Source organism: Marmota flaviventris, chromosome 3 (assembly GCF_047511675.1).
Source record: "Marmota flaviventris isolate mMarFla1 chromosome 3, mMarFla1.hap1, whole genome shotgun sequence".
Lineage (NCBI taxonomy): Eukaryota > Metazoa > Chordata > Mammalia > Rodentia > Sciuridae > Marmota > Marmota flaviventris.
In genome coordinates this window covers 33,590,866-33,662,954 of record NC_092500.1, presented here as the reverse complement: position 1 = coordinate 33,662,954, position 72,089 = coordinate 33,590,866, and the positions used below count along the sequence as shown (strand labels likewise).

Here is a 72,089-nt window from a genome sequence, read left to right as displayed (position 1 = left end):
CCTTTAACACATGGGCCTTTGGGAGAAAAGATCTAAATTAGAGTAGTGTTCTTACATGAGATATTCTTAAATCTTTTAATATGTTAATATTAATGTGCATTGTCAATATCTAATGTTAGAGAAAAGAATGACATTTTGGAAATTTTTGGCCATGAAAGACATGTCTAGTGTTTAAATGAGAAATTCCTGGCACATGCTTGTATAAAAATATCAAAAAAATATTTTTCTTGAATGCTTAGCCAGCTGTTTCTTGCAGTAGATTCTATGTAGATCACATTAAGTCTTCTGTAGATTTTCTAACATCATAGTCACATATGCCTTTAAACTTTTAAGCCCCATGGCCTTTCCTCCCCTAATCATTAGTCCCTAACCTATTTTGGCATGGATTTCTTAATAATAAACTTGGAATTTTTCTCTTTTATCATTTATTCTATCCTATGTCTTTCCCTTCTTTACTTAAATTAACAATTCCCAATTATTTCACATCTCAGTATTTCCGTGCACTTTCTTCTTTTTCCCTACTTTGGATTTCTTTAATCACTATAACTGATTGAATCTCCATTAAGCATTTTTATAATATGCTTAATACTCCTATAGAATACTTCAGAATCTATAGAATTTTATGGTCTGTAGATTTTCCTCTATTTTCTATTTTCCTTGTCAGTTTCTAAACACTTGTTATTCAAACAGAAATCTTATTTCACAGTTATCCTATGCCCACCTTCACTATGCACAGAGCCTTATTGAAAGGTACGTCAAAACTATGCTAATGAGTTTATAATAAATTCTTCTCATGAGTGTTCACCAAGGCCCCCTGCTACTATGAAATCTCTGTGTGTGCTGTTGGTAACATTACCAAACTTTGCACATAAACTTATATCTTCTTGAGTTTCCTGAAAGTGCTTATCCCACTTTGAAACAATAATAATCTTGTCTTCTAAATTTCAGAGAATCCTAATTTTCCAAGAACAAATCTTCTCTATTGTCAGGGCTAATCATTTGCCTGCATTTTGCATCTCATTGTTTCTTACATTCCCCAGGGGTTTTTTTCATCAACCTTTCCTTTTATATACATCTCCAACCTTTCTGAACATCTGATCTTTTTTTTTTTCCTTCATCTTAAACTGTGCACAGGTTTATCATAACGTAAAATACCTAACCCCTTGGTTTTCTTTCTTCCGCACTCCCAGACCACTTCTTTTCCAAAGACTAGTTCACATGAACTAATTCTCCTTTTCCAACATCGGTTCTCTCAATCCATGGCAATATGATCTTTGCCACATTCCTGAAAGTGATTCTTTCCTCAACAGTTAATTTACTTATCAGCACACCTGAGACCTTCTTTCAGTCCTCATACAAATTGTGTGTGAACAGTAGGCCCATTGAGTATCCTTTCCTGCGTGACTTCTTATTTTATTGTTCTTGTTTGGCCTTTAAGATCTTGCAGTATCCAGTTTTTCCTACCTATCTGGGGCCTCATCTCTGTCTGCTTTGCTAACTCAGCATTTGCTATGTCTATTTATTGACCCCACAAGTGGTGATCTCACCCATCTGTATCCATGACTTCAAATCACATCCTCCATGGCAGTGCTTCCTCTCCTTGGCTGTGAGCTGGGAAGAATTATAAACTATTGATGACTAGATCTACTTCCAATGATTCAAACTTAATTGGTCTGAGTGTAGCCTAGATACTGGGATTCTAACCATCTTTGAAAAGTCTTATTGAACAGACAAGGCACAAGGCTGCTGCTGGTGGATTTTCTCTTAATTAACAACTGCTTTATCCATTTTAACAAGGCCCCCACATTGGCAAAATATAGTTTTTAATGTCTTATCTGTTCTTAATTATATAAAATCTAAATCAATTTACAATTTTATATTTTTGGTCAATTTTTTTTTTTTTTTTTTTTTTTGGTGGGGAGGGTTGTATTGGGGATTGAACTCAGGGACACACAACCACTGAGTTATAACCTAAGTCCTATTTTATATGTATATTTTTTAATTTCAAGACAGGGTCTCAATCTGAAAAACAGAAAAAAAAATAAACTTTAAAAAAGAACAAAATCGCAGGAAACGAAATTTGTGTCATTGAAGTACCAGGACAAAAGAAAGAGAATGGGCCTAAAGAATACAGTTTTTTGTTGTTGTTGTTGTGTTTTGTTTTATTTTTTTAAGGCAGAAAACTTCCCAAATTTGGCAAGCAATGTAAACCTACAGATTCAGGAATCTGAGAAAATCCGAAAGAGGATAAAAATAAAAAATTCCACCCCCATAAACATAATAATTTAATATCAGAAAACTAAGACAAAGAAAAAATCTTGAAAGCAGCCACTTTACTTGTGGAAAAACAATTAAAATGACAGCAGATTTCTCATAAGAAACCACAGAAGTCAGAAGGAAGTAGGATAATATTTTTCAAGTGCTGAAACAAAAGAATTGTCAACCCAGAATTTGATATCCAGGAAAAAAAATTTAAAAAATAAAGACAGTGTCTCACTGAGTTGCTTAGCACCCTGCTTTTGCTAAGGCTGGCTTTGAACTCATGATCCTCCTGCCTCAGCCTCCCAAGCCACTGGGATTACAGGCATGTTCCACCATGCACAGCTATTTTTGGTCTTTTTTTTATTGTTCTACTATCATGCGAATTTTCAAATAATTTTCTACACATAATTGTGCAGAAAGTCTCTCACATCTCTCTCTAATTCCAACTGTCACCACTTTTTAAAAATCCTCATTGAGTCCCAGTTAGACTTTGGCAATATCATCCACTCAGTATATTCTTCAGAATAACATTCTCAGAAAACAATTTGGTCATTTTACTGCCTAATCAAATTAAATTCAAGTTCACGGACCTTTTCTTTTTCACCTTTCCCAAATCTGTTTACCCAAACTAGGGTTCTCAATTTTTTGCTCCTTCATTCATCTTTGTATTCCTTTATGGTGATTTTTTTTCTCTAAATCTAACTCCCCAAGACACTCAAAGTCCAAAATAAGCTCTTTAACATTATGAATTAAGTTTAAAATGTAGTTGTATTGTCATGGAACATTTGATGATTCTCTTTTGGCCTGAATTTTTTGTTTGTTTTAATCTAAAAAGTTGAGATGGTAATCTCTCATAGTTGTGAAATTGAAATGAGATAATGATTGCAACATCTTTAGCTAAATAATATTAGATTCCTTTCCTAATTGATTCTTGCTTTCATGAAGGCTTCTTTAAATTTCTATCACGTTACATTTTATTATCATCACTCAGCTCTTTTATGGTTGTTTGTCTTGCCCCTTCAATAAGCTCTTAGAGAATGCATTCCTGTCTTGAATCATACTTCTTTTGTGTCCACCAGAGTACTTAATACATATTGTATTCATTGCAGGCTTATCAAATATTTGTTGAATTCATGTTACTAAGTAAATTATGAAATCTCTACTAAAATAAAAACCAAAATCTTGCAAGTCTAAATTGTGAAGGATTTCATGGGTGCTTCTAATTTGTGGCAGAAATTGGAAGTAAAACAAAGACATGTAACTCTTAGTATTTGAAAAGAGAATGCAAAACAAAGAAAGGAAAAATAAATCAATAAATAATGGAAAATTAAATGATTTTTGAAAATTAAAATGCAAACATAGCATAGGAAAGCAGAGAATTTGTTTTTTTTCATGCCTATAATGTTAAACATATGGAAGTTCTTGGGGGGGGGGTGTAAAAAAAAGAATTCTGTTGTGCCTGTAAAATGTAAGAAAATTGTCTTTAACTGCATTTCATATGAGTTATTGTTATGCTATCATGTATGGTGGAAGCTTTTTGAAAGTTTGGAAAGCTTCCAAGCAGTACTATATTTAAAGTGAGATCATAGGAATGTAGACAGTGATAGATCACTTGCCTAGCATATATGCAATTTTATGTTTTATCTCCAGCAATTGCAAAAATATTAATTAATGGCAATAATAATAATAAAGTCAGATCATCATTATATGTACATATTGTGCCAATGTGTTTTTCTCAGATTTAGAATGTTCAATTTACTGTTGAAATTTCCTTTTATTTTTCCAGTGTTTTGTTTTATTTTGCTTTCCAAAAAAAATCAACAATAAAATCTCTTGTATAGCTCTGAAAATAGCCAACGAGATAAGGTAAGATTGTCCCATGTCAACCTAGGCCCGCAGCTTATGTTTAAACATCAAAATGAAAAATACCGTGTGATTCTACCTTTCATGATGGTGCATGCTAATGATGCTCAGTTAACTTGAAATTGAAATATCTTTGCTTTCATTTTTTTATTTGTTTTTGGTTGTGATTTAAAATTTAGCCTTTTGGAAGATAAGTGTTATCAAAATAAACTCTTGTTTTAAGCTTTTGGGGGTAAAGAAAAGCATGCAAAGGTCAGGTGTTGTTTATTAGAAACATACAAATATGTCTCTCATACTATATCTATTTTACTGCACAAAGGACTTTGTCTAATTGTTGTTTCTCTTTGAAGCACACCATCTCCTCTAAATGTACAAAAATCCATCTTCTGGTCCAAGGTAACGGATTCCATTTTTTATAAGAGTCTATTAGTGTGCGTATTCCTAGGGTACCAAAGCTGAAAGTCTCGCAGAAATTTACCACAGTCTCAGGTAAAATAGTCTTTTTGAAACCCACCAAAGAGTATGGCTAAATCCAGGGAAGTAGAGCATTTTTTAGTCTCCAGTTTGGAAAAATATGGATTGTTCCTGTGTCATGCAGTTGGCAGGGTAATGCAGCAGGGGACAGGATGCCTCTTGTAGCTGTTGAAATCAGAATTTTCATAATCCTTTTATAGAAGCTACTAGTAAAATCTGCAAATCATGTTGATTTTGAAGTTTTTTTTTTTTTTGGGGGGGGGGTGGACTCTTGATCAACACAGGTAATGGAAGTTTCCTTTGTACAAAGTGATTGGCTTCCCATTGAAACAGGAGAAATTTGTCTTGTAGTCTACACTCTCTGCTGGAAGTTTGCTACCAAACCAGTGTTTGAACACCTCAACTTGTTAAAGAGATTTTGCTATTTTCACATCCAATAGGATATAATAATGTGAAAAGAAAAGCAGCAAGTGATAGGGGCAGTGGAGGCCCCATAGCCAACATCTACTGCCACTAATAATCTCTTGTTAGTTATGACTTTTTTGTTCTCCTATCATTTAGTTTACATGCTATTATCTATTCTCCTCCCTTCCCTTTCTCTGCTGAATGAACTACCTGAAGTTCAGGCTTATTCAAGTTTTCTTCACCCATCCCTAGAGTTGTATGCTTTAACTTTCAGACTAAATCCCAAGATGTCTCTATCATAATTAGAGTACAGTCAACTTTTAATTATCTACTATAATGAGTTCTAATGGGACAACCTGAATAAACAAATAGGTTTGGAGATTTAACCCTGCGTGAATGCTCCCATGGTGTCCCTTGGGAGTGGCAGAAAGGACAGGATGAGGGAAACAGGCAGGCTGACTCCACAGTGTGACTCATGCTGCATAGGGAGGCTTCACAGAGGACCTCTGGAACATGGCTGTATCACTCCCTTCTCAAAGATTTAATAACCGACAACCTAAAAGCCTCTAGCAACAAACATTTATTGATCAAATGAATGAATGAGATAATTTTCTTGATATGGTTCCAGAAGAGAGGGTTCTTCTATCATTGCCATCATTAAGCTTGGAGTGAATAATGTAATCACTGAGGAAACACTATGATAATAAAAACTCTTAACTAAGGAACCTACTTATTTAAATGTGATACATTCATGTTAGGAGCTTATAAATCATGGGTGACCCATACTGAGATATATTATCTGTGATACAAGAACAGACAACAATGAAACATCTAAAAATTAAAGTTAAATGAAATTACATTTATATAAACGAAACCCAATACATAAAACATTCAAAAACTATTCCTCTTCTGCTCTTTTAAAAACAGCTGCTGATTTTCTTGTAGTAAATACACAGAAAAATGTGAACTGTTCAGGAAGGTGGAAGGTACATATTTCCTAATTGTGCTACTGGTTACAAAATGACTGATATAATGTAAACTCAGTCAACATTTATTAAATACTTGTCAATTATTGCCATATTTCTAGTGAAGGTGACAGGAAACACAGATAAACAAAGATAAACATGACACCCCACATTTTCATTAGTAAATTCTCTGGATAGTGTATGAATTATGGAAGGACTCAGTTCCTGGTTTAGGTGCTTCTGAAGTTACAAGATACTTTTCTATCATTTCTGTTTGCTTGTCTTCCCCCTGACCCCAAAGAAGAAAACAACACTAAGAAAAATATTATAATTAAAGCTGCATCTGAGTAGGATTTTTATTTATTTATTTATTTATTTATTTATTTATTTATTTATTTATTTATTTATTTATTTCAGAATTGGGCCAGCAAGGGATCCAGTAGTACCAACACTGTGAGAATCTAATTTTCTAGAAATTACATGTGGAAAGAGAGATAAAAACACTCTATTGGGAGTTCAGGGATTGAAATCTTAATAACAATTCTACTATTATCTACCTATAAAACTTAAGCTGTGTGCAATTCTTTCTACTCTTGTAATTTGAGAGGTTTGAACTGCATGAATTCTTAAATTTCTCCCAGACTCAAGTGGAAAAGGTTACAATTTAAAAAAAAAAAAAGACAAGATTTTTGGGAGCAAATACCCAGATGTCAAAGTTTAAGGGGCCCTATGACACGGAATGAGAGAATACCATAGAGTGAGGAGTCTAAGAAAGATTCTGGGGGCCTCCAATTTGGATAACTAATACCTGGTTAACAATTCTAGAGAAGTTAACTATTAATTCTCCCAAAATACAGGCAAAAGGAGGAGAAAGCAGCAGAGCCTGGGTGATTTACATATGTAACATCTGAGCCTGATTGCCTGGGAAAGCTATAACTAATCTTTTTTTTTTTTTTCTTTTTTCCCCTGACTTGTATATTCTTGTTCAAGCCATCTACAGAAATTCCCCTGGCATTATGCATAAAAACTCATTACTCAGCATGGAGAAAACATACACTCTTCAAGCCTCATTTAATTTGTATCTACAAGGAATGATGAATACTCTAAGCATGGCCTCTAATTATGAATGTAAGATAGTAGGGTAAAGCTTAATGCAGTGACCACCCGTGAGCATAGCTGATGGCTGTATTTAGTGCAATGACATGGAGACAGAAACTGATAGGGCAGGTTTTCACTGTTCTTCCAGGGTGATGGAGGCCTTCACAAAACACAAAGACTATTTGGAATGACACATCATTGCATCAAGGCTTTGAGTATTCAACTCCTAAATCACACTCTAATTTTATTATCATATATGGGAAGTTTCTTATTTATCTGTTTGTGTTGTATGAAAATTTGGAAATATTTTAAGTTCAAGATGAGCAGAGAGTTTTATCTTTTAATTTAGAAACTCTTCATTTTTCAATCGTTGCATTCATATTTAATGTGGGACATAATAGCCATGTAATAATATTCCTACTGTTATATTAAATTAAATTTGGCCTAAATCTGTCTCTATGTAGCAGACTGTAACCTAATATTATTTGTAAATAAACTGAAATCTATTTCGAGAGTATAATCTTGTAACCAGTAACTACGATTTAGCCAATTACGGTAGCCGGCTTTCAACCAATCACAGACAGGGAACTGCTGACTGTCTAAATAAGGCAAATCTTGAACTGTAAGGAATCAGGATGTTTCTGTGTGTCAACTCTTTTACTGTATAAACACTGCTTGTCTCTACAGAGCTAGGAGGTGCTTTCTTCGCCTGTGTATGGTGTCCTTTAATTCATGAATCCTTTCTTTGTTTAAATAAACACTGCTAAACCTAATTTGCCAAAAATGATCAATTAACAATATGAATGGGATTTTTATCATCGGAATCGCCAGCATGTTGATTGCTAAAATAATCTTTTCAAAACTGAAATATGATAAAAGTCACATCTGTTTTATTTTTTTCCAACTATACTTTATCCAAAATGTAACTCCTTCCATGTCAAAACTTAATCACAAATTATCTCCAATCCAGCTCAATAGAATTGAAGTAATATCAGAGGAAGATGAACAAATGTCCATGATAATTATGTATATATAATTTGAAAATTTTCAATAAATATTCTTAAATATTGTAGGTAACCTAATTAATATGTCAGAATTCGTTTCTAAAGTGCATCTTGATTTAAATGTCACATGTGTCTTTCTAAAATTGTTTTGCCTTACTTTGAATAACCTGACTATCCCCATCATCTCTGGCCTTCTGGAATTATCTTTCATTCTGATAGTCAAATAAAAACATTTGAAGTCCTACTCTTATGTACTTTAGGGAATAAATGTATCTCCCCAATATTTCCTAGGATTATTAAATGTCAGGGAAATTCAATGCTTCTGTCCTTTTTGTTCCATGTTTATTTTCCTCTATTAGGTTTCTTTTAGAAGGTTTTCATTTGTCCTGTTTGAAATCACATTGGGAGAGTTTTGTTACCTTAAGTTTACATCCTCACTTTGTTTGCCAAGGCTTTAACAAATATGCCTCTATGTGATACCAACCTACAGGTGTTGCTTCATAGTATCCAGAATCACAAAGACTTGGAAAATATTAGTGTTTTGTAGTCTTCCAAACCATGTTCAAACAAATAACAACTTCACTGAGATAAGACAAATGTTCTTTGAGAAAAAAATATTCTGGGGTGTGTTTGAAAGCTCTGTTTACAAACAGTAGCAAGTATATTTTGTTTGTATTTGGTGTTGAAGACAAACATCTTTTTAAAAACATTGGTTTAATACTTTTTCGGAGTCTAATTTTTATATATTTATTTAAGACTAAAGTTTGTATTCATTTTAACTTTTTCATAAGATTCTTATGATTTAGTGAGTACCTAAACTAACCATCATAAAGCATTTGGATAAATTTTTACCTTTGCCTTTATAAAGTATTCCTTTGCATAGCAATTAATTTTTTCCTAGCTACATTTATATACTAAAAAAACCTTTTGAAACATTTTGTATGCCTCTGTTAGTAACTGGGGTCTTGATTCTGTCACTTGAAGTTATCTGTTATTGCAATAGTAAAATGTACAGTACTATGCTTATAATAATGCAGACTTGCTCAAAGCAGTTTTTAAGGAATAAAAAGAAATGATACATGCTATGGTATTTTTAACCAATAATTACATAACTTTATTTTTCTATGTTACATTAGAAGTTAAGGTCTAACTCTTTTAGTTAAGAATCATTATGTTGCTCTCATTCACTGTTGAACATTTTTTTATGACTACTTCATATGAACATAAAATACTGACTTTCCTAATATATATTTATAAACTTGAATTCTTTATTTTGAGAAAAACATTGAATATAAAAAACCTGTACTTTTTTTGCTCTAACTTCATTTCTTAACAGAATTAAGTTAAATATTATAAGAAATTAATTTTTCCTGAAAATTTCAGATTTTTCTTGGGGGGGGGGGACTAGGGATTGAACTCAGGAACACTCAACCACTGAGCCACATCCCCAGTCCTATCATGTATTTTATTTAGAGACAGGGTCTCTAAATGAGGCTTAGTGCCTCATTTTTTTGTTGAGGCTGGCTTTGAGCTTGCAATCCTCCGGTCTTAGCCCCCCAAGCAGCTGGGATTACAAGCATGTGACACTGCATTCGGCACAAATATCAGATATTTTTGACAAATTGTCATTTGGTACCTGAGAGAGAGAGTTTTTAGGACACATAAATAATTCATACCAACCTCTCTTGATTTTGAAAATTCTCTCTCATCTATATTTCTACTGACTTTAGTTACATTGTCTGTTCTTTGCATAGTAAATCCTTAATGATCAAATATAGTGCACATTTATGGTAGCTTTTTTGGTCTTACAAAACTTTCAGTTGTTGATCCACATCAAATAGAAGCATGCTATTATCCTTTAAGAAAGTGTGCATGCATTGCTTATAAGACATGTACTATATTTCATCTCATAGCTCTATTTCTGTTGATTTTTCAACTCACAACCTTTTTCCTTCAATAATGAAACCCCACTGTATACCAAGTGAGATGGTAGCTATTTTTCATGGTACATATCTTTTCTTTAGGCATTTCAAAAAGTCAGATTTTATTATCAGTTCAATTTTCCCATTGAGAAAATTCAAGCACAAAGTAGTTGAACAATTTAACTAAATCACGCAGATAACAATGACTGAAACCATGTTTGAACTGAGGTTTGTGAAGGGATCTGTCTTAGCTCTTTTGCAGAATAGGTCACATATAATTTGAGCCAACAAAAACAACACTTTCGTACAGTTTATTTTCATTTTAATGGTGTACTTGAGGAAAAGAGCACAAGGCACACAAAAATATTTGTAGTACTCACATGATAGCAGGTGTTCCCACAATGTCCTAATTTCATCTAAAAATTTCACCTTAGATTAAGCAGCATTTAATAAAAAGGCAACAAGTTTTCTATCCTTGACCATCCATAGACTCTGGAGAAATTTTGAATAGGTTTTTGTTCGTAGGTCACCTTTGACTTAGGACCCTAAAATTTTCTGTCCCCTCCACCCAAGCCAATGAACTCTCTCATTCTCCTTGGGAATACTTGTCACATCACTCATTTCAGTGTGGCAAATTCTTCAGTCACCAGCTCTGCTAGAATTAATAAGCCATACTCTTTAGTCTTTGCTTTAGAATCAATTGTGTGGCTATTTAAAAACAGAAGCCAGGGCTGCAATCCAGATGTCCTGAATCATATTCTCCAGGGTGAAGTTCAGGAATCTTTATTTTTAACAGGGACCCTTTGTGGTTTGTTGTGGAGACGAGTTTAGAAATTCCCTCAGAAAGACTATGACTCAGGTTGACCTAAAATTTAAATCTCTAACTCAGGACAGAGCTCTTCTTAATCTGTCCTACTTCTGAATGATAAATCCCAGTGAACATTATTAACTGCATCCCAAATAAAAGTGCTATTCCTCAAAAGTATTTGACATTTATGTATTTTATAATCATTTGTAAGATGATCTTAGGGTTGGTATATGGCAGTATGAACAAGAGATATATAGCTCTGTCATCCACCTTGGATTCTTTCTCCTAAAGATAATTTAGATTTTTGGTCAAAGAGCTAAACTTGAAAAACAGAAAAGTAACAACCACAATGTTTCTCACCTGTACTTACTAAAGTAGAAATGACTTCACATATGAAAAGTTGATGCTAATGAACAATTTAAAATCTGTTTTAATTTTGAAAAGCTACCAAATTTTCCTCATCTCTTTCCTGAGGTTTGGCAAATACTACTTAGAATAGAAAAAAATGAAAAGCTTTAAAATCGCAATGTGGAATAGAAAAATCTTAATTTCAAAGTGAACACCTAAGAGTGCCTGTATATGTGTGCTATGTTATAAAAAAAAAAATAGGAAGGGAAAGAGGTTGTGTTCATTCTGAATTCAATATGTGAGCAATACTTTACACATGGGTAGAAGTTTAACTTTTATTATTTACAATAACAATAGTCAATATTTAGAGAACAACTTTTGTGTTCTAGAAACTGTTCTAGTGCCCTGGTTACATGTCTCATTTTATTAACATTAATTGGCAAATATGAGGTATTTGTTAGACACTGGAAAGATAAAATAAATAATGGGTTAATATCCTCCCATCTCCCTTTGTAGGATAGCTTTTCTGTCCTGGAAATACAAATGATGTTCTTTTTTCCAGACCACCTTTGGCTTAGTACTCTAGAGCCTTTTAATTTTTTTCACAAGCCAATGGGCTCTCTCAGTCACCTTGGAAACACTTACTAACACATCCACAACTCTTGTCTGTGAAGGGTAATGGCAACACCCATAAAGCCTACCCTAACTAATTTGGAAATGAATGAGATATAAAATGTTGGGAGAAGCAGAATTGTATTAACTTCCTCCTTTATCACTTGTAGGGTATTCCACATAAGGATAAAATATCCTACACAAGGTTAAAATAAAAAGAACAGAGATGTGAACAATAAGAAAATACCTAATATTTGTTGTGAGCATATCAAATCCACACAAAGTATTATCTTGGATAATTTAACTTATTCAACTTTTTCTTTCCTTCATTAAAATTATTTTATGGGTAAGAACCTGACTTCTAGATTCAAATGGCTTGTTTACAGCATTCAGGTTTGCAGATCCCTAGTCATTATTTGTTACTCTCTAGCTGTTTTATACCTGTGAAAATCTTAAAAGAGTCTCAGCAAAGAAACAAGAAAGGCAGAAGAAATTGTATGCAGGAAACATTCTTTTGTGTGTGTGTGTGTGTGTGTGTGTGTGTGTGTGTGTGGTACCAGGGATTGAACTCTGGAGCACTTGACCAATGAGCCACATCCCCAGCCCTTTTTTGTATTTTATTTAGAGACAGGGTCTCACTGAGTCGCTTACCACCTTGCTTTTGCTGAGTCTGGCTTTGAACTTGCTATCCTCCTATTTCAGCCTCCTGAGCTCCTGGGATCATAGGTGTGCACCACCACAACTAGAACACATTGTTTTTAAATGATAAAGATTCCCTATTTTGAAGTATATATGGTGGAAAATGAATATATTGTGTCCTAAATCATCACTTTAATATAAAATCTCTGAGCAAGCAATTATGCATTTCCAATTCCATATAGATTTATTTCTTGCCATGGTGGTTTTTATTTTCTGTAACTTATTTAATCTTCTAAAACTCATTTATTTTAAAATACTTTTCTTTGTTGTATGGTCCAGTAACCATCAGTAACATTTTAGTACTGGGCTTGTAACTTGCTAGCATCTTTAAAAGTAAGATAAGTACTTTCATGTATATGTGTTTTTACAAATGTTGTGATATTTTCTTGCTATTTACTACCAACTATAGGAGTACTTATGGAAAGCTGTGAATCTGAAGGTCAGTGAGCTGTAACAGTATTCTCAAATTGCTTTCCATTGTGTTGTACTCGAAATTGGTATAATTGTTTCATTATTTAGTAAGTATATTCAGCAGAGTTGATCAAGTCAATGGATAATTAGACTGCCTGAATTCCTCACAAATAGAGATAGTAAAAATTATTCTGTTAAAAACCCTAACTTATTCTTAATCCCCATATTTATGTCCCATACCCTTAAATTATTATTAGATTTGACCTACCATGATATAAATTACTTTGTTTTATGTGGAATGTTCTGTACTTCTGTACTCAATGTAACAGCCTATGCTTTTGATTCTTTAATTAATTTTATTATTTAAATATACGTGATATTTTCTTTTAGCAATAATTGAACATCTGTTCGATTTCATCATTGCAAATGTACGCTATTGGCTAGTAATGGATGTTTGGGAAGTGACTGAAAAAAGGCATTTTTGTTTGTCCCAGATCATGAGGGGTACTAGATGTTACTGACATATGGTATAAGGGGTCTAAGGGTGCTAAAAATTCTACAACTAATGAGAAAAGTTGGCATTCCAAAAAATTTCCTACTAAATTTTTTTTCTTATTAAACATTCTTTTTGTAGCCATTTAATGTTATAGCTTGACCGATGATGTAATATTAACAGCTATTCTATTTGCATCTATCTTGTGGCCATTACAACATTACTAGTTATGCTTCACAGATTCTATCCTACACAGAGGACTTCTTTACATGCAGAATTTCTTTGATCTTATTTTTTTTTTGTCAGGAAAAGGTGTGTTTTTCAGAGGTAAACAAACATAGTTTGTTCAAAATTTCATAAAATTTTCTATTTTTTCCAGTTTATTTCTCTGGTGTGCATTAAATATCATAAAGGAAAAAGTCTGTATGTATGAGAGTAAAAGAGAGTAGTCCAAATTCCTTACATTCAGTGTAGTTGATCAATTCAATGGATCAAATAAATAAATAAATAAATACACATACATATATATTTTACTGAAAATAACTTTGTCATATATATGTATATATACAGAGAGAGAGAGAGAGATGATCCCATTTTTCCCATTTGCTGATATTTTCCCCAGGGCAGTACATTTTAGCATGGTGCCAAACTTCCAGAACTTCTTGCTTTTGGGGGACACTTTATATCTAAACCATAACAGACATGAACCTACCAATTACAAACTTAAAAATTATGATTCTCTATCCCAACCATTTTGAATACAAAAATTAAATTTACATTAAGAAAATGAGTTGCTCATTTTGTTTTCACTATTGAGACTATATTGGCCTAAAAATAGTGTTAACTTATTCCTATTTGTTTTGCTGGACATTATGTATAATTTTAATAATTTCATGGTCATTCATAGAATGAGGCAGTAAATTTCTTTATGGCTTAAGTGAATTAGTTATTTAAACCAGTCAAAATTGGAGGCTTATTTTGAGAAGTAAGAAAGAGGACAAAATAAATTCTAGCAGATTTGCCCTTTATTTATTATATATTTTCACATTAAAGTGATTTTAGTCTAGAAAGCAAAAAATAAAATAAAATAAAATAAAAAAGGATGATTAAAATCAACATAAAAGCTACTACAGACAGCTGGGCTCAGTGGTGCACACCTGTAATCCCTGTGGCTCCAGAGACTGAAACAGGAGGATCATGAGTTCAAAGTCCAGCCTCAGCAAAAGCAAAGTGCAACTCAGTGAGAGCCTATTTCTGAATAAAATACAAAATAGGGCTGAGGAGTGGCCCAGTGGTTGAGTGTCCCTGAGTTTAATCCCTAGTACTATGACATTCTTTCATGACAGATGGGGACAATCATGTATGAAACCTATTAAGTTTTGTTATTTCTCGTTTGCTATATATTTATACCATCATGAAATAATAATTGATCTTAAAATAAATTGTATGAGAGAGCTTAGCAATTATATAGTTAAAACTTTGCATCAAATTTATTTTTTATGTAGCAAATTAACACACCTCCAAAGAAATATCATGTGACAAAGTACAATTATTTCTTTTATTATTCTGGATCAGTAACAACTTGAAGAAATGATATATATATTTTTATTTGTCCTATAATGTTTATTAATCAAGTCAGGCAATATGAAAAGAAATAACCTAATATTTTTTTAAAAAATTACATCAAAATTATAAGGTATTATTTTGTCACTAGAAAAACATATTTTAAATAGATAGCAGTAAATCTATTTTGAAAAATTATAAAATGTAGCCTCAGAAATATATTTTGTTATATACAGAAGATGTTTAAATAAATATAAAAATAAAAATTTATCAGATTAGCTTGTACACACTAATGAGGGGTGATTTATAAGAGAAATAAAATAGATATCCATATATATTTTATTTAGGATACTTCAAAGTTTTTTTTTGTGTTTCTATCACTTCAAGCCCAACTCTACATATTTTTCTTAAAAGTACAAAATGTTGAGAAAAATTCTATAACCTTGCAATTAAATTTATTTAAAAAGATAATATTTCAGTTGTTTTAAATCAATAGTTCTGTGAATTAAAATAAATTAAAATTGAATGCTTACTTTGTTTTGAACATTGCACAGTCTATACATGTATTAAAACCTCACATTATAGTACAATGTAAAATTTTTATTGTCATATAAACATTACGCCACATTGAAAAAAGACATAACCAAAAGATTTTGGGCCTTTTAAAAATTTATAGGTAGAATTCCTGTTGATATTTTATGGTTGTAGAAATGCATATTTATGTAAAAAATACACAAGTCATTTACCATGTAAAAAAATACAGATATGAAATGTCACATCTCTCAAAAATTTAGCAATTCAATTATAAATTTGAGTAAGGGGTTGGTGGGAGAGAGCAAAGTTAGCAAGACAAATGATAAGGTAGCATGATAAGAATTCTGTTGGGAAGGAGAAATTAGATATAAGCACATAAATAAGTATAACCTAGGGTAGAATATAAATGCTGAACTAAATGAGAAGTTCATCTAAAATATTCATGGGTTCAGAGATACGAGACTATAACTGGTGGAATGCAAAAAAAAATGTTTTAGAGAAAAGAGCATATTTAAGCACTGAGAAAATGGGAACATTTAAATAGATGTTTAATGAAGAAAAAAAGTAAGTAAAAACAGTTATCCCTAATGGAAGGATAAGCAAGGTACCATCTGTGAAAATCCAGGCCTAGTTATAAAAATGTATAGTAAGAAGTTGGGTTTGGTTTGCTTCTTCTAGCTGTATATAGCCATTTCATAGTTAACCTGTCATGTTACTGAGGGATTTATAAATATTTTTAAGACTCTATTGATAATAAAAGCCTTAAAATTTTATCAAATCCTGTATTCGTAACTCTAATTCTTATTTGATTCAATAATGAATACCTCAATAGAAACACGAGGGCATTGTATTTTAACATTTCTTTTTGTATTATATGTGAGTATATAACTCTGAATTAGAAATTCACCATGGTAACTAATGAATGCTTTAACATTATAGTGATCAAAAGCACTAACGTATTTACATAACTAAAGATCAGATCAAAATTCTAAAGTGAATTGAAAAATCAATGATTCTGCCTTTAACCAAGAGTTTTAAACATTGTTTACTGTAAAATATAGAACAATTGACTTTTAGAATGCATTATTGTACTTAGCAATATAAAAGCAGAAGTTAATTCTGTTTTTGAAACGAAATTATTTTTCCTGTTTTATTTCTTTTCAGAACCTCTTCTGAATTCAACTAGTGAGATTACATAAGGAGATAGGCAGTGTTCCTCTATTTTCTCACTAAACACAAGAGTAATCCAAAGGGATTACTTTCACTGTAAGAAAACAACTTTACAATGGGGTTATCACTTATAGTGATCTGAATTTAATCCCTAGCAGTGAACAATGAATATGTCAATAGCTTAACATTTTGTTTAATGATTTAATAGCTACTAGACAGGTAAAGTTTCCTTTCACAGGTGATTTATTTGATTATTTCTTTTTTTAAAAAAAGCTCATGTTAGCATTATTAGTTAGTGTTTATCATTATTTCCATAGAATCTAAATTCCTATCTTGTCAGCCAACTTCAAATACGGCTGACCTTGGTACAAGAAATGATAACAGATGTTCCTGAAAATTGTAACACTATGGAAATTCTACATAATTTCTCAAAAGTTGGGTGGAAAACTGAGGGAGGAAGGAATGAAAGAACAAGATAAGAAAATTTCAGCGATAGAATTGTTAAAAATCAAATTCTTTCAAATTTAAAAGTGGGAACAAAAGGAAAGAATACTGAGTTAAAACCTGCAGCACTATCATATGAATAAAAGGGAAGAAATGGGAATCTTAACCAATATCCACAAATTAGAATAACATTTCTACTTATATACCCTGACATGTAGGGCAAATGTCAGCTAAAAATAAAATAAAATAAAATAAACTGCAGAAGGACTCAGTTAATAGTACAAAAAATGATAAAACTGTTTTGCATATGATTACCTCCCATGTTCACTGTCAGGGAGGAAGGGAGCAATCGAATCAGGAAAGGAGGAAAGAAAGGCAGGCAGCAGGCAGAGGAGAAGTGAGGAAGGAAAGAAGGACAGGAGGGAGAAAATATATCTCTAATTAAAATCAGGCAACCAAATGTAGCCTGGCACTATAATGACTGTCGGTCAAGATAGAACCTAAAAAATCCATTCAATTCACAGATTTTTACTAGAATGCTTGGGATGGTGCTAGTGCTTTTTTAAATACCTAGCTTCTTTTAAGCACCTTAGATAAAGTACTACAAAGACAATTTTGTTGATAGTATACCAGAATAAGTCTTTTTATCACGTGAGTTTCCCTCTTTATGTTCAGAGACAAATGCTAATAATTTTGGTATACAGAACACTATTTTATCCATTTGAGGAACACTAAATTTTATCATTTTAACTTTATTGCTTCAACTTAGGTAAATAGAGAATAAAGAAATAATACTATGACTCTTTGATTTCTTCTCTGACACATACATCACTCAAAGAATGAACACGTACAAAACATTGGTTTTATTATTTATAAGACCTAGATTACCAGACAGCAAAAGCCAATGTATAACTCTTAATATAAGTTTCTTTAGAAAAGTCGCTGTTTGTATGCAGTGCTTGGCCTGGCCTCATCTAGACCCACTCTGATCCTCTGCCATGACTTACACATGTCCCAAGAGCCACCTGTTTCATAGGGTTAAATAGATAGAAGGATAGAGGAAATGGCAGACATGATATGTTGTAAAATCTAAATATTAAAAGAACTAAAATTTGAATGAATGCAGTTACAACATAATAGCTATTATATAATTCACAGATTTAAACATTCTAACTATAAAATGTTGAAAAAGATATTACAACACATTTTAATTTTACTTCTTCATGCGTACAGTTTCAATATTTTGTGTGATTTGAGAATTGTTTTAACATTTATATAATTCACTTTCTATAGAAGCTATAGGAGGTTATCAATTAATTCCCATTAAATAAGCTAGATCTGCTGCATTCCTAATAAATAGTTCACTGCTTGAACCTATGATAATTAAAGGTACATTGGAATCTTATACCAAAAACAAAAAAAACAATCTCACTAGTTTGTATTAATGACTGAATACCTTAACATGATTTATTCATTTTTAGTAGTTATATTTAAAATAGTTTCCACAAACATGAGCAGTATTAAAGCAAGTCAGAAAGAACCATTTGAATTATGTAGACAGCAATAACACATCTCCTACAGTTGTTTCTGAGTCCTGACTGTGGTTGGAGCTGATGCCAGTGTCCGAGTCTGTGTCATTTGTATACGTGTTAAATGCCCCTTGAGTAAAGGGAGGAGCCTCCCCACTGCTGCTGGCAACCTCCGATTCCTTCCCTCTGTTTTCCTTTAACTGGCAGCCATCTTTGTTGCTAATGTGAAGCAAATTGAGTTCCTTGGCTAGGAGTTCATATTCTTTTGCTTTCATCTGAAGCAGTGAGTCACTGTATTTAATCTCTTTCTGGATGCCACTCAAATGAGAGTGGATTTTCAAACCCGCTTTCATGCTTTTCTCCAAATCACCCTTGACACTTTCTAAATTAGGGCTTTCCAGTTCACTAGCAGCTGCCCCTTCTGCATCTTCACCTATTTCGATGCAAACATTTTTTACCTCCTTTTCTATTTCAGCAGAGAGCTTATCAATGAGCACTCTGTAATATTTCAGTCGTTCTTCGAGCTGTACAATTCCATCCCTTTCACTCAGGTCTTCCAGAATCTGGTTTTCCTCATATGGCGAGTCTAGCTTTTGCTCAGCTTCATTGAAACTGGGCATGAGATACGCATCCTGGACATAATTTTCCCCATCATTTTCTACCCGATGGAGGTGGAACTTAGCTTCACACTTTTCAATTTCCAGATCCAGCTCTTTCATTCTCTGGACTTGCTGGTGAATAGTATGATCCTGGGAGATAATCAGATGAACTAATGTCTCCATATTTTCTCGGTCATGAGAAACTGTGTCCTGCTTAATTTTAGCCAGTTTCCGAAAAGTTTTTCTGACTATTCTTTTTTGTTTGTCTGGTGGCAATGTCTTCATGTAATTTGCTGGGCTAAGCTCCCACAGTTTCTCTGTGTTTTGCACTAATTTTGTCTCAGCTGTCCTCCACAAAGGAACTGGAAGAAAAGCATCAGCTTTAACCAAAACAAATTGCATATTAGGCTGCTCATCTCCCCATGCTTTCCAGAGCTTCAGGATTCTGGTTAGTGGAGGAAGAGCCCTTTCTGAGCCTCTCCACTTCTCTATGATGCAGTAGTCACTGGGCTTCCCCAGTAGAAATCGTTTATCCCCAAATGCCGCCTCATGTTCCTCCAGCAGAGCCTGGATGACATCAGCAGAGGTGGTGCGTTTAGTTAATCCACAGACAATCTTCTCTTCTTGGCAAACCCAAACCACAATTTCCTTCTCTTCCGAATCCATGTCTTTAGTTGGAGATCTGAAAGAAAAACAAAGTACCTTATATTTCTGTCATCACACGTGTGTAAACTCACAAAGACAATCTAACATTAATACCCTTTCTAGATTTTGCACTTAATGAGAGATGCACTTTGAGGTCGTGACTACATAAAAATCAGAAGACTTAATCCCAGAAAAGAAGAACAACAAGAAGAAGGGGGTGTGGGTTGGTAGGGGGGTGGGGAAGGAAAAGGGGGAAGGGAGGAGGAGGAAGAACATCACCAACAACTGTGGAAAGTATCTTCGTTTTTTTTTTTTTTAAATGTCCTAGTGGGTCATGGAAAGAGCAAATTATCATGAAAGACAATTGAAGCTATGTTTATTTGTCTTTAGAAGTTAACCACAGTATATCCACAGTCAGATTTGTTGGAGTTAAGGCAGTAATTGGAGAGGAGATGAATAAGAGGAAATAAAATGAGCCCACTTTTGCTGAAGACTAAAAACTGAAGAAGGATCACAAAAACAGGAAGGAAGGAGATGATACTAGATGATATTGGATCATAAAATCAAAAACAGTCCAATATTGAAACCAGTGATTCTTTCATTCAGGAAGTGTTTATTATATGCCATTATGTGCCAGACATGTCTGCAGATACTAAATATATAGTAATACACAGAGGACAAGAGCACAGACATGGATGAAGGGATAGAAAATGTCTTGGAAGAACAAGAGCTCTACTTAGAGAGCTTAGGAGAGACTTCTCTATGGAGGTGACATTTAATTAGGAACATAAAGGAATTAATCAGAAACCTAAGGGAAGAATTCCAGGAAGAGACCACAGAAATAAGTGCATCCAGTTTTAATGGGAAGCCCGAAAAGTAGGACCCTGACCTTGTGTATATTTTTCATGTATCTGGTTTCTGCTTGTTGAATGAACTATTTAAAAAAAAAAAGAAAAATAGAGGGAGGAGGGCTAAGTTGGAAGCTTATTGAAGCAGTCTAGAAGAAAGATAATAGTATCTTGAAGCAGAATTTTATCAATGAACATAGTAGGAAGGGGTCAGAGTTGGAACATACATATACATATTGTTTTGATAGTACTTTCTCTTATAAAAACTGGGAGAGGATGCATTAGTCTGTTTTCTATTATCACAACAGAATACCCGAGACAACCTACTTTATCAAAAAAAAAAAAAAAAAAAACAAACAAACAAACAAAAAAAAAAAACAGAAGAGGTTATTTTGGAGGTGCAAGGTCTAGACTCTGTATCTGATAATGGTCTTGTTTACAGACTTGGGAGATGGCACAGAACATCACATGGCAAGAGATGGCAAGCTTGCACATGTATATGTATTCTCTCTCTCTCTTTTCTTATAAAGCCACTAAAATAAAATCATGGTAACTTGACCACAATGACTTTATTTAATCCTAATTACTTTCCAATGACTCATCTCTGGCATCATGAATGGAATCAGCTTCCTCTTTCTAAATACAATTAGCACATGGCATTGAGATTAACCTACTGCCTGAAGTTTTGGGGGACAAACCATATTCAAGTGACAATGCTGAGGAGAAAAATAGTTTTCTAGAGGGAAAAACAGTTTCCTTGAGTAAGAGAAGCAAGGAAGTGCCATGATTTCTAAGCCATTCTTATTGGAGAATTTGCAAGATCATACTTCCCATCGAGACTATAAATGAAACTGATTATGTCTTTCATAATAGGTTTTACTAAGAAACAAAAGAGATGAAATAAATTATACTCCAATATGATTTATGCTGACATAAGATGTTTTGAGTAGAAACTGTCTTCTTGTAAAAGTTAAGTCAAACTCATGTATTGCTTTATTTATATAATATCCTCAAAGCATATGACTCCATGAAGCACACACTGAAGATGATTTTCCTAGTTTCTAGAACTTTTTCACCACTAAGAATTTAAAGGGCTTATATTTTAGTAGCAATAGTGACTGATCTTATGTTATCACATTTATTTTAAATGAGCTAATTATTATACCTACTCCTGAGGTGAAAACAAAGTGACTACTAAAGGGGGAAGAATAAATCAACAACACCAAGAAATATAAAAGATTAGGTCTAGCTCCTAATGAAGAGCATCCAGTAAAATTTAGCCACTTTATAAGTGGTTACTCACAATCCACACTGAGTTGTTAATGTTCTCTTACACAATGTTTTGCATTCAATGACTCAGAATGTGATGATAATCTATTTTGAAGTAAGTGTGGTATTGGGACAATGTTTGTAATTCTTCATTTGATGATTCTTAACAGTAAAAAAATGAGGTTAAATTATTTTTTATGTTCTAAAAATAGTACAATAGTACAAAAACATTACATTAAAATGTTCTAAACAAAAATAAACATGTTCTCAAAGGAACTGATACCAACTACTCTCTGTATTATGGATACATTGCATAAATTAGCTCTAAGTAAATCCTCACTTTGATATATTTTAATCATTGTATGCAATATTCAAAATTACTATAAATTGTTTTTATCATTTAATTAGGCATAAACTTATTTGGATGATTTGAAAAGCAGTAATCAAACTCTGTATTTACTGCATGTTAAATTCAAACTAATTTCATATGAACTTTTCATAAATAATAGTGAAATTAAATTAAAAATCAAAATTAAATATCAACCTTAGATAATGATGCTATTAGCTGTTGTGTTTAAACCAAAGACATCTTTATGCTATTTTTTAGTGCTTAGGGATAAACTCTTAAAAAAAGTCCTATTAAAATATACATCATTGAAGATTTTCACTATCAAATAGAAAGCATTTAAAATATTCTAGGCACTGTTCTCAGTTCTTGTATATATTAAGTTATTTAGTCACAACCATTCTGTATTGTAGTTAATAACATTAATCTCATGTTACCTATTAGGAAACTCTGGGGATGTTAGCAATTTGCCTAAGGTAACACAGTAGTACTGGTGAGGATTCAAATTCAATCAAGAAAATAGGTTCCAGGGTCTACAGTCCTAACTGATAAACTGTAAAAGCAAATTTATAAATGTGATGATTTATTTAGGCACATGGATTTAATTGGAAAAAAACTACTTTTTAAAAGAACTTTATCCACATAAATTGTGACAGCAATGAAAGTAGAGTGTCCCCTTAGAGTACTCAGCTGGTCATGGAAGGACTTCTCCCAGTGGCCAGTCATGGAAGAATGTATCCCTGAATATGTTGCCTTCTGTGCCTTTGAAAAACCATAATATTGTTCCTAAGCTGATTCGGTAATAAAATTTTTCTGAGTGGTCTTGACATCTTCTTTAGTTGAGGAATCTCTCATATATTCAAAAGTCCTTCCTGTTGTCTTCTCAGAGTAGTCTTCGTGTCTTGTTCTTTTCTATGGGGGGGAGAAGGCCATCAGTTGTGGATCTATAGCTACGTATGACACATGACTTAAATTCTTAACCCCATGCACTAGAAATTTGAACCTTCAGCAGCAGTGACCTTTTGAATAGTAGAATAACAATATTTGTATATGTGGCAATTTCCTGATACTTATTCCAATTAGAATGCTTCCTGCTCTGTAAGGACCACATTTCTTGTATATATTGCCTCCCCTAGAGGCCTGCTAGTTTTCAACTCCTGTAGATAAGTAGCACTATGGTCATGATGCACAGCCAAGAAACATGTGATTAATTCCATGTTACATATGAGACAACTGATGCCTTTATTAAAAACCTCACAATCTCATTGGCTCCAGGTCTTTCTTTTTAAGTTTTTAGAAGTCTATACAGAGTCCTCACATATTCAGGTCAGCTATTACTACATATTTTCTAGAATTTTTACAATGATCACTCAAACCAAGTAATTTTCCAAACTTCTGTTATTTGAGGGAACACATTTAAAAGTAATGACCATTCATTACAGAATTTAGGCAGTAAATCTCCCACAACTAGCATATGCTTCATCATGTCTAGAGTCTATTTTATAGCATGCTTAGGAGTTTGAAAACTATAGTTATTTTATAATATGGCTCTGACTTTCTGTCTGTTCAATCAACAAATATCCTCTGAGCACCTCCTCTGTGGCTGGTACTGTCATGAGAAATGTGCATGGTACAGACACATATGATTTATGGGACAGTATCTTTGGCATATTGTAGGAAACAGGGATATGGTTGGGAAGGTAACATTTCATTTAATTTCAGTTCCAGTGCTAAGTTTCTTGTTATATTAGTGATGCCCTAATGCTAGACTGACAGACTGGAGGCCCTCAGCATATTTAATAAAGTAAAAAAAAATCAATAAAAATATAAAAAGGAGAGAAAATAAATATTCTTCAAAATTAAGCTGATTTAGAAATAATAAATCATCATTCCTTTAAAGAAATAATAGTTTTTATTTGATCACAGCCCCCAAGAAAACCTAATCATCTGGGGTGAGTAAAATAATTTAACATTAGAATTGGGACTAAATAAGATAGATGTTCCTTTCCCAACCTTTGAAAGTGTACTTCTAGTAAAAGTAGTGACATCTATAAACACACATGTAACAAAAGGTTAAAGATACAAACAGACCAGAAAATTTAGTTAGTCATGTAATATAATGTAATAAACAGTTCTTATCCAATGGATTCAGATCTATTGCTTGAGACACATACCTTCTGATTTTAATGCAACATATACAAACATCATCCCTGTTTTACAGATGAGAGAACTGAGACAAAGAATGACTAACAACTTGCCTAAAGTGACAAAGTTAGGAAGTAGGAACATTTCTTCCAGTTCTGGATTTGATGCTAGTCTAGTACTAATTCCTGAAAATATATTAGAATAACCTACCATCTTATAACAATTTCACAATTTATGAATAGATTACATGTCAATGGTTATTTTTAATTAATTAAGTATATGTTTTTCCCATAGAATTACTATTTCCCCAGCTATAATCAAAGTCCTGGTTTGAACACTTTTAGGTAAAATACAAGTATGCCTTCCTTTAACTGTACCATTCTTCTGTTTGAACATCTAGTCTAAAGCCAAGTATTCAAAGTCCCATGTATCTGAGTCTTTAATAGTGAGGGAACAGGGACAAGGAGATTGATGATAGATGCTCAGGTTAATATGGACAGTGGCTCTGGAAGGGGTCCTCTGTTGAAACTCTGGGAAAGAGTAACCAATAGATGGACATCTTGTTGGGAGGTTATACAGAAATACAATAGCTATTTCCAAGTATAGGTTAGTTATAAGTTCACTGGTTTTAAAATAAAAGACTACATAGATTAAAGGATTCAAATGTAATAGTTCTGTGTTACAGATTAAAAACAATAAAAATTGTACATGTATAAGAATAAAGTGACCCTCATACTCAAATTTAATTCACACCAGTTAAATTTGGAATTTTAGCTTAATTGAATAACTGTTCACTCCTGTGATTTGCAAATAGATATGAAATTTCATATGCCAAAATCCAGTCAGGTCATGGTTTAAAAGTATAATACTTGCATTCCTAACATCTTATTATCCATGATGTTTCTTGGATAAACGATATGGCTAGAAAGATTTGAATCAGTTATCTACATGATCACATAGAACAAGATAATTTACCAGATGTCTACTTTAAGCAGGCAAAAGTAACTAATAAATAACAATATTTATTTAAAATATTGCCTTGCATAATGTTAAGTAGTGTATCTTACATTTTGGTTTTAATTAACATACCATAATCAGTAATATAATGAATTTTTACAATGAAATTAATATTTTGAAAATTTGAAAAATATCATAGTTGTGTTTTGAACTGACTGTAACTAGCTTGTTTTTTAAAAAATGGCTAATAACAAAAAATTACACTTGTAGTCATATCTAAACTGATTCCCAGCAACACATAATTATTTCATGCAATTATCTTTTACTATGTTTTGGTAAATGAAAACTGAATTAAAAGTGATTTAAAATGTTATTCAACAGATTTTATTACAGATTCCAAACCCATTATCATAGAGGTATAATTATGTACCAAAAATTAATGACATTTCTCATGCACATAATATTCTTATATATGTGTTTTAATACTATATTTAATGTGATAATATTAAACATGGTTCTCAGAAATATTGTTTTGTAACTTAGCATACTTCTGTTGAATTTTATTTTAAAATTATCTATAATCATAATTTTTTGAAATTATTAATATGTATACTGAAGAAAATAAAGATTCATCATTTTATAGCATATACTCTTATTTAATTTGTTGACTTCTTTCTCTCCTCAACATTCATGAGATTCATTTGTAAATATATGCAAAAATAGTGAAAATAACCAAAGTTGAAATGTAAATTTTAAATGTCATATTAACCACCATTAACAGACATTTTGAATTAAGTTAATTTTTTCTAATCCCATGTACCAGCAACTGTAATACTGCAATGTGCATGTATTTCACTAATATTTCCTTAAAAGACTGCTGCAAATATCAAGTAGAAAGAGTAAAAGAGCTTTGTCCATTGTAAAAATATATGGTATAAATATAGATGTTTAACCACAATAACAAAATTATCAATATTATTACTTAGAGAAAGGTGTTTTTGTATTCTTACTCAGTAGCCTTCTTGAACTCACAACAGTAGTTAACGATACTATTTTACCAATATTTTCTAACCTATTCCATAATATTTTCTACCTTTTCAACCAATTTTTCTTTTGCATGTACACTACCAATATAACTCTGTATAGACATTTAAAATCATAAATATTTACTTTTTTTACTTTCCAAAATATTTTGCTTCATAAATGAACCAAGCATATTTTCCATCTTTCATTGACTTGTAACTCTCTGATTATGATTATTTGTTCTAATATGCATACTTCCTTGAAAAGAGATGTATATACCTGATTACTCTTCTACCATTTCATTGTTCATGTGTTTTCTTTTTGGAATATCTTTCATAAAATTAAGTGGATATATACACTAAATGAAATCTTAACAACTTCTGTAAGCCCAATTTGTGGTGGCTTTTCCATGTTCACTCTGAATTAATAGCATAAAACTGAATATGAGACTTTTTACATTGGTTTTAATATCATCAGGAGTTAAAAAAATTTCCTCCTTTAATAACTAATTTTAAGACTATACAAATCACTGAATGGAGTTACCTAACAATTAAAAATGCAATATTTGTACAATTAATAGTCTTTCAACATATCATCTATTAAGTTATTAATATGCACAAAGCATCAGGGAATAAATTAACAATGTAAATCTTGAAGTTTTTAAGATAAAAAGTATCAGGTTTTGATACTGCAATGCCAAATTGAAAATCCAACAAAATAGGTATTTATAGAAAAGGAATTATGAATGAAGCCTAAGAAAATGAATATAAATGGATAAAATTCAGTCTTCTTCAGTCAGTTGTCCAGAGGAAAAAGGCATTGAAGTTACAATGCAAGAGAATCAATAAAAGAGCAGCATTCCTTTCTTGTATAAGGTAGACATTAAACTTTAACTAAAATTTGAGGTATAAATGCATGATAACGATTTCATAGTGATACCACTTTCAAAATACTAAGAATATTAAAAATAATTAGTTTCCAAAACATACTTCTCAGACTCTGTACTTTTTGTGTTGTTTTTGTCAGGTCCCCTGGTCACAGTAAAGGAAAAGCTGACTAAAACATGCATGAGAAAAAAAAAAGAATAATCGATTGCATTCTATAGATATGTATAAAAATATTCAGAACCCTGAATATATTTTTCAAAAAAAAAAAAACTACATTAACTATTCTTTCTTTCCTAAGCCAGCCTGGAAAATGAGATAGCAAATGCTACCATGCATAAGATGATTCTCAGTAAAACACTTTCAGTGTTAGACTCTGTAGAATAAGACTTCATGCTTGAGGACAGGGGATGGAGGTTGGTCAGTTGTAGAGTGCTTGCCTAGCATGCATAAGGCCCTGAGTTTGATCTTTAGCACATGAACATGCCCATATGTACACACACACACACACACACACTCACACACACACACACACACACACACACATACACAGACTTCATGCTTGGAAATCAGAGTTAGAACTTTTACATGCTCACATATTGTGGTGTCTGTGCCAGGAAACTGTGATTTGAATGATTGAATGATTGGAAGAATTAAGTAGTGTGAAGCTTTGGAAGCATATCAGTCATGGCCAGCTACACAGACAAGTCTGTTCTTCCTTTTTATTACTATTACTATTACTATTACTTATTCTTTAAACTGAAGATTCTCTGTCATTCTCTACAAAGAGAGACTTAAACCTCAAGGAGATATTTGGTAATGTTTAGGCATTTCAGTTCTCAAGTCAGGCCTACAGGTATTGCTGGCATCTAATGGATAAAGGTCATTAATGTAGACAACCCACTCCATAGCTTTTAAGCCTGAGGTGAGGAAGAATTTCTGAAACTGTCATAAATTTCCTCTCTTCTATGTTGTTTTTGTCTGAAGCCCTGGTCACTGTAAAGAAAAATTTGACTAAAACATGCATGAGAGATAAATTAACAAATAAAAGGGAAAAAATACTGATCTTAAATAGTTTAATATGAGTGTTGATGAAAGCAGACATTTAATAAAATATAGAAACTTGTTTTGTTGTTATTTTTCATTAAATAGCCAATCTTTATGGTTGTTACTGTTGATCCAGCCCAATTGGGCTCAGAGATGGTTCTAAGGAATATTGTTATTTACATTTCATTACTGTAAAAATACATACATCCAGAACAGGGCAATTTTTGTTCTAGAAAAACTCAGTTGACAGGATAGTAAATCTTCCTTCCTCACTAAGAAATAAAAACAGACCCAGAATAGAAGACAGAGACAAACCCACACCAATAGAGTCATCTTATTCTTGACAAAGTTGCCAAAAGCATATATTAAAAAAAAGACCAACTTTTAAACAATTGATTCTAGAGAAACTGGTTATCCATATTTAGAAGAATGAGAGGAAGCCCTTATCTCTCTGCATAAAATCCAATTCAAAATGGATCAAAGCCCTAGGAATCAAACTAGAAACAATGCAACCTCTACAAGAAAATGTAGGGTGAACACTCCAACATAGGCACATACAATGAGTTTCTCAACAGGACACCTAAAGCTCTGAAAATAATGCCAAGAGTTAATAAACGGGATGGCATCAAATTAAAAGGCTTCTGCACTGCACAGGAAACAAATGTGCGAAGCGAGAACTCATAGAATGGGAAAAACACCTTTGTTAGCTACTCTTTTGACATAGAATTAATATCCAGAATATACAAAGAAAACAAAAACTTAACAACAAAAATTATTGAAGGGGCAAAGGAACTAAACAGACTCTTCTTGAAATAAAAAAATACAAATGGCCAAGAAATATATGAAAATTGTTCAACATCATTAGCAATTAGGGAAATGCAACTCAAAACTACACTGAGTTTTCACCTCATTCTAGTCAGAATGGCAATCATCAAGAACACAAATAATAATAAATACTGAAGAGAATATGGGGGAAAGAAGAAACACTTTCACACTGTTGGTGGGATTATAAATTAGCACGACCACTGTGGAAATCAGTAAGAGGTTCCTTACGAAACTAAGAATAAAACCACCATATGACCCAACTATACCACTCCTTGGTATCTGTCCTAAAAGGACAGAAGGATAGAAGGGACAAGAAATAAAATAATTAAAGAATTAATTTTTTATTGGTTCTTTTTAGTTATACATAGCATTAGGATTCATTTTGACCAAATTATAAAGCACAAAATATAATTTGTTCTAATTCAGTCCTCAGAACTTCCCCTTTTCCTCCTCTCCTTCCTATTTCCTTTTCTCTACTAAAGAACTAAATTTAATTAAAGAATTAAAATCATCATACCATAGTAATAAATGCATACCTATGTTTATAGCATCAGAATTCATAATAGTCGAACTATGGAACCAGCCTGTGTATCCGTCAATGGATGAATGAATAAAGAAAATTTGGGTTACATACACAATGGAGTTTTATTTAGCCATGAAGAAAACTGAAATTATGTCATTGGCAGGAAAAATGGAAGGAACTTGAGAACATTATGTTGAACAAAATAAGCCAAAGTCAGAAGGTCAAGGGTCATGTGTTTTATCCCATATGTGGAAACTAGAGAGAAAAAAAGGAAAAGAAATGTGGGTAGGAGGAATTCCATGAAAATTAAAGGAAGATCAGTAGAGTAGAAGAAAAGGACTATGGGTGACAGGAGGGAAAGGAAAGGGTAAATTCTGGGGAATGATATTGGCCAAATTATATTGTGATGTTTTGTGGATATATGAATGTATGTACAAACAAATCCCACCATTATGTACAAATATAATGTGCCAACAAAAAATATGGGAAAGATTAAAATTAAAAAATGTTAAAAAATAGATTGGGTGAAAAGACATGTGGATGATATTGTGTGATGGGAATGGACAAAGACACTAGTGAAATGCCAGGGTGGTGGTGTGAGTTGGGTTTTAGCAGAATGGATTATCATTGCATCTTTCTCTTACTCCTTCCTTGTTATCCATTCTGCTCTGGATAGAAGGGACAAGAAAAGACTGGAGTTAAGAAGGCGGATTTCTAGGTGCTCAGTGTTTAGGGAAAGACAATACCTACAGTTTTTAGAGGACGGAAGAGAAATCCCCAGAGACAACTGTGAGTAATAATAGAGAAATTAAAAATCTTCTCTCATTTAGTCATTGCTGGGTGAGTTGTACACATGAACAACAGGACCAGGTAAATCAAAGACAGCTTTGTGATACACTTAGCAGTAAAACTACCCAGAATATCACATAACCCTGCTTTGGTTGTTCAGAAGACAATCTGGAATCTAATACCATCTTAAAACCATTATGATTCACATGAATTGGGAAACAATTTTGTACACCTTCTCCCTCTTCCCCCCAAAATCTGGTGATTTGTGTCTTCTGATTGGTAAAAGCAGAAGGTTACTAATAATCTACATTTTATCAGCCTCTGATTAAGGTAATATAGTGTCACAGAATGGTTTTATCCTTGCATTAGAATGTACATAAATGCATTTCACAGCAAAGTTTCATCTCATAAGGAAATGAGAATTGTATTTCCAGTATCTTCTTAACTTATAATAAATTTCTTTAAAATTTTGAACTCAAGGATAAAGAGTGTGTTGTATATATGCACAATGGAGTTTTATTCAACCAGAGAGAAAAATACAATTATATCATTGGCATGAAAATAGATGGAACTTGAGAGTATTATATAAGCAAAATGAGCCAGACTCAAGACAGTCAAGGGTCAGTTTTTCTTTCATGTGAAAGCTAAAGTGAAAAAAAAAGGGGACAAAATGGGAGAGTGTCATGCAAATAGAAGGGAGACCAGAAGCATAAATGATGGAGACCAGGAGAGAAAGAAGGCAAGAAAAAGGAGAGGGGCTGGAGTTGTGGCTCAGTGGTAGAGCACTTGCTAATCATGTGTGAGGCACTGGGTTCGATTCTCAGCACCGCATATAAATACGTTAATTAAATAAAGGTCCATCAACAACTAAAACAAATTTTTTTAAAAATTTTAAAAAAATAAAAAGAAAAGGTGCTAAGGCACCAAATTATTTTATATGTGTATATAAATATGTTACAATGAATCCCACTATTATATAAAATATTAATGTACCAATTAAAAGTAAATTTAAAATTTTTGTCTCAATCTCATGTACTCCTTAGTAGACATAAGCTTATTTTACCATGTTATTACTATACAATTTGAAGTCTTAGCAAGGAACTAAAACAGAATTAGTACAACCTTAAGTCATTTATCAGTATCCATAGAGCTTGATTTCAAGACCCCTCCTTACAAGGAACCAAAATCTAAGGATGCCCAGGTTACCTATACACATCTTCCCATATAATTTGAATCATTTCTAGACCACTGGTATTACATTATATAATGCAACCATGTAAATGTCTGTTATGGTGTCTTGTTTGGAGAATAATGACATAAGAAAAAGAAAGAGGTGTACATGTCAGTACAAATGCAAGTCTTTTTCTGATATTTTCAATTTATAGTTGACACCAGAAGTAGGGAAACCTCACATGGAGAATTGAATGCATATTATTCATCTATATGTTCTAATATTCTGAAAAATGCAATGCAAAATAATTTTAATGACAAAAATAAAAATTAAGGAATAATCTGATATAGCAAGAAAAATATTTTAAAGACTCAGAAAACAGTCATATTTTTAAAGGAGAATATAAATGACTATGACAGTTATGAAAACCTTTCCAAGACAGTCCCTTCTTCAGAACATTTCTCCAAAACAAATCACAGAGTATCATGATGAATGAGGACAAGCTGACTGACCCCTTTAACACTTCACTGTACATAGATATAATTTTTAAAACATGTCAGCAAATAATGCTTAGAATTTACTTCACAATGCCAGATTCAAAATGATAATATGAAGGAGAGCAATACAATAATAGACGAGGTCTGACTTCAGTGTATTTATTTCAGGCTCAAATGTGGTGATAATTTGTAGAAATTCACATTGCTTTAAGTAAATAATCTAATAAATTAAAGAGAATAGATGAGTTTGAGAAAAGAACAAGTTCACTAAATTATTTTTAAGCTCTATGCCCAAGGTTGTACAGTGGTAAATTACAGTGTAATTTACAAACCTAGCTGTATTTTAATTATGAAGTTTCAAGTGTTTAGGATGCCATAAATAATCAGTTATGATGCTGAAGAGTTAAATGAAATGACACAGTTATTTCAAACCGAAATACCAGATTTCTAAATTTGATAGTACATTTTTCTAAGAATCATAGTCTACCATAATGCAATTATAATTAATCTAATAAACTAATTATAATTTCATTATTATTATATAAGATATCAATATATAGTTGTGTAGAACATGACCAATTGGCTTCCCAATAAAAGGAAAGGATGATTCAAAAATAAACAAATTTAGAAATGAAATTGGTAAAATATATACTTAAATCTTTCATTTTTTAAAGAAAGTTTGTACATAAGTCAAAGTAATCGATATAAGTTAGTTTACCTCCAAATAAACTGTCCATTTTTAATTATAGCATATGAATGAATTATTATAATTTGCTTCAACATTCAATTTTAATGGAACTTTAGTTTTACAAAATGTGCTTGAGTACTCAGGAAAAAAAAAAAAAAGGAAGGTTAAAAAAAAAGATCTTGATATCCAGGGCATTTTTCTATAGCTGGGAAGGGAAAATAAGATGTTTAGAGAAAGAGATTTTAAAAGCTCAAGACTATATTAAACACTGTTAGTAATGAGATACACTCTGAACAAATGTGTTATAAAAGTTATGAAAAGATAAATAATAAATTGTATTAAATAATCAAAAGACATAGAAGTTGACTCAAATGGAACCATCATTTGACCCAGCTATCCCACTCCTAGGTTTATACCCAAAAGACTTAGAAACAGCATACTACAGGGACAGAGCCATATCAATGTTTACAGCAATACAATTCATAAGAGCTAAATAGTGGAACCAACCTAGATGCCCTTCAGTAGATGAATGGCTAGGGAAAATTTGGTATATGTACACAATGGAACATAACTCAGCATTAAAAGAGAATAAAATCATGACATTTGCAGGTAAATGGATGGAGTTGGAGAACATAATGCAAAATGAAGTAAGCCAATCCCAAAGAATCAAAGGCCGAATGTTTTCTTTGATATGAGGATGCTGACTCAAAATGGCCATGAGGGGAGCATGGGAGGAATGGAGGACCTTTAGATAGGGCAAAGGGAAAGGAGGGGAAGGGAGAGGGCAAGGTGGTAGGAATAATGGTGGAATGAGTTAGACATCATTACCCTAAATCCTGTATGAAGACATGAATTGTGTACGACCAGTGACTTGAAAAATTGTTCTCTATATGTGTCGTATGAAATGAATTGCATTCAACCATCATGTATAACAAATTAGAATAAATAAATAATTTAATAAAGAAAAAATAAGACGTTGTCTCAAGGCCCTCAGTTCCAACAGCTCTTTGTAGAAAGTCAGATTGAGTTAGAGGTTCAAAGGATTTGACGTGGAAGAAAGAGGCTGGATTTGAATCATGTTTGTGAGGTAGACCTATTGAACTTATGGGTTAAAGTGATTATTGTAGGCTTGGTAGTTGAGCAACAGGGCTTAATAGTAACATGATGAGAGAAAAGAGCAGTGGAGGACAGATGAAAGGACATACTGAACAATAATAGCTCAAATTTTTTACATGCCCATTACATTGCAGGCCATTGTTGTATGTGTTTTTCTACACATAAACTCAATCTTCATCACAATCCTATCAAATAGGTTCCTATTGTCAATCCTTTATACAGATTAGGAAAAAGAGGTACAAGAGATTAAATTAAGTTTGGATAAATGAGTTAAACTGAACCAGACCACTGTCAAATTCTCTATTAAGTCTATTATATATATTTCCTCTGCAAACAAAATAAATCCAAGTCAAGCATGTGAGCTTTTTGAAAAAAGAAAAAAAAGACTGTGGCATCATAAGAAAAATTTAAAGCAATACATATCATCTACTTTGATATATTATAAATTCATGCAGATCAACTGTCAATGTAATATTGAAAGATTGACTTTCTTGGCAATCAGGAGACTCCTTCATTCATGGGATTCTGGTTTCTTGAGTTTTTTTGTACTTCTTTAAGAAGTACCTATAAAATTACTTTCCAGTTTAATTTACTGTGAAACTAAAAAGATATGTAATGTACTTCAGATGGACTTTAACTACAAGGTTGGCATACTATATGGACCTTTAATCATATCCAGCCCACAGTCTGTTAAGCTAAGCATTAAAAAAAATCTTACTCATTCTTAATTATACTTCATGTTGATCATAAAATTAATTAAACATGATTTCGGACAAGAAAATTCAAAGTAACTTATTTATTATAGCACCTAGAGAAATACTTATTTCCTTAATACCTTTTTTCATATACATTGCTTTTATATCACAATACCAACATTTAGTAGGTATTTTCTATGTCCTTTGCCTATTATAATTGATTTTCATATTCTTTGTTCATTTAATACTCATCACCCAAAATGAAGGATATAGTATAATTATGTTATTTTATAGATGAGTAAGTAAAGATCATTTCACACTTACTAATTTTATTTAAAATTAAAGTGTTAACTCTTTCCCCATGATATAAATGATTATTTAACATATCATATTCAAGTATTAACTCTTCCCCATGATATAAATGATTATTACCAATTCATATTCTGCTGTATAGACTGATTGTCATTTATTTTAAAATTATTTGAGGAAGATACTTATATTTGTAGGCTTCAGTTTTCTCATCTAAATAACACAAAATTCACAGGACTATAATAAATATCAAATGAGATAATATACATGAAGGTTTTGTGTCAGTGATTCATACACAATTAGCACTCAGTAATTGCTAGTTCCTTTTCTGCTCTGGAAAGATGAAGACAAAGAATGAGGAGAAAGAGGAGAAGGTGAATAAGAAAAAGAGAAGAAGAAGGGAGAAAGGAGAAGGAGGAAGGAGGGAGGCGGGGATAGAGAAGGGGAAGGAGAAGGAAAAGATTTTGTGGTTAAATAAAGACCACTGCAAACCTAGGTTCATATTTGTGAATACATCAGTACATTTCTTGTAAATATGGGGCACATTGTCTAGACATCTGAACATACAAAGCTAGTTTTGGAAACTAAATATTGGAAGACATAACTTGTTCAATCTGTTTTCCAGTTTTATTTAGACTAGTCGACTGCTATAAGTTTGTGATAAATCAGTATTTTTTCATTCAGATAAACTTAGAAAACATCTGGCTAAAAAAGGGTTAGCACACTATGGGTCTTTGATCCCATCCAGCCCATAGGATGGCTTTGTATGGTCTAAGATCTAAGATTGTTGTTTTTGTTTTACATTTTTAAATGTTTTAAGATCAGTAGAAGAATATTTTATGACTTTTGAAGATAATATGATTAAATGTTAGTGTTCATAAAGTTTTATTGAAACAAAGTCATGATTATTCATTTATGTACTGTCTGGTTATTTTTACTCTTCAAAGAAAACGTTGAGGAGTTGACAATGAGATCTTATGGCTCACAGATCCTAAAATATTTACCATCCAACTCTTCAGAAAAATGTTTGCCTATTTGTGAGTAAGCACAGTGAAATCCTGTACTTATTCTGAGAGCATTTAATATGCCAACGTTATCCTATCAAACTCCAAAATGTTGAAAAAGGACTCTAGTGTAGAATATTTCCTAGACTTATTTGACCTTCCTGGCACATTTCAGAAAATTTGTGGTCTGCGTATAATGTTTTCAACACACGAATTCAGTTGTTTTTTACTATGTGAAATGAAATATGCCATGATTTTTTTCTTAAGCCACTCTAATAAGAAAATAATATTTCTCTTATATAAACAAGGTATGACTATATAGATCTCTCTAAAAATATGCTGATAGAATTCTTCTATCAAAACCATTACAATCTTTAAAAAGACACACATTGATTGACAGTTCAGAAGAGTGTTCTGGGTCTTTTTTAAGCTTTGTACCATCTATTTTTATTAGGTCAAAAGCATCAATGTTCCTTACTTGTTCCCAACCTTTAAAAGGGGCACTGACCACTTAATTCTATTTTAAGTTTGTTTCACACACAAAAAAAATGTACTTAAAAAAATGATCATCACGATCACCTCAGGAAAATTGAAGTCATTATAAGTAAAGCAAATATGCTATCCATGAATTAGATGTAGAAATGTTAGCCTGGCACAGTGGCACACACCTGTAATCCCAGCTGCTCAGGAGGCTGAGGCAGGAGGATAGCAAGTTCAAAGCCAGCCTCAGCAACTTAGCAAGGCCCCAAGCAACTTAGCAAAACCCCTCTCTCAAATCATAGAAAGAGCTGGAGATGTGACTAAGTGGGTTAAGCAGCCCTGGGTTAAATCCCCAGAAAAACAACAAAAAAAGGTAGCAATGTTAAGTAAAAATTTTGATTGGCCATTTTTTAAAAAAATTAGTTGTAAACATACACAATACCTTTATTTTTCTTATTTTTATGTGGTGCTGAGGATCCAACCCAGTGCCTCACATATATGAGGCATGCGCTTTGGCACTGAGCTAAAACCTTAGCCCTTGATTCCCTTTTTTTTTTTTTAATGCACACACACATACAGAATAAAATTTAATTAAAATCAGAGTTAATAAAGCAGGCAAATAACATGGAAGTTCTGACACACAAACTAAGTCCATTTGATTTGACTCACTGTACAGCAAATGCTCTCAACAGCAACATTTCTTGGATCACAGCAGTGCCCGTCTTAAGAAGAGGTAAACTCAGAACCTTCACCCATTAATAATACAGATCTTTCTCTAGGTCACTAAGAAAATTCGAATCATCGTTTTTATAGGTGAAGCATGAAAAATAGTGCTAACAAATAGTTTTCTTCAAATACATACCCTTAATATTTTTCTTAAAGTATTTCCAAAATTGTTGCCCTTCAGAAAATCAATTTTTCTATGGAGAAAAATGGAACAGTAAAAAAAAATTGATAAATAAGACGTAAAAAATTATCCTGAAAATTAAAATTTGATGTGTGTGTGCATGTGTGTGTGTTTGCCAGTTTCATGCTCTAGTAATGCCAGTCTAATTTTTTAGGAAGTAAAAGCATAAACCAGTCAAGCAGGATAAGAACAGCCCTAGACATTCCACAACCACAGAGTAGCTAAAGCACATAACTCCCATAAGCAGAGGAAGGGAAGGGAATGTGTAAAGAATGTGCATTAGAGACTCCTGGAGGTTAAGTAAACAAACTCTGGTTCAAATTCCGGAAATTGATTATAATTAAAATGTAAATATTTAACATGTAGTATTTACCAAATGGAATGCTGAGAAACTAATCTCATTGGAAATTCTATTCTTTACTTCTAAGTATTACCTGTGCCTATACCTGGCAAGTATGTAAAGTTTCCTTACTCATTTATGTTTTGTAGAGAGATATTTCATAAAACAAAGCATATCTATTAAAATAAAAGTTATCATTAAATATTTCATTTAATGATAGCTGTAGTTATTTCAACTATTAGCATTAGTTTTCCTTTGGACAGCCAAAACCATAATTGGTTTGCTTTCATAGTTGAAGATATTTCCTAATGACAGTGATTTTAAGCTTGTATCTGCCTGCAGCCACCTGCTCTTCACTTTTTAAATGAGCTCTGAGAATTACAGGCATCTTTGAATAACACCTGAAATAAACAGGAATTTGAATTATCCAGGAGAGCTGAGGGTGAGCTCCTTTATCCCTGCTTTTCATTTTCTGAATATACTCTGTAAGGAACTGCAATACTTCTGGATGGAAACTTCATCTAAAATAATCGGCTTTTCACATTATTCACAAATAAATATCCTAAAGAGTACTGCAAATTAATAGTTGAGAGAATCAGAGTATGCCAGGACTTGTCATATCATTTTGTTAAGAAAAAGGAGAGATACTTGAAAACATTATCCATAAGGAACACCAGGCACCTATATCAAAAGTATTGCATGTCCATTTTTCTTCCCTAGGTTTTAAACTCTTTAATATGATCTGAATCTTTCTGTCTCTGCCTCCTCTATGACTTTGCTTCATAATTTATCCTTCCTTAAATTCCTTTTTATTTCCTACCTTTTGCTGTGAACCTTCAGCTTAACCACATGTTCCCCTAAACATCTTTCCTTCACAAATTTAAATAGCAATGCATAGTCCTTGTCTCTTGTTGAACATTTTCTAGGGGCTCTTCAATCCATCACAAAGTGACCACTACCCAGCTTAACTCAAGGAGATACCTCACTTACAGTTATCAGGAACCTTCTAACTGCCAAACTCAGTAGTCATTTTCAGAACTGATCTGACCTGATTTCTTTGTTACATGATGTGTTGTGACCCCTTCTTCCCATTCTTGTGGCCCTCTGATCCTTGGCTGAGAAAAGGTCACTCTCCTGCAATTCTTCCTTTACTTTACCATCTTCCTCTCCAGTTCCCAGATGGAACTTTCTTCATCCACATATTAACAGGTGTAAGTGTCATTCAAGACAAAATTCACGTGGCCATCAATTCTTTGCAGTTCCTCCCATCAAAAAAAAGAGTCTATTTTTTTCACCACTTTATTAGAATTTGAGATTTTGATGACCAAAAGAATGTGGCAAAAGCCATGTTGTACAAATTCTGAAGCCCAAATTTCAAAAAAGTATAGCTTCTGCTTTCTCCCTTTAGGATCCTGTCCTGAGACTGCTGATTGATGAAAAAGCCTGCCATGAATGATCAGAGAGAGAGAGAGAGAGAGAGAGAGAGAGAGAGAGAGAGAGAGAAAGGAGATCTCAACTCCTCAGTTTTTCTACCCCCAACCAGCTGCTCCTGAGAGAGCCCAGGAAACCAGTAGAAAATCCACCCCTGCCAACCCACAGAGTCATGGAAAATATTGTTAATACTTTAGGCAACTAAGTTTGGAGGTGTTTTTCCATGCTGAAAGTAGTAATGGATGCAGCTGCCATCCCCAAGGATTTGGGCTAACTCATTTTTTCTCTTATCATACACATTCTTCTTGTTCAGTGTGATACCCACACCAATATCAACCAACTGGAGGATAGTTCGAAAGTCTAATTATATTGGCCTTGAACTCCAGACCCATATTTCCAATTTCCCTTTTCATATCTATATAGTTGTGTTTGCATAACCAGGGCGACTTCAAATTTGACACATCAAAACTAATTCATCACCTTCTGTCACATTCCAAACGATTTTATCTCTTGATTTTCTCTTACTGAATACAATCATGACGCCCTGCCTCTGTCTCTCTCATCTGCAGGCACTATGTCTGTTTTATCCTAGTTATTAAATGTCCAAAATATCTGCCCTCATCACCTTCTTCACTATTGCAATTCAGACAATGGTTTTACTATATATTGCTGTAGTAAGCTATTACATATCACATTATTATAAAATGTTTAAACTACAAATCTAGTTTTGTAATTCACTTGATTAAAATATGTAAATGAGGCTCAAGGCTTTCATTTTAAATCTTTCTCCTTTTCTTTCTTTCTTATTTTCACTTTCTTCTCCCCATTCCTAGGCTTTCTTCCATGATTTGACCCCTCCAAGTTATAGCCAAGAATTCTTTACTATATACATGGAATGAGTCATTCCTATTGCCATGCCAATCTCTGACACATCTAGCATTTTGACACATATATCACCCTGTTGATGGCTAGATTGGATCAGCAGTGCTTATATTTTGACTATGGGTCTTTTGACAACCTGTTTCCTTGTCCTGAAATACTCTTTTTTTCTTCTTCTTATCCATCTGATTAACTCTTACTATGCTTCAAATGTTGCTCCCCTAGGAAAATTCCCTGATTCCCTCTGAATAAACCCAATGCCCTGACCCCAGCTGCAAATGGGAGCCCACTCTTGATGCTTCTGCAGAATCTAGTGCACCCTTTGCAACAGCAGAATTCTTTCTTTTTACTAGTTTTTCAGTCAGGTCCTGGACTGAATCTTTCATTTTGAAACCTAAAGGTTCAACATAATAGGTGTTAAGTCAGTCTGTCTTTCTTTCTTTTGTAATTTGGAAGAGGGTGACAGGAGGAAGGGAGTTTTAGAGAGGTAAATAAAAATAATTTTCTCAATATAGAAATCTAGATAATTAAAGTTTAAATCTACTCTGATTAGTCAAGATCAAGTGGATCTGAAAAATAATACCTAGTTATAATTGGTCCTCCTACTGTTTTTGTAAATAAAGTTTTATCGAAACACAGCCATGCGCATTTCATTATGTATTGTCTATGGTTCTTTTCATAGGCAATGACAGAGTGAGCAGTGGAGTTGTGACATTATTGCTAGCAAAACCTAAAATATTTATTATGTGATTTTAACCCCTCAAATTTTGAGAATTCTTGATTTTGATCATTTATCTGCACCAAAACCATCAATTTTATTTTTTAAATGATAAAACATTTTCTTGAACTTCAGTATTTATAAAAGTATTCTATATAGGGTTCCCTAGGAGATAAAAAGGTAAAAATAACACAATCTTTACACAAAAAGAAACATCATCTAATGGAAGTTATGGTACTATACAAAAGCAATATTAACCAAAGGTAATAATTAAAGAATCATTAAAGGGAAGGCTGTTTCATGCTGACTGAGTGGGATTAAGACAGGATTAGTCAGCCTGAAGGCCCTGACTGGAAACCAGTGTGTTTTGCCCTTGAAGCCCCACTGCAGGTGTGGCGTGCTCCATATTAATCAGCCCCATATGGACATGAATAGGGACAGGAGTAGGCTGGGTGAATGGCAGTTTCACAGGCCCATCTCAGGTGCAGTGTGTCCAAACACCAGGTGTTTGGAGGTGGAATACTTGGAAACATTCAAGTGACATCTTGAATTTTTCACTCTTTACCTCAATGTTTTTTCCTTCCAAAATTTATCCTTGCCATTTTTTTTTTCCTGCTCTTTGTGATGACACACTTATTATCTTCAGTTACTCAGGGCCAAAATTGTAGTTATCATTGATCCATTTATTCATCCTGATTCTATCCCTGTCCATTAAGTTTTGAATTCTTATAAATTTTGCCTCCATGGTAACTCTTGTATCTAAATGTTTTCACTTTTTATATGAGACCTCTTTAACTAATCCCCTAACTGGCCTACTCATATTCTTTCTCTACTGTATATTTTTTTTGTTTATTTCATCTAGATAATTGTTTAAAAGGCTACATAATGATCATGTTATTTTCTTTTTCACAGCTCTTTAGTTCTTTTAGTGCAAAATAAAATAAGCAAAATAATGTTTGTCTTTCCACAAACTGCACTGATAAAGTGTCAACCACTTTGTCTTTTTTTTCCTATTTTTTTCTTTGTCTGCATTGTTCTTTTTTCCATCTTTTTGTATGCAAATCTTGCATCTCATTCAGGTCTAAATCTACTGCTCTTTTGTGAAACCTCAGAGAGGTACAACTCTATCTTTGTTGACTAACATCCCAGTGCACCTGTATCTCTGGTCCTGAACTTCAATCAGCAATATTGTACTAAACACTTCCACTTAGATACTTAATAGGCATCTGAGAACAAGGCTGGAGTAGAATTATTAATTTCTCACACTTCCCCAAAAATCTGCTCTTATACTAATGTTCCCTATCTAGAGTTGGCAAAATTCACCATTGCTCAAGTCAAAAACTTCAGATCATCCTTCCTTTTTATTTTTTTTCTCATTCATTAAAATTCCTGTTAAGTTCTCCTTCCAAAGTGGAATCCACCAATTTTGCCACTTTCTTTTCTGTTCTATGGTCATTCCACAAGGAGTCATTCTTTGCTTACAAAAAACTTTTACAATAACTATCACAATAACTTCTAGATTGGATGTCTTGCTTCCTCTCTTGGTCTTATTGTAGTACTCTCCATATAGCAGCCAGGCTGATTTTTTTAAAAAAACAAAAGATCATATACTCTGCCAGCTAAAAACCCTTTGGTGGATTTCTCCTGAATTTAAAGTATAATCAATATTCCTCGTGTTTCACAAATACCTAAGTAACCTATGCACTCATCTAGGTCCTCAACTATCCCCCCTGTTCTTATACCCCCTACTTGCTGCTCTTCTTTCCTTCCACAACTCCAAGTCCTATTCCATAGCCATGACTTTGCGCTTTCTGTTCCATCTGTCTAAAACAATCTCATTCCAGAGCCTTAAAGCTGATTCCTTCTATTCATTTAAGTCTCAATTGAAAAGCCTCCTCTTCTCAGACCAGTTAGTACTCTTCATTATAGCACTCTGGTTTTTCCTTCCTGGTAGTCATAATTACTATCTGAAAATTTTCATTAGTTTATTGTTTTTGTATTGTCTATCAACCACTGCTCTATATATTCCATGTTGGATTTATCACCAATGTTTTGTTATGCACCGCAAAATGTAGTGTTCACTTATTTTTAGATTTTTTTTTAGATTATTAGTCATAATCTTGAGTCATAACAAAGGAAATACATACAAATATATATAGTCATATGCACATACTTTTAAACATATATGTAGATCACAAATATAATAAAACAGACAGCTCATAACTGTTTTCTTTTAGATGCTAAAACATATTTAAAACAATACAAAGTACACACAAACTAGGTAAAACATTATATTTAACTTAATCCTCTAAATTATGATTACAGTAAGTTTTCCTAATTAAAAGTAAAACTACTATGATCAAACTTTTTTAAAAAAGTTAATTTTTCTAAGTTTTATGACCATTTCTAATATTTATAGGAAAATAATTGACTTTCTCTTTGAGAATAGAGCACGCAGTAAAGAAATGAAGACAAATACTTTCCAGGCTTCCACTAGAATGTGCCAAGCTTCCTGCACTATTAGTAAAGATGGAATCTCAAAGGTCCTCTATCGCTTCTGTTATGCTTTTTCCAATTGTGCACTCTTTTCTTCATAAGTGAATGTAGCTACTATGCCTCTACCCATGGAATTTATCCATGGTATTTCAATAACATCTCTCCTAGCTTCCAAGCAACTGTGAGGTCTTATTTGCATAGCTAAAAATAAGGATTTTCAAGCTCCACTTCCGGGAGATTGCTTTTTCAAAACTAATGCTCTCCTAAGGGATGTCACATTTCCTCAGTTAACCATAACTGCAGGGAATTCCAGTGCAATTGAAAGAGATCAGAGTAAGTAAACAGCACTTAAGTAACTAAAGATACCTGAGGTGGCTATAATATGTCCCATTCTTTGGGTGAGAACAACAACAACATGGGGAATATCAATAAGCTTCAAACACTAAACTTCTATCAAGCATGCACTATCATTGGTGGGCATAAAAATTTGCTGAAATTGGTCTATGATCTACATTAACGAAATTAAAATTCAGAAGACTCATAGAGTATTCAAATATCTTAATTCCTTAGTCTGATAAACTGATGATTTAATATTTGAGAATAGAAGAGCAGTCCACTATAGTTGACTTCAAGCCCAACACCATTATATAAAGACATCCTTAATTTTTTCCTAAATACTTCCATTGTAACCTCAATTGTACAATATTGTTTTCTACCCAACCATGATTATGGATCTTTGCCAAACTGACCATAGTGCTACCTGAATCCTAGGTTTTCTCTTTTGATAATCCTGTCTGAGTCAGTCTTAGCTCTCTGTGATTCAGCCCCCTCCTACATATTTTTGTGTATCTTATTGTGTTCCCTTCTCTTGTCCAAGCCTGTCACCTGTGGGTGTCTAATAAATGCTACCTAATTATGACGATTCACCCTTTATTTTTCTTTGCCTCCATTTACTCCTCTCTCCTAGACTTTGAGTTTGGAGTTAATCACTAACACTTAACACCTCCTCTACAGAGGGGTAGCCTTTCAAATTCCAAGAGATTATATTCTCATTTTCTTAATTGTACTGTAAAGATTATGATTTTATCGACCTTGTCAAAGACCATTTCCCACAGAAGAGTGACTTTAAAAAAAAAAGTTTATGCATGAGCTATTTAACTATAATGCTATTTTCTTCAATTAGGAGTTTAATCTCTTAGGAATGGAGTTATGTCTTTGCATGTCTGGTACAGTACCCATGACACAGTTTACCAATCCTAAAGAAATAAAATAACATTTTTATTTCCCATAAAACTCATACAATTATGTTGCTAAACTTAGAACAGGGTTTAGCAAATACTAAACAGTGAACAGTTCTCACATATTATCATTGATAAACTAATTACATCTTTTTAAAAATGGAAATAAGCATATTTTACTTTCACCATAATGCTAAATTTCTTGATAGAAGTTATGTGTCATTACACCATGTGTTTGATAAAGTAAAATTACAAAAAAAAATCTGTTTTTCTGTTTGTAATTCCAATTTTTCTTTAGTTATCTTCAGAAAGAAGAATAATGGTACAAATAAAATTTAAGTCAACTCTGCAAAAAACATTTTAAAATCATAGAATCTTAGATATGAAGAGACTCTACCAAATATTTAAGTTCTCATTTTATAATATAAATATAAAACTAAATTATTTTAATAATTATCTTCTTTTTTATCAAAACACAAGTAACGTTTGTAACTATGATGTGCTATGTATTGTGTTATGTGTTGCAAAATTGGCTCAAAAGGGGTATGAAAATAAAACTAAAGAGCTATTGGAATTCAAGTATTTCATTAAAATCCAAAGATAAATTTGTAGAGTACTTGTCAACTCACTTCTAATTATGTTCAAAAATGTATACTTTATCTCTTTATTACCTAAAGTTTAAAGGTATCAGTGGTGATACAGAAAGTCTAGTGAGCGAACATTAGTATTTCAAAGCCCCAAGTATCACAGTATAAGTAAGTACTAAAACCTTAGATATATTTTATAGCATTTTGCATCAAACAGGCTGAATAAATAAATGAATATTTACTGAGCTTTTATTATGTCCTAGGACTAAGCTAAGTCTTTCATACATAATCAGGTTTAATACAAACACTTAATGGTTTAGAAATAACTCTATTTATAAGATGAAAAAACTAAATCCTTAGTAGACCACAAGTAGACAGTGACTTAGAACATGAATTTGAATCCTAGTTTTGCCACTTATTAATTACTGTACTGCTCTGTGTCACATTAGGGCACTGCTACCTCACATGTAAGAATAGGGAAAATCATAGTACCCCCATGGCATTATTTAAAACATCCAATGGGTTGATTTATGTAAATCACAAAAACAAAATGCACATTATAAGAAGTGCAAATTGAGGTCTATTTACCATGAGGTCAATGAAGCTTAAGCCACCAGGGCCCCTTCATTTTCATAGTCACTTTCTACAGCCCCAAAAGTATTCAGAATTCTTTAAAAAATTGATACTTGTATATTCTTTTACTTAAAGAGCTCCCTCTCTACACACAAACATTGAAAAATGTTGGGTTCCCTTTGTATGTTATAATTATTGTTGTTATTTCATGAGAAAGATTAAATATACGCCCCAGGGCACACAACTAGTAGTGACATAGCTGGGTTTACCCTGAAGTCTAGGCAACTTCTTAGCCCAAAATTTTCTGCCTATTTCTAACACTTCCTTTGTCTCACAAATTGCAAAAATCTTGATAGAGAAAACATAAATCCTCCTTTCACGTGAGATAAGAAATATTTCCTGATCATATTTTCCTCTTTTCTCAAAAGAAAGGGTAAATGTTCCACATGCAGCTGTGGATCTGTAGTGGCCATGCACTGTCATGCACCATTCTCCCTCATACACACACATGGCTGCATTCAAGGTGCCTGAAATGAGGTAAGAGCATCACCAGACAAGAACTAGTCACATTTCTCGTTTGGATTTTTTTTTCTTTTTTCTAATCAGAAACCCAGTAAAGTTTCCCATAGCATCTTTTTGTCAGATATCACATTCACTATTTGAAGGTAAGGAGTTGAGCCTGGAAAGAGAGATGATTAGAGGTCAAGCTTGAAATTATGGATCCATCCTTGAAGTTACCCATGCACTCATTCCATAAAAAAGTTCACTGATCTACCACTTTGACTCAAGTACTATTTGGGGTCAGCTATATTTTGAGAGTATATGGTGAATTATTTTATTCACTCAACAAGTATTTCTTAAGCACCTACTCACTGGTTATCTAGCAAGGAATAAGACAGAAAAGGTCCCTGTGCTCATTTGCCTATACTTAATGAGTATTTTGTTTGTTTGTTTTTTTGTGTGTTTGTTTTGGTACTGGGGATTGAACTCAGGGGCACTTAACCACTAAGCTACATCCCCAGCCCTTTTTTATAATTTCTTTAGAGACAGGGTCTCACTGAGTTGTTTAGTGCCTCTATAAGTTACTGAGGCTGATTTTGAACTCAGAATCCTCCTGCCTCTAACTCCCAAACTGCTGGGATTACAGGTATGCTCCACGGTGCCCAGCAACTTAGTGAGAATTTTTTATAGGAATCTTATGTCACTTTATTTATAAAAACAGAGTGTATTCCAGATTTCAGATATAAACCTTTGAGGAAAATTTTCCATGTAGATCATTTAATACCCATTGAACATTCTTGAAAATCTTGTTTATTAAATACCTTACTGAAATCAACTCCAGTTAGATGGAATAATTACTTTGTACTGGGTGATCATCTTTATTAGTAATTGCTTCACAACAGATACAGGAACTTTCTCTAGCAAGTGTCATATTACAACTGGCTTCACAGTAAAGGAATCAAAATCTATTAAAAAATAGTAAATAAAGAGCTTCAAGACATCAACATTGTAACCTACCAATGTTGCATTTGAATGTCTTTAAAAACTCCATAAGCAACTTAAGCAAGTACATATTAAAGAAGATTATAATATGCAAGTGTGTGAAACTTTTCCCTTTGACATATAAATTGCTCAGATATCCTGGTATCCATAAATACCTGAACGAGATAGACACATACCCCTATTTCAACTTCTCTTATTTTCAGAACTAAAGAGAGAGAGAGAGAGAGAGAGAGAGAGAGAGAGAGAGAGAGAGACCTGCATAGCAATCAAACAACATCAAAACTTTCTAAGTTACAAAACATTTCCTAAATTATATTGTCAACCAGCTACAAACTTTTTGAAACTTGTTTCCAAAAAATCCACCTAAGAACTTCTTTCCTTGACAAGTGTTATGTATGGATATGGCACATAATACAACAAACATCTTATATAATAGATTTTCATCTGGCTTAGGTATTTTTAAGTGCAAGTCAAGTTTTAATCTGGAGCTCAATCTCATCCCTGCCAATGTTTTTAAAATAATTTTGCTAGGGATAAAGCATTCCAGTCATCATTCACAATGGGTTTATCTGCTGCCAACTAATAACGACATAAATCACTAGGTATCATCAGGGGAAATATCTTTCAAGAAGTTCAGAGAAATATGAATCTTTACATACTAAAATATCTGGCATTTCTCAATCCAGTTTTGGGAACACTTTAAATCTTTATTTGAAGCATATATGAAATAGTACGTGATCATTTCTTTTTTGTGGAATTCATAAATTACCATACTTCTAATTACAGAGAGAAGAAATGCTTCTTGCCAAAACATTTATCCTAACCGCAAAAGTTAATTCTTACTTCTGATGAAGCAGTCATTACATGATTTATTTATGGTGACATTATAATGTACCTGGATTAAGGGGGGGGGGACCTGGCCACATATGTTCAAATAGAGTCCAAAGCAAATATTAATGAAAACTTTATTCACTAATTATAAAACAATGCAACTGTAATACTTATTTCAAATGAAATTATTACAAGTACAGTTGGGGGGCCTTTTAATTTGGGGTTGAAATTATGAGAACATCTGGTATAGCCAATGATAGACACATCCTAATGTTAAGGAGAAGCCAAGGAAAGACATGAGGTTAGTAAAGCAAAAACCTAGAGAAGCTGAAATAGTACTTAAAATTTATTATGGAGGCCTTTTTAAACCAGATTGAATATTTTTGTAGTCAGTAATCTTTTATCATGCTAAATCACCTACATGAATTAATTTCAAATCTCCGACAAAAACATGAGACATTGTTTCACTACCATAATTTCCTCTTTCTAACAAAGATTGACAGAAGTTCTAACCAATTTTCTGTGCCCCCCGCCCCCGCACCCAGCCATATTAGTGAAGACAAAGGAATCATGTCTCATCACCAAGTGCTCCAAAAAGTTTTATGGTTACATTAGTTTTCTTAACTTTAGGAAAAGTTTGTGATTGCAATTGAAATTATGGATCCAACCTTGAAGTTAAGTAGTGAGGGAATTGCTAACTTGAAAATATAATCTAACATAAAGACAATCACATTTGCAAATGGAATCTGTTTAAATAGCTAAATAGGTTAATAATCAATTCAATTACTGAATGTTCACATGAAAGTCAACTATCAAATTAATATGTGCTTCATTATTTACTTCTTTGACTTTCAGGCAGGAAACAATGGCTGTTTGGTGACATACAATACAATTTCAGAAACTTGAATACTTTGTTGAAAATGATATCTAGGTTTCCACCATTTTTATTCTTCTTGTTGAACAAAAGACTGAAATATACTGGTATATACCAAACTGTTCAGATTTCAGTGCCAGAATATTTTATTATTCCAGAACCGTAGTAAACAATCTATCTCCTAACACCAAGAGACCCTCTTAAAACTGTATGCTTTCAATTAAACATTACTACAATTATAAAATATTAAGAAATTAGCTCTGATTATCAACATAAAAACTTTTAGGTTGGCTCCATGTCTTTTATGTATATGAAAGTTTGAAATAAAAAAGCCTAAAAAGTTTATATGCCCAAATAGAATTATTTTGGGACCGTATATTATTTTCAACATATTTGGGGATCCAAAATTAGTCACCTGAAGATTATTTTCTCTAGTTTTAAATTAAATGCTTATTAAATTTATAATAAATTATCTGGTAAGGTAAGATTCACTGCATGTCCAAATTCATTTAATTATTAGACTATCTTTTTATATTTTAGATTATAGCAAGAGTCAATCAATCCTTCAAAAACAGTCAGTTTTATATAATGCCAGCTTGTATCACATGATGAATAAGCAATAAAATAATTACTATGTTCTAGTTTGAATACAAATTATAATTTTCATTTACAAAATTAAATAAACAACTGTATTACAGGTTCTCCACATGCAGTCACTGTCTTAGGCAGGAAAACATAGGTTTGTCTAGACAGATATGGACCCATATGTCTGCAAGCTTTTTAGTTTGTGTTTTCTAAGAGTTTTCATACCACTTCCTTCAAAGTTTTATTTCCATCTTGTTTGTCTCTAAAACTCTCAAATATCCATTTATTATGTGAAAAATTACAGAACTACCTCATAAGGAGATAGTTATAGTTCATGTTGAATCTTGAGGAATTAAATATTACTCTAAGAGTGAACAAAATAAAAAGACAAGCAAAAAAATTCAGTAAACAAAATGCTATAATCTCAAATTCCTAATGTTCCTTTTATCAATGTGTATTTTTCCTGCTGATAAATACAAAATATAAAATATAAAGTGTTCTTTTCGTCAAGTTACATATCACAAGAGTACAAATACATTACTCAAAATCTTCTTGGTGTTTTACAACAAATTATATATAATGGAATGCATTAGCACTTATCAAATAACTATTTTATCATCAGTTACACTTTTGATAAAAGAGTATATAACTCATCATTTAGAAAAAAAATGTTTGGTTCTCTATATTGAAGTAGGCTTATTCAATTATCATGGAATTGGTAATCGAAATGGATAAACTGAACCATGTAACTAATTTTGGTCTATAGTTCAACTTTGAGAAGACGAAAAAAAAAGACTTCATATATAACAACACTAAATATACTACTTCCATTTCAATATACCATAAGAATCGTTTGTTACTTAAGTTGAAATACTCATATATTTATGTTCTTGGCCATTGCTGTGGTTTGTATTTTTTCTCACTAGTTAAAAAAAGTACAAATCTACAAAGGGTGCTAGCACTTATCAGAGCAGTTGAAGAATATCCACAATATTACTAACCACTTTTGCCAAAACACTTGCATTTGTTATAAAACATCACCTTCTGTTTTCTCAGAGAAACATATTCTGTCTACCTTTTCATAATTTTACATAGAAAATGTCAGTTAAAAAAAAATGAGTACTCACCTCCTTTAATGATAGCTAGTTTTATGGGTAGAATGAATAGCTGGTGGGTGGCTACACTAATGTGATGAAAGAGGAGCATGTACTTTTTCTAAGGGAAAGTCACTGGGGAGCATGAATTTATCACATTGTTATCTGGCATACCAATGACAATTCTTAAATTGCTTTATAAAAAAAAAAAAACTCAAACAAAATTCTGTACACACAATTTTCCAGAAACAGAATTTGTTTTATAAAACAATACACTTTTTCAAAGTAACTATTTACATATCTTGATGGCATTTAAACAGATGCGAAAATAATTGTACAATAACAACACTACAGAAAAATCACCTAAAATAATATTTTGGTTGTGGCTCTTCTGGAATATTTTTTAATACACTGTCACCATTAAAAAACAAACTATGTTTTCATAACCACTATTAATTTTAAAAAAATACCCAAACTACTTTATTATAAAATATATAACAAAGCATTCTTATTTCATAAATAACATTTATACAATTGTGTTATATCAAATAAAACTGGTTAAGAAAGTTTTACAGTATTTACTACGGCTATTTGAGTTTTTAAGGAAATTTAAATAATCAAGTGATTAATATATTTGGAAAGAGAAACAGAATTTTTAAATAAATTGTGTACAAAATAAAATATGAAGATTTATTTTAAAGTGCATCACTATATTGTCATGCAGATACTCACTTTAAAATAATTATATCATTTCCTACCATGTAATTGTATCCTTTTAAATTTACACTAAGCAAATTATGACAAGTACAGTCAGGCATGGTTGAGAGAAGCATATCAGCAAAGACCCTGTGCCAAAACAAATATATTAAAAAATAAAGCCCATCTCTAAATTTCTCCTCACTTTTTTTGGCATAAAAATGTAGTATTTGATTCATAATTAAACTGTTTAATAGGACCTAAATGTACATACTGACCCAAGAAAAGTGTGTGTGTGTGTGTGTGTGTGTGTGTGTCCACGCTAACACTTGTTTTATGTACGTATTTATATCATGGGCACTGCAGGCTTGAAATATCAAATTAAATCAAAGTAAAATAGTAATACTAAGGACTAAGGAAAACAAGTGCTGGAAGCCTTTTTTAGTGCCTAATACCACCTAAACTTTTTGAAGATTTTCAAGAGAATCAGTTCACAAAAAGAAAAGTTTCTCTATAGAGTATTTTCACTTGGGAACTTTCCAGGCTTCAAGAATGTCCCTCTCCCAGGGGGAACTAAAGCTTTGTTTCAGGATTTATATCAGCAGCAGTGTTTCTCATTCTAATAAGTGGCTATGAATTCTAGTTCTATCTTAAAACTTTAACCCTTTCTACAATATTCTACAGTTCAAGCCAAATGAAACTTGTCATTCTATTACCCTCAAATGTTCAGGGCAGCCCAGAGAAAATATTGAAGTTATTTGGGGAATCAAAATACCAAAACGGAAAAAAGGGAGTCAAAAACACTCACTCATTAGTTTTATGCTGATCACTGCAATCATCCATACTGGAAAAATATCCTTACAAGATAGGTATTATACTAGATCTAAGACTCAAGGGCTTTGTGCTACAAAAGCAGTTTTGTTTTTTCTTTTTCTTTCTTTTTTTTTTAATCAGAAAGTAAATGCAACCAAACACACACACACACACACACACACACACACACACACGACTTTACCTGTTTTTATGCCGAGTTTTTAGCAAGTTTCTTCCAAAGGGAGCCATGGTGTGCCCGGCAAGGGAAAAACAATAAGTGAATCTCAGTGATCTGGGGCTGGGGTGGGAGTATCTGGGTTTCTAGGGTGAAGGGAGGAGGTCTGGAAGCTTCCTCTTCACCTCCTCAGAAGTTCCTGGCTTTCAGCTCATTAGTAGTCGGCTGAGAGAGTTGCTGGAAGTTGTGCAACTGCTGCTTAACTTTGAACTGCGGGATTGTTGTGGCTGCTGCACCTCTGGAGACCTGCCCAGCTCCAGCCTCAAGAAGGCGTTTGGAAGCAGGAAAAGAGAGGAGAGAGAAGAGGGGAAGGGAGGGGAATTCTATTGTGTTCTGTAGTTATTTGCAGACTAGCTAAACTTTAAGAACTGCCAACCCCACAGGCATGGTAATACCCATGGAATGGGAATTTCACTCGATTTGGAAACACCCTTCCCCCCGCTTTCCACACCCAACCACACAAGGTGAACACACATAAAAGATTTAAAAGTAAATGCTCCCACCTCCCAGCCAGCTTCCGTCTGTGAAATGTAATCTGATAGAGGCAAGCAGGGGTGAGGGCCAAAAAACGTCTTTGCCTATCCACTCGATGCAAAAATCCCCTGCCCTGGTGCCAGTAAAGCAAGTTAAAGTGCAGTGGAGCTGGCGAATGGATCACAGTGGACTTACAGGCCACTTGGGATTTTTAGCTCCTGAGTTCAAGATCACAGGAGTTCCTTCAACTCCACTTCTCTCTAGTTCATCTTCCAAAGGCTGATAAACCAAAGGGCACAGGGCTGACTGGTCTTAGCACGGCCACAGATCCTCTCTGGAGGGTTCTGTCTGACTGGGCATTACATCAACCGCTGCCTCATTTTGGCATTTAATGGGCTTTTAGTTTTAGGTTCCTGGGAGTTTGAGGAAAAGCGAACTATTCGTGTTTCTCAAATGGAAAAAGTGAAAGAGAACTTCAAGGAACTCAAGTAGGCAGTGCAGGTGGAGGAGCACGGGCTTCCCCTGGTTCTTAGGCGCTCGAACCCATGGGAAGCCAGCGCAGAACCGGCCAGCCCTGGGTGCCAGAGGCCCCGCGCAGAGCGGACCGGGAGCCCTGCACAGCGATGCCGTGGGAAAGCCTTGTCTACCGCAAGCCCTGGAGAGTTTTCCCAGGACTTTTCTTCTAGTTCTCCGCCCCCGCCCCCCACCTCCTCTCCCAGCCTGGCCACGCTTCTGATCAAGGGCTCCTGGAGCTGATGGTGAGGAAGGGAGGGGTGGAAACCCAGGGACTGGGATCCTTTGCATCACTCTTCAGGCTGGTGAGGCTCTCAGATCATGCAAAGCACATAAATGGCTCACACTTTGTTTGGGAGCCCTCCCCACCACTATCCCCAATAACAGAAACGAAATGTGATCTCAAAACAGTTTATAGTTCTTACTACACACTGATTCAAGCAGGAGTCTACTGTGCTCAGAAAATATATATATATTTTTTTTTCATAATAAAAGTAGTAGTTCTGAGTAAAAGAAATTACAATAGCGAATGTTGTAATTCAGTTATGTTTTTATATTCCCAGAAGAATAAGTTAACTATACATACATACTTTAAGATGACCTATAGTCAATGGTACCAGAGAAAACCTTTACAATAATAGACATAGCAATCACATATTTTATGCTTATATATATGAGCATGTTGAGCAAACATAGGCATTTTACATGTCATATACAGCTGTATGTACACATATATACATATGTATAATACTCTTTATGTGCAAAAAAAAAAAAAAAACACCACGTAATCCTGGCTATACTGTTGTTTCAATTCTACATTTAATTCTGCTAGCACATTACAAAAAAATGACTTAAGCTATTGTGGAAGTTTGCCCAGCTACTCTTAAGTTGTTCAAAATATAATCCCCTAAAGCTATACTATTTACTTATGAATATAAGTGTTCCAGTCACTAGTTTGCAAAGAATTTTACATTTGCAAATATCCTTATGTTTCCCTGGTTTCTGTTCTCCACCCTAATTAATGCATTTACATATGTATGTGTATTGCATTTTTCAATAAAAGAGTTTTAATGTAGAAAGAGGAAACAGCATTACATCTTTATTAGCATAATCTTAGGTTGAGTTTCAACTTATCACAAATGAGGTTCATTTAGGGTGTTGTTATCCCTTGCATAAAATATCCTATTAATTCTTTTCATGACCAGCTCTTTGATGTTTAAGAGTTAAATACAGAGGAGTTTATACACATTAAATTTATGTACTCTTTATTGTACATATTATGCCTCAATAAAGCAGAGGAAAAATACAAAGGGTTATTGTCCTTCAGATATTAAAGTCAGAAAGAAATGGAAAACATGGACACTAATTCCTAAACAGAAAAGTAAGCAAGCAACAATTTCAAAAGAAAATAATAAAACCATGCTTTAAAAAGTCACATTTCACCAGTGATCATACTATATAATTAAATTGAAATTAGATTTTATTTTAAATCAAACAGATTGGCTGAATTTGAAAAAGATTATGCTCATCTCTGTCATTATAATGGTCAGAATATTATACTCTGTATAACAAGTATAAATTGGCATTTCATTTTTTAGAAAAAAAATTGACTAGTATAGCAATAACCTCAAAATATTCAAATTTTTATTCAAGCTTTTTCTCTTAACAATTTTTCCCAAAGAAATAATCCATTTCATTAAAAGGCCTATGTTCAGAGATATCCATTTAAAAACTATGAAATAATTCATAGAAAGGGCTGATAGTATTAGCCTAAATACTAAGTATTTTTCTAGAGGTAGAGGGTGTTAAGAAAAATTATATGAAACTTGAAAATAAGGTAAATAAAAGACTGCATGTCCTTTCAGTGATACAGTGGAGTGTTGTCTAACAATCCATCTCAGAAATTATCCAACACTCTAGAATAATACATTTTTTAAACTATTTATTGAATGATGTTAAGTTGTGAAACAAACAACCTTTTGTTGAATGAATAAGTTACAAATGGGTTTTTGTTAGGGAGCAATATGTATAGTTTTTGTGCAGTAGGAAAGATGACCCAAAATGTTTGGTTTTATTTTCATGTATAATATCACCTGGTTTCATAATATGTAAAAATTTTATCTCAGCATTCTGTCTTCATTATCTAACTATAATATCTCCTTTGGACCAGCTGTACAGTTGTTGGTTCCTTCCTTAATAAGTTAATTTTTTGACACTTTTCTACTATATATTTGCATAAAATTCATACATGTGAGCTTTTTGGAAATTGCACTTTGAAAACTATGAGAATATTTCCATCCTTTATGAGCCAATAGGAAGTCTTTCTAAAATGATAATGATTATTCAGCTATATAATTCCTACATTCCCTTAAACAAAATGTTTTTAAACGGGTTTGATGACAGAATATGGTTAGAATGTCCTTTTGCTCATCTCTGAGTATGAAGTTCATCCAAAGAGATAGAAAATATTTATTCCTTTACATATTTAGCTTAACATTTGAAAAATCAAGATGGAAGACAATAAATGACACTTAATAATGAAAAATGAACATTCTCCTTGATTAAATGAAGACTGTTTAATCTGTAGTTGAATTGGTATCAAAAACGAAATAATGTTAAAACATATTCTGACAGAAAATCCTTTAGAAGGACATACTGCCAAGAAAATATATGTGTAAATTCTTGGACTAGTTCATTTTTTAGAGCATAGTTGTAACCTCTGTTCATATTAAGAATTGACTCCCTTTCTGACAACTAAATTTCAAAATTATTTGACCCAATCTTATGCATACCCAACATAGAGCACACAATCTTAGCACAGGCTCTCACCAATTACATCATCATTTCATCCTCCTCCATCTCTAATACATTATACAACTAAGCTTTTAAAAACACCCCTCCTGGTTACCAGTGGGTTGAAATGGGGAGATGTAAAACAAAGTACACAAGGCAGTCATTACATAGGTGTAGAGGTTTAATGTATAGCATGAGGTCTATAGTCAGTGTACTATGTTTAGGACTTTGCTACGAGTAGATTACATCTGCTCCTGCCACAGACCGAGAAATGGGTAACTATGTGAGATGATATGCATGTTATTTGTCCCACTTTAGTAATTGTTTTATTATATGTGTGTTAGGTGGTAGCTAGCAATGAGCAGTGAAATGCGTGGCAAGGTCACAGTGTTCTTTCAATTACTTTAGCGTCTTCTTTAAAGTAGATGAGAAAGCAAAGGATGGTAGCTAATTTGTAGAAAATAAACAGAAGTAAAGGAGCTAATGAGAAAATATGTCAAAAGCAAAGGATTAATGGGACTAACTCTTGACAAGGACTATTGATGTTGAAGTGAAGCTAGGCATTATGGCTATAGGTGTCTCCATTTGTCTGGGAGGGAAGATTCCTTTAGTAGCACAGGCACACTAAGGTAACATCTGAGCAGCTACTGACCCCAGTGCCCACATTAACATGGGATTAATTTGTAGATGAAGCCCCCCCCCACCCCACTAAATAGGATGGCCACTATGACAGTTCTGCAAAGAACCAATTATGCTCAAAAACTCTACCACCCAACGTGAAGGAGAAGTTGAATACGTGATTGGCAAAGAGTACAGAAGGTGGTCCCAAGTTCTTCTGGTAAACATCAAACAGTAATAAATTTGGAGACAGCATTATTTCCTTTGCCTTTCTGTGCTCAGAGATGGCCCACTAGAGAGTGCTCTTTGCTTGAACCTCCCTTTGCTTTTACTTTATTTTCACCTCACTTTCTCTTTCACTTATAATTAAGTTCTCTTGTATGACTTTTGGTGTCTGACTTTAAATTTTATTTCATCAGAACACAAGACACGAGGTTTGGTGGTTTAGCTCCCTGCTTCGCTATAACATGTGCATCTTATGTTGTCTACATACATATACATGATAAAAATATTAAAATGTCATTTTATGTTCCCATATAAAATCCTTTTAGATTTTTTCAAAATTAACTTAAAAAATAGTCTGGTGTTCAAGGTTCTTCATTATATGGGTCTTACTGATTTTGACTGTGGCGTGTACTACTTCACTAAAAAAAGTGGCACATATAGAACAGGAGTTAAAAGCAGGATTACTGAAGCTATGTGGATGAAGGTCCAATCACAGCTCTGCCATTTCCTAGTAGAGACCTTGGGAAAGTTATTTATCCTTGGGAGCTTCAATTCTCTTATCTGAGAAAGGCACAAAGTAACAATATGAATCTTCCCTTTTTCATTAAATGTTTAAGAGGACCTTTTTTTTTTTTTTTTACAAATCTGTCTTATGTAGATATGATGTATTCTTCTTACTAATTTCCTCTGCACATTTTAATGACTAAATTGGTTTACTAGTATATTTATCATGGGCATCTGTGCTGGTAGGAGCCAGTTTTCCCCAGGGCCTGTATATAAAGAACAGCAGAGCTGTGACTCTGAGTCTTGGATTACACATGGTTACTTGACTGTGAGCCAGTTTGTCCCCAATTACGTAGTAATCTGTCAGGAAATAACAAACTAGATAGTTTGTTAAAATCAATCGGTTTATCTGACTTACGCAAAATCCCATTTCCAATCAAAAGAAAAATTATAAGATAAATGACCGCCTTTGCACAAAAGAGAACTCAGAAATCAGAGCTGGCAAGAATGGTGGGTCCAAAACTTGTATGCAAATCTTTGAGCAATCAGATGTTACAAAAGGAACAAACAGCGTTGTCTATATCAGAAGGTAGGAAAAAAAACGAAAGTTAGTGGTGAATGAATTCTTCAGCTGAATCCAGAGCTCCTGGTGCTGCTGCTACTACAATCTACAATTGAGTATCTAACTTTTTCAGTTCCTTCTTATCTTAACTTTTCTCATGGTAAGAGAAACTGTGTCTAAAACTTGTGATGGATGTGACTTTTAATAAAAACCTTTTAAATACTGTCTGTGTCCTGAGCTGTGAAATAACCCAAGAGATTTTAAGCATAGGAAAAATGAAGAACTTGATCGGTCTGAGTAAAGCCCAGAAACAGAGATGCCATTTCAGCTCTAGGATTCTATGGTAGCAGTGTTCTTTTGATTCTCCATAAAGGTTTAGAATGACACTCCTAAGCTTTGTAGGACTTACATAGCCAGTGTGTCTAATTACTCATCCAGCTTCAATAGGTACTTCCATTAAAAAAGCTTCTAATTAATTAAACTCAGGATTCGAATAGCTGACTGGCTGGGTGTTGGTCAGATACCTGTGTCCTAAATAAAAGGCCAAATTTCTTCACTTAGTAGCCACGGCTGTTATTAACTCTAATGAGATAAAAGTGACAAATCCATATAAGGCTGGCTTCTGCTAAGTTGCCCAACTACAAAGAAAGTTTTGAAAGCTGCGAAACATAGATACTTAATAAAATTAAATATGGGCATACAAGTATATAGACACCTCTAAATATGCATTCACCTTTTGTAGTAAGTAATATTATTATGTCATGTTGTATTTTACACAAGGCATTTCTATATGTGATATCTTATTTGATCCTGGTATGTCAGCAAGAAAGAAAATTTTATCAGAATTTTATGGTTGAGAAAATTGATGTTGAGAGCCATGTGATGAATGAATAATTACTCAAAGAAAAATCAGAGCCAAACTAGAATCAGTGATGATTTTGCAGTTGGTAAGAAACATACATATATTCCACATAATTCCCTTCATGATATAAATAAAGGATGTGGGGCCCAGAGATACATGCAGTTCCTCAAGGACATGTGTTAGTATAGATTAGAACCAAGAACAGACCTGGATGACTGCATTCATAAATCAGTTATAGTTTACTTTGAATTGATATATAAACTAGAACAATATGAAAAAACGACAGACTAAAGCAGACTTTAGTATTTATCCCTGCAAGGCCTCATGTTTCTACCAAGAACTCTGAATCCAGAAGGGAACAAGTTAATTTCAAAATTTGACACAGTAATGGGTTTAGAATATGACTCTCCTGGGGCTATCCTCTTTTTTTAAATTATATAACTCTCTAGGCTCAATTCATTTGTGATATTCAAATACCTGAGGTTCAAATCTCACCACTACTTCATAGTTTCCAAGGAAACAATATATTTTTAATTAATGTCAAGAAATTTTGATTATGGGGTAAAATGTGATACATATATATATATATATATATATATATATATATATATATAGTGTAATGATTACATCAAGCTAATTAATATTCAGCATATTCACCTATAATCTTTACAATCAGAATTGAAATTTACTGTTATTGTGAAATTATAATCTTTTAGTTAAAATAGTGTTAATTAGAATGTTTATGAAACCATAAAGGTTATTTAATTTTTCTTGAACACATAGAATTCTTGTAGAGTTGTGTGGTATTTTATTACTAGAAATGTATTTTTCTTAGTTTGTTTTATTGAAGACTAATTTTATGATTCAGGACTCTCCTTTAATAAATATAGATGCATATAGAAAGCTAAAGAGATTCCATAGGTTTTCAGTCAGGATATTAAACACTATTTTAAGTAGCTCAAACTGAGAGAGATTTGCTGCACAGAATCAGAAACAAGTGTACTGGAAAGAATGTGTTGGAAGCTAGAATCTATACAGTGCAGAAATAATCCAAACATTCTTCAATTCTGGACATTTAAAAGTATTACAAAGTATTACAACCAGGACCTGTGATGCACACCTGTAATCCCAGCAGCTTGGGAGGCTGAGGCAGGAGAATTACGAATTCAAAACAAGCCTCATCAAAATTGAGGCGCTAAGCAATTCAGTGAGACCATGTCTCTAAATAAAAATTAGAAATAGGGCTGGGGATGTGACTCAGTGATGGAGTGCCCCTGAGTTCAATCCCTGGTACCTTCCTCCCCAACAAAAAGTATTACAAAGGATTGATATTTATTGGTTTAAAACTCTAGGGGTTGCTTCTATTATTAACACACAAAAAAAGTAGAACTTTAAATGGAGTTTTCTTTTTTGAAATGCATTATGCAATTTGGAATTTGAAATAGGAATCTTCAGGAATTTGAAGAAAGTATGTAATGACAAATGATGATTGTTAACAAATGTTAAAGTAATTAAATTATTAGTGTTAACAAGATGCAAACAGAATATTAGTGAATTTGATGGGAAATCATTATTCTTCACCATTTGTGTTTGATTCATGTTTAACAGACACATTGACTTGAGCTTAATTTATTCTTTAATACAAAAAATACTCAGTGAATATCTAGAATATGTGAGGCAATGAATTAAAAGACTGCTATTCAAAGAAGAAAAGGCACAGATCTGACTTGCAAAATCTCGGTATGAATGGGAAAAAACAATTATAATATAAAATATCATTTTCTGATTCAAGCTATGTATAAAGTATAGCAGTGAGGAGGGGAGAGGGAGAAGAAATTAAACCTATTAAAGAGGGCTAAGGAAAATCACATCATTAGAAGTCATTGCCATTTTATAGATGTTAGCAATCATGTATCACATCACCTTTGAAAAACTTTTCTTTGATTTTTTTGTAGGTTTGGAGAGTAAGTGTGTTTGGAGTTGTTACCCTTTTTAAACTTGTTAAAATATTTTGTGGGTGTAATCCAAATTCACCACTATACCAGGTTTCTTATGATATGGAGAACATATTAGCTTCATGTGTATCAAAGCACTTAGTACCATTGTTAATGGACTGGATTGAGTTCTGGTCAAAATCAACATGAAGCCCTAACCCCCAGTGTGACTGCATTTGGAGAAAACAGACTTCAGGCAGTAATTACAGCTAAATGAAATCATAGGGATGAGTCTCTGATCAGATAGGGCTCTTATCTCTATGAAAAGAGGAACAGACACATGAATTCTCTTTCTCACCACTCTGACACAGATGAAAGTCCATGTAAGGACACAGCCAGATGACTGCCTTCTATCTACAAGCCAGGAAGAGCGCCAGCATCACATACTGAAATTTTTAAACACTGTGATCATGGACTTCTAGCTTCCAGTACTCTAAGGAATTCTTTTGGTTTAGCTACTCTGTTGTGATATTTTCTCATGATAGCCCAGGCAGACTAATACACCACCAATATGCAGCAGATGAACTTGGGCTGAGAAGTACCTTGGAGAAAGACACCAAAGTACTTTTTAACCTTTGGGAAAAGAAAAAAAAAAAAGACTAACTGGCTTCTATTTTGCTCTGGGGGAAGTTATGAAGTTATACTATGAACAACCCTCTGCAGAGGTAAAAATGGTGAGAAACTGATGTCAGTGAATACCTTAAAAAAAAAAAAAAGCTAGCTAAAGTCCTTTATGTTCCTGAAAAAATTGAACAAGTTTGTAATCAGATTTAAAATCCTTCTAAGAAGTTCTGGGTCTCAGATACACCTTCCCTTTGAGTCTCACTGTTATAGAATTGTGTAATAAATAGAAGTATCCTGCTAGACTGAAAAAAATATATATACTTACTAAAGATAATTCACATCACCTTTGAAAAAAATTTTTGATTGATATTTAGTAGGTTTGGATGCTAAGAAAACTACGAGAATTCAAAGGTTCACAGCAGGACTCAACAGATTTTATATATATATATATATATATATATATATATATATATATATATATATATATATATATATATATATATATATATACACACACACACACACACACTAAGTTACTGAGGCTGGCCTTGAACTTGTGATCCTTCTGTCTCAGTCTCCCGAGTATCTCAGATTACAAACTGTTGCTCTGTGTGTGCCTGGCAAAATCTGAAAGTTTTGAGCATTACGTTGTTACAAAAAACGTTAGGAATTCTGGAGCTTTTCAGATTTCAGCTTATCAGATTAAGGATACACAATTCGTGCTACAATTAGGCTCACTAAATATCAAAGAAAGACAAATAAAACAACAAAAACAAGCTCTTCTTAAACATTAATTTTTCACATTTTAAGAATGTAATATTCTCCAGTATTTTCCAGTGTATATATTATTGATGAATATTGAGTTGAAAAATCCCTGTTTAGGAAACATACTGTCTTAAAAAATTTAAAGCACATATGTACTTCAATGCTTAACTTAATGCTTCTGCTAAATGAACAAAAAGTATACTTTTGCATTATTTTGTGCAATGGTAAGAAAGAAATTATCTAGCAAGCACTCATTTTATGTCAGGCATTTTCTTAATGCTTATAGGAGACTATTAGATCGACTCATTTTTAAATCACTATTTTATAAATAAGGGATTCTGGGAACAGGGAAGAGAATTTCCTTGAGGTCACAAATCTACTGGGTGGCTGAACAGAGATTTAAAGCTGTGCTCTTAACAATTATAGTAGGCTGCCTCTAATATATATAATTTATAATAATCTAATCTTATATATATCATGGAATCATGGATTGAACCACTGAGCCAAATCCCTAGCCATTTTTTACTTTTTATTTTGAGACTGGGTCTTGCTAATTTGCTTAGAGCCTCACTAAGTTGCTGAGACTGGCTTTGAACTTAAGTTCCTCCTGCCTAGGCTTACCAAGTCACTGGGATGACAGACCTACAACACTGTGCCCAGCTAAATAAATATTTTGAATGTACTTTAATATGATAATTATTAAATAAATAATGTATTCCAATTATAGACTACTTGATATGAAGATTTAATAACATAGTTTAGACTTATGGACAATTTAATGAAGTGATAGCAGTGGTTATTTTTCTGCAAGTAAAACTATGTATCAAGAGTTGCTAACTGAAATGTCTGACAGGATAAAGCAAGTAATGCAAATGAATATGCAGACCTGGATAGCTTTACCAGATTGTCTCTATGTGGAATGGGTCTATTATTTCTAAAGATTCTTTTTAAAGAGACACCCTAAAAATCTGATTTTTTAAAACATGTGAAAACTTGATACATCAAATGAGTGGCATCAAATTACATTCTTTGAAATGGTAAAACAAAATTTAACATTTTTTGAATGTGGACCACCTACTGTGTTCTGGGCCAATATCTTCTTAAAAATTAATAATAACTAAGGAGAGTTGTTCAGACACCTGACAAACTTCACTGACATGATAGACAGCATTATCATATCTAAAGAAATAATGCCTTAGTCAAAGAGGCATTTGTCAGCTAGAGAAGCCTAGAAAAGTGAAGAGAAAGAGGAGACCTATCCAAGCAATTTCAAAGGAAGTATCGCCCATCCTAAGAGTCATACTGGTCTATTCATATGCTTCGAGAAGAATGGTTGGGAACAGGACTCTTTTTTTAATATTTATTTTTTAGTTGTAGTTAGACTCAATACCTTTATTTTATTTTTATGTGGTGCTGAGGATCAAACCCAGGGCTTCACACCTGCTAGGCAAGCACTCTACCACTGAGCCCCAACTCCAGCCCCTGGGAACAGAACTCTTGAGTCAGACCTTAAATTTGAATCCCCACTCTACCACTTGTAGATTGCTCACACTCCCTCTCCACTTGAAATGCAGGTGTATAATTATACCTAATAGAGATATTTTAAGAAACTAATGGCTCAATAAATATTGGCTATTATGATGGTGAAGATAAAGCATTACGAAATTACCAGGGCCTTGTGCTAAAAACCCTTCTTACCATCTAACAGTCTTGGTGCTGATTTCATTCTCACAAAACAATTTCTGATTATAAAAAAACCAGTAAAAGAAAAGAATGTCCTGACCTAATGGTGTGAAAGCAGACACTGGGGGTTAAATATCTTAGTATAAATTAAGAAATTCCTATTATTTTTTATTTTTAAATGACAGATAAAATTTTGTGTATTCACTTCATAAAAACATACTGTTTGAGAGTATATATACATTTGGAGGTGGTTAATCTAGTTAATAAGCATATGCCTTACTGCACATAGTTATCATATATATGGCGAGGACATGTTACATCTGCTCTTTCAGCAATTTTCAAAAATATCATGTTACTTACTATAGTCACCATGTTGTACAGTAGCTTTCTTGAACTTATTATTCCTCATTGTACTTTTGTATGCTTTGATCAGCATCTCCCAATACTACTCCCAATCCTGTAACTGCCATTCCACACATTTCTGTGAGTGATATTAACTGTTTTAGATGACACATATGAGTGAGCTTATGTAGTGAGCTCACGCAACATAATGATGTCCAGTTCCATCCATATTGCTGCAAGTGAAGGACTTCATATTTTTATGACTGAATAGCATTCCATTTTGTATATACTTCACATTTTCTTTATCTATTAAACAGTTGATGGATATTTAGTTTGTTCCCATTTCTTGTAAATAGTTCTACAGTGAACATCGGAATGCAGATATCTCTTCAACCTACTGATTTCATTTTGTTTGAATGTTTACACTAGCGGAATTGCTGGGTCATGTGGTAGTCTTTTTGTAAGTTTTTGGTTATGGTTTTCCATAATGAGTGTGCTAATTTATATTCCCACCAACAATAGCATGCAGGGGTTCCCTTTTTTCCACATCCTTCCAGCACTTATTATCTTTGATCTTTTAATGTTAGCTATTCTCACTGAAGTGAAGTGCTATCTCATTGTGATTTTGATTTTCCTGATGATTTGTGATGGTTGGTAGAATTCAATAGCAAAACTATCAGGTTCTGGGCTTTTCTTTGTTGGGAGTTTTTTTTTTTTTTTTTTTTTTTTTTAGTATTGATTCAATTTAATTAATCATTATTTGTAAAAATGTTTTTTATCTCTTTCTCTTTAGTCTTTATAGGTTTTTGTATTCCTAGGAATTTGTCCATTTCCCCTAGGCTCTCTAATTTGTTGATGTATCATTGTTCATAGTAGTATAATGTCCTCTGTATTACTGTGGGATCATTTATAATGACTCCTTTTTATTTCATTTTAGTATCTGAATCTTCTCTTTTTTTTCCCTTAAACTCATTACAAGTTTGTTGATTTGTTTGTGTATATTTAAAAAAAATAACTATTTTCTGTTTTTCTAGTCTCTATTCCATTTATTTCTGCTCTGATCTTTATTTTTTATCTTTCTTTCCTTCTGTTAGTTTTGAGCTTAGTTTGCTCTTTTTCTCTGTTTTTGTGTGGTATAATGTTAAGTTGATTATTTGGGATCTTCCTTTTTTTGATCTAAGTGTGTATTGCTGTGTTTTACACTTAGAAATGCTTTTCCTGTACGTCATAAGATTCCATAGCTTGTGTCTTCATTTTTGTTAACCTCAATATTTTACAAATTTCTTTTTTAAATGACTTCTTTGGTCCATTTATTGTTAAATAGCATGTTATTTAATTAACACGCAATTTTTTATTTTCCAAAATTTCTCCTATTATTGATTTCTAGTTTCATAAAATTGTGGCTAGAAAATATCTTTGATATTATTTCAATCTGGAAGATATTCTTAAATGCATTATAATGAAAATACAACTTAGAAATTCTAGTTGAAAACAACTGTGACTATGATCTGGTAGAAATTTATTGATGTAAAGGTTGGTATTGAATAAAAAGAAAAGGTTTGTAATCCATGTTATAAGTCTAACCTAAAGAAGAAGAAGAAAGAACAATAATTTCAATCAAAAACAATGAGGAGATAAGTAATAATGATAAGAGTGAAACCAATAAAATAGATAAGAAATGATGGAGAAAAATGAAGAAATCCAAAAGTTGTTATTTTGAAAAGATGAATAAAACTGATATATCCCTAGCAAAATTGATCAAGAAAATAAAAGGAAAACACAACAAATATCATCAATAAAAAGAGAATGTTCCTTAAGTCCTACAGAATTGCAGAAAATTGAAAAATATAAACAAATGCATGTTAACAAGTTTGGTTAACTTTGCTAACATAAAGAAATCATTAATAAACACTATAAATACTAATCACTCCAATAATGAATACTTACTGAGACAGCATCTCAAACTGGTAATTGTGACTATATTGTCAAAATTAGTAGAGTTTCATAAAATGGTCACACTGAAATATAAATATTAGGATGTCTGAGTTTTAACATTTATGTTCTTTTAAACTATTCATTACTGATGTCTTAAGTAATTTGTGGTATACCTTCACAACTTGTTTACCAACAAGGACAAAAACCATTCTCTCATTCTCTCAAACAACTAAAAGATCTTATGATCCAGGTTTCCGTTTCTACATGGAGAAAGAACATCTAAAGTTTAGTAGCAATGAGGGGGCCATCTTAAATCAGACTAAAGTGGGACTTATTGCCTGCCGGGTCTTATAAGTTTCTGAGTATGATTCTGTGACTTACAAACATGTTCTTCTGAATTCATAGCCAAAGAGGACAAAGAAGAAAGGAGATAATGAAGTAAAAAGTTATCTGAGATACATGATTCAGAGGCTAAAAGACCTTTGTTTACTGGAAGATAGACAGCAACAGAACTTTTATGCCAAAAAGCAAGATATTGTCTAGAATAAATACAACAAAGACAGACTTGTCCTAAAGGAAAGCCCCTTTTATGGTGACTAATACCTTTTGGATGTGTTCTAACTTGTTGTAAGAATGCTAGGTTAATACTACAAAAACTCACAAAGAATAAATTAAATTCTCAAAATAACGTTCTTCCCTTGGGAAGAGATGTGAGATCAGACCTATGCAGTCAGAATCAATCTGATTTAGAGTTGGGAGGTGAAGGAAATTTATAACACACTTAAACTATGTGGACTATGTTTCTTTCTCTGGAATATGAAAGTATCAGACTAGTTTCATTAATTTCTTTTTAGTTTTAGTACCCTAGAAATAAATGGATTGTAACATTAAAAATGTAGACTAAGTCAAGAGTTCCTGTTTGCTCTTTCCATTCTGTACATACTAGTGCCTCCACCTAGAGTACAAACTGAGAAATGTTCTCCTTCCCAGGCCACTAGCTTCCAGTTCCCTTGGACTGCAACCTCACTCTCTCCCTATCATTCTTTCCACACTTTCTAATATTCTACCTCAGTTAAAACAATACAGCCATACAGAGGCCATGTAGATTCTATGTAGTCCATTAATAAAAAGGATTCTGATGAATGATCTTCATATTTATTTAAGATGTATAACACACTTAAGCCTGCAAACAGAGAAAAACATTGTTTAAAGGATAAATTAGAATAAAAATCATGTCTGAGTCTTTACTAAATGTACTTTTAAGTAAAAAGTATTAGCCTTTTATTTGATATAATGTTTCTTGCAGCATATTAATATAATCTTTTTTGAATTGCTAATTGGATATGGTATTAATGTCAAAGATTAGCTGTTGCTTTGGAAATGAATGTATTTTCAGTCCTATCCACTCAACATAACAAGTCCACTTTTCCTTTTCAACTCTCTAATTTCTGTGTTTTTTTAAAATATATACATTGGGAATATAATCCTGTGAACACTGTGTGCTATTTACATGAAGTCAAATTAACCTGGCATAGGGCCTGTCATACTGTCATAAAGCAGCTTTCAATAAATGAACTTCAGGGTGGAGAGTTAGATTATTCTTAGGTCTGTTACAGTAGTTCTTTCTAGGCTGAAAATGCTATCCTGCTCTCTTTACCATCTGTGAGAGCTTGCTGGTACTATTCTTTCTGTAAAAATTGGAAGCACTGACATTGCTGTTAACATGACCATACATCCACTTACTCTCAATAACATCTCATGAAATGTCAATTGCAGTTTAAAACAATATTCAAGCCTCTTTGAAGGAAAACAGTCTCTCATAGTATCTCATTTGGCTAGGAATCACTTCGAGAGGAGATTTGCTTCCTGGGTTTAATAGTTCACAGATTGAAGAATAAAAATGTCTTTATGACAGGTGAGAGGGAGATATCTATCCTAAAACTACTAAGAAGGAGTGTATTCAATTTTTTTAATTCATGCAATTATCAATATTTATTGAATGCCTACTACATTGAAGCATTATGTTCTGAAAACTTAAGGAAGCAGGACAAAAAGTTACCTGCTTTTACTTATAAAATGCAAGAGTAAAAATTAATACTGTCAGAGATTCAATGGAGTAGCAATAGAATGGGTTTTAAATAGAAAGTTGTATCAGCTATTTCCCAAAAATTCTGTATAACTACTCAATCAGTTACTCATAATTAATTATTTAAGCCTGTCTGTATGGCTGTGTTAGCCCAGGTAACCCTGCTGTAAATTCAAGGATGTCTGCCTTACTGTGCAGGTTTGCAAGTCAGGTGGAAATGCTCTGCTTCCATAAGTTTCTACTTGGGTTGGGATAAAGTTCTTCTCCTGGCAATGGCAGAACAAGAAGGCAAGCATTATGCATCAAGCACATACAAGGTCTTTGTTTTCCTTATATGTGCTGACATCTCATGGACCAAAGCAAGTCCCATAACCAAAGTCAAGGTCAAAGAGTAAGGAAATATATTCCATCCACTCCAGGAGGAGGCAGGGAAGGCATATTTGCCGAACAGTACTTGAATCAGTGTTCATTGAAGACCTCTGAGGAAAAAGCTTGACATGTTTGAAGAAAACCCAAAGGCCATGTGCTTGAAACATAGGGACTGAAGAGGAGAAAGATGGGATATGATGGCACAGAAATAGAGACTAGTGAGACAGCTGTTGTCAGGGAATGGTTCTAAGTATAAATTAAAACCTTCAGTGTTTTAAAAAGATTGATAAGAACTTGACTACTGGTGACAACATTGAAAGGGATCAAGACTACTTTAAGGAGAGTGTTTGGGTGATGTCACTGCAGCTCAGGGGAAAGATGCTGGTAACATGAAGCTGGATGATGAAAGTGAAGTATGAGAACACAGTTGGATTTGGAATATATTTTGATAACAGATTTGCACCTCCACAGGTTCTTGATAGCTTGAAAGTGGTAGCAGGGGCTGGGGAAGAGAAAAAAACAACTGTAACTGGATCCCAGTATTTTGATATTGGCCACTTAGTAAATCCTGGTTACAATAATCGAACTAGTGGAGGGAGGGTATTTTTAGAAACTTGTTTAGATAAATCAAAAGTTTTACTGTGGACAGTAAGTTAATCCCATGACATTCCAAGTAGAGCCCCCAAGGATGGGATTTTAAATATACACTTTGGGTAATCAGAGACTCAAATTGGGGAATTATGAGGACAACAATACAACAATAGGTTTCAAACTCTTTGAACTCATCAAGATCACTGAGAAATGACCATCAATTAAAAAATAGAATAAAGAAATATGATATAAAATCACCATGTTGCAAATTCAACATTTAATATGATCTTAATAAAAAGTGTTTCACTGAGGTCTGGAGCTTAGTGGTAAAATGCTTGTCCGGTTTGCACAAGCTCCTGGGTTTGATCCCTAGCACTGCAAACTACATAAAATGAAAATGAAACAAAAAAACCCACAAACATAAAATGTCACATTTCATTGAATCTACTATTGCTAAATGGTAGCTTAAGTGCATCTGTTTAGTTTGGAGCAGTGCAGGTAAAACAGAAATCTTCTTAGACTTTTTAACAAATTTTAAAAAGGGGGAAGTTAGAGAAATGATTTTCTTTCAATAAAATCTCATCTCATTTCTTAGTTTGGATAATTACACTAATTTTTAAACCTAAAAACATAAAAGGAGATGATTGTCAGGAACATTTTTTTTTCCTGTTATGCTTTTATTTTAGTCTTATGCAGCAAGGAAGCCAAGAACGATTACCTGAGCATTATCCATATGTAGTGGGTGATGAGTTTGTGGGTGTCTTTATTTTCTAAGATATGTGAAACACAGTTATGGGTGAAATAAGCAATACTGCCGTATAGAATATCCTTAGTTAAATATGGTGATTCATTAACATGTGGGTCCCAAGCAGGGAATGTATTGCAATTAGAATTTAAGTTGCAAAATATTCATTGACTACAGAAATCCACTATCAATTTTTCCAAGTTAATTGTCTATGAGGATGCAAGAACAGAGACAGGAAGAACCAAAAGGAAACGAGCTGGGAATTTGTAGAGATTATAGATAAACTGTGGTTATACTTAGATTGGGAAATTGAACATTTTGTTTCCATTTACCTAAGTCTCCAAGGTCTGAATTATACACATTTAGTATATAATATAGTATGTGTGGGTGTGGGTGTGTGCATGCACATATCTATCTGTATATCTAGAAAATGGTCTTTAATTGAAGAGAAAAATCAATTTGGTTTACAAAGAGATTGACATCCTTGTTTGTTCAGATGAATCAGAATTGTAGCTTCAAACCAGGGATTCACTTAGAGAAATAGAGTAAACCCATAATTTATCCTAAACATTCTACTGATAAATGCACATGATCCCAGGGTGATCTTCTCAAATGATGTTTTAGAATTGATTTTTCAAATCAGGGAGGGAAAGAGTGACCGAGAAATAGCTGAGAAACTGGATAACTCAAAAGGCTTGTGTAAAATAAGAAGATTAATGACAACACAGGAGTCCTGAGAGATATGGATGAAAGAAATGATAAAAACTGAAACATGACCCATCAGATATCTAAAATAATTGACATTTTAATTCAGTTTAGTCGTATGTTTTGAGCATTTATGGAGTGTAAACCTTGGAAGAAATACAGTGGGTCCCTTTCTTTCAATGGTTCACCATAAACCGTATGAGCAAACTACTGATGAGCATTTAGCAGAAACTAGGTAAAGTAGAAATGGATAAAAATATTTTCAGTATTTGAACCGAAGGTTTGTTTTGAATAGATCATAAGATATATCAGTTTTACTTTTTGATATGCTGGGGATTCAACTCAGGGGTGCTCTACCGCTGAGCTACAACCCCAGCCTTTGTATTTCTATTTTGGTTCAGGATCTTGCTAAGTTGCCCAAACTGACCTCCAACTTGCAATCCTCTTGCCTCAACCTCCTGAGTAGCTGGGATTATAGGTGTTGCATCACTGCTCCTGATAAAGATAGTCTTTTAAAAATAAGAGATAACATCACAGAGGGATAGACAGAATGGTCAAAGGGAGACAGACCACAGATTCCAGATAGTAGAAATGCCACAGGACAAGCCATAGACTATTTAGGTGTGTGTAAGAGGGACCAGGGAGCTCTAATGAGGTGAGGAAATCTCCAAAGATGGTGGAAGGATCACATGGAATGGAAGGAGTGCCATTCATCAAGCAATTCTGGAGCTTCCCCATCTCCAAATTAAATAAGCTTATAGATCACACCTTCTAATTTGTCAATTCTTCAGGGATCTCCATTGATTTTTTTTAGCCAGTATTTAATAAATATCTGACAAATCACAGTAGAAACTTAGAAACCCACATACTGGAGAAATCTTGAAATTGACAAGTACCCAGATAAGTTGCATCCTCTTGAAACTAATGACCTCGCACTGGAAAATAAACACAGGAAGATCTTTAAATGACAGTGCTAACACTCTTTATTATTACTTTAAAAACTTAATAAAAATTAGAAGAATTTCAGGTGAAAAGTGTTCAGAATAAAAATAGTCCAATCATCTGAATTCATCATTTTTAGGATACTTTTTAAATGTCAATATCCACACTTAATCTCCTTTCCTAAAAAAAATAAAAAGAAAGGAAGAAAGAAAAGAAAAAAAAATGTCTAATTGGTTGTTCTGTAGCTTGAAGATACTAGGGCTAAAAAGGAAAAGGGTTGCCTATTTTAAAAATACCTATTAGAGGTCAGATATTGTTTATCTACATCATAACTTTAACAGAAAAAATTAGTTATCTTTTCCCCCCAAAGTAAAATTGCATATAAAATCTATTTAGTTTTTAATTATTTGTTATTAGTTAATATATATTCTCCAATTCTTTCAGATTTGTCATATATGTAAAAAAAATTTCTCACATTAACAACTAATAGTCATGTTGTGTACATAAAATGAATTTCCATCATTCCTTCTCTTTTGTTTCCTAATTAATTAGA

General features: G+C 33.1%; 1 protein-coding gene across 1 annotated transcript; it reads right to left on the bottom strand.

The window, feature by feature from the left end:
* Nucleotides 1-18,531: 18,531 nt before the first annotated feature.
* Rassf9 (Ras association domain family member 9) lies at nt 18,532-52,509 on the bottom strand. Its single transcript, XM_027942808.2, has 2 exons — nt 52,232-52,509; nt 18,532-19,885 (listed from the first exon to the last, which is right to left on the bottom strand). The coding sequence occupies exons 1-2, from the start codon at nt 52,276-52,278 to the stop codon at nt 18,625-18,627; spliced, it is 1,308 nt and encodes a 435-aa protein (XP_027798609.2). The 5' UTR covers nt 52,279-52,509; the 3' UTR covers nt 18,532-18,624.
* Between the last annotated feature and the right edge of the window lie 19,580 nt (nt 52,510-72,089).

Bases quoted from the DNA above. Each gene is read 5' to 3' on its own strand.
- Rassf9 (XM_027942808.2), bottom strand. From the start codon at position 52,278: ATGGCTCCCTTTGGAAGAAACTTGCTAAAAACTCGGCATAAAAACAG. The intron at 19,886-52,231 runs GTAAAGTCGTGT...TTTTTCTTTCAG, and splicing joins AAAACTCGGCATAAAAACAG to ATCTCCAACTAAAGACATGG.